The following is a 72,089-nucleotide window of genomic DNA, read 5'->3' on the forward strand; positions in this document are numbered from 1 at the left end:
GCTCCGTCAGTCAACAATATTTTTTTCATCTCGGCCTCTCTCACTCACTCAGGCTATCTCTACTCCATGTGTGCAAAGCTTACTGAGTGTGCGCTTTATGCCTCTCTCTTATATAGAACCCAGCTAAACGGAGATGACTCACACTAGTTAAGCTTCAAACAGAAGAAATAAATTTACACCTTTGCCGCTAATCAGGCTTCAGGTGATGGACAGATAACTGACACTCAGCAATTAGGGTGGGGGCAGATTCAGCAAACTAGGCCACTAAACTTTTAACTGAAAAACAAGAAAATTAAATTCACCACTTAGCTCTAATTACCACTGATCCAAATGGTACTAGCTCAGATGCACCGAATATAGCTTTCTTCAATGTCTGTCTCCAGACCTTTCCTCTAATAAGGATGCATAGACTTCACTAGCCCTACCCACAAGTTTAGCCTGTAAGTGTAGGGTTCAGCAATCTTATATGTTTAGCTATTTTCTCAAAAGCATGAAAAGATGTTTTAGTATCTACTCACATCAAATTTCTTAAAGCTAGTACATATCTGAACATCTCCCCACTAGGTTCCTGTCTAGAATTACCTTCCTTTGATGTCTGCTCTAACCTTTCAGTTGCCGCTACCTGTGCGCGAAGTTGGAAATCTCTATCTCTCTCTCTTTCCTCCCTTAGAACACATTCTTACTTGTTTCTCACTATCGTTACATTCAAAAGTCACAAATTCACTACACCCAAGGAATTAAGCCGCTTTAAGATTCCAAACACGAGCCCCCAATTTTCTGTCATGAAACACAGACATTATTTGCGAGAGTATCTCAACTTGGAACACGGGCTTGCAGGATGTATGGTTTCGTTTTGGTATGAGGAGACAAGTGAAACCCCAGTAAGATTAAACAGCCCCATCATAGTGTAACAATTACTACAGACTATTTATTAGAGACAAATACGCACAAACCAGGCTACTCTACCCGCATGCAATTTAAGATACACAAATTGTTAAATACAGTTTCTATAGAATGTACGCCTTGTTACAAAATATATCTACGATACCTGAACTCTGTAAGACTTCTTGTTCTCCAAACATCCAAACTGAATAACCAGCTATCGTTACCACACAACACAGGGATGATGCTCAAACCTAGGAGCCATCGGTTTCCTGGTCCAGCAAAGCTATTTTAAAACTGCTGTTACAAAGGTTTTTTGCACTGCCTTGGCTCTTAGACCTAGAAGCTTGTTTGCTGTAAACTTGGCCTTCAGGCTTGGTGGCTGGAAACTGACCTGTCTGCTATCTGAGACTGCGAGATGGCAACTGCCTCTCCTAGCTTTTCAGGGTCTCGGCAATACCTTTGTTGTTCTTTGCCTTCTGTGCATTAGGGTGCCTGCCCCATCAACTTACTTGACTATACATTAACATATGTATATCTCAGGAAACTTCTCAATCGTCTATAGTCGGTTCCTCCTCCATAAGCTATTCATACTTGATTATCTAAACTGTCGTTCTAAACTCGTTACTGGGAGAGATGCCTACCAATTGACGCTTACCAACGGAGGCCCTTTGAATGTTGTCTATTCCTTACTCCAGGCAGATTCATGACTTTCATTGACCCAGGGGCATTCAGGGAAGAGTGGTGCTGTTGCGCAGGTTAACTCGGTACAACCCAGGAACCATACCTAGATCACAGAGATGTACAGCAGAGGTGGCCATTTGGTCCATAATGCCTATTCTGGCTCCTTAAGAGAACAGTCGTGCTTACCCCTGCTATCTCAGTACTGTTTTGTGTCCAAAATCCTGTAAGTTCTTGAAATTGACAACTCATTCTAAAAATTATTCATGAATTAGTTCCCCTATACACTTTTTAAAAAAGAATCATTGATGGGAAGTGGACTGGGAGGATTAATATGGAAAGACAGCACACTATAAATGGTAATGATTTTGAAAGCATTTGATGAGCAGGGAAACCTTAGTTTGCATATACACAATACCTTAAAGGTGGAATAGGAAGTTGACCAGATGCATAAGAAAGATATTGGGTTATTGGTTCATAAATACAAGCATAGCATGTAAAAGCATAGATATAATGTTAGAACTTAATAAATCTCTGTGGACAATTCTGGGCACTGCATTGTAAAGAAATAAAGGCCTTGAAAAAATATATAGAGCTGGTTTACCAGGACTGGGGCTACAAAGGATTGTTCTCCTTGGAGGGGTGACCATTAGAGGTTTTGATAAAGTAGATAGAAACAAGAATCATTTACTTCATTAGGAGGGCCAATGACTAGAAAGTCATAGATTTAAAATCACTTGGAAAATATCTAGAGGGAGATGAGAAACCTTTCTTAACTCAGAATTTGGAATAAATCTGTGAACTCTGTCTGGCTCAAGCTTCAAAGTCCACAGTTGCAGATTATATTACAAAGATGAAGAACAATGTATAGGTGCCATCTGCTTCACAACTTGGCTGCGCATTAATTGGTTTAAATTAATTCATGGGATGTGGCGTGTCGCTGACTGGGTCAGCATATATTGCTCTGAACGTAGGCTGTTTCAGAGGGAATTTAAGAGTCAACCACATTGCTGTGTATCTGGAGTCACATGTAGACCACTAAGGATGGAAGATCTGTTTAGTGAACCAGATGGTTCTAAAAAAAAACAAAACAATTAATTTCATGGTCATCATTAAACTTATTAATTCCCAGACTTTTATTGAATTCAAAATTTTATCTGCCATGGTGGGATTTGAACCCATGTCCCCAGAGCATTATCCAGGGTCTCAGGATTACTAGTCCAGCAACATTACCACTATACCACCACCTCCCCTTATTAATTACTCAAACCACACTGCAGTACAATCAAAGACAGGAAAAAGTTGTCATTTTTTTCCCCAAGTTTATTCTTCTCCAGAAGGTCCAAATATGTTTGGGTTTTGACATTTATAAATAAATTTCAAAATACATCATTTTAAAAAAAACACACTGCCTCACCCTTTCATCAAGTTATAACAAGGGCATTAATATCCTGCCAATGACCTTTGATAACTACCAGCATGATTAGGTCATTTTTAAACATACAAAAATATTTCACTCTGATCTCTGCATGTAAAGTGATACAAAAACTTCTCCAACTTCAAGTCTATCGCAATATAAACAGTGTGTGAACTACAGGAGAACTTTCTCCTCCTTCAGACCACAATGGAGGCTTTTGCAAGTGTGGATTTATCCAATAGGATTGAACACATTAGTACTGATACCATACAGGAAAGAAAAGTGCACGTTAGCTGATACACCCATTACTGTTAAATCACCAGTGATAGACTTGCACCTTGTTGCTCTGGTCTATCAGCAAGATTGTCAAATTTGAACATGTTGATCTGTGAGATGCGCTGTCCAGTCGAATTATAACTGGACTGAATTCCCAACTCATTTCACCCTGTAGGGTTTTCGATCTGCTGGGGCGTGCCAATTCTGCTACACACAGATTAAACCTCCCCAGGAACAAAACCATTCCAGTATCATTTACAACTTGCACTTTTGTAGCAGCATTCAACATAAAACATACCAGAAAATCTTCAGGGAGACTGGATATTAAACAGAGTGGAGGGGAAAAGAGGTAGGCTGCCAGGAAGCCAGAGAGGTGTCAACGCAGAGAGCCTCAGGGAGGACATTGCAAAGTAGGGCAAAGCCAGGTGAAGCATCTGTTGGTGAGGGTGGAAAGGACGGAGAGGGTGATGCAAAGGGGGCCTGCCTCTCAGAAGAAAATGCAGCATTATCGAGTTGAAGTGGCAGGAAGCAATACAGCCATTTTGAGATTCAAATGAAGATAAGGATTTTGAAATTACAACTAGAGAACGGGGAAGCAACAAAGATGTGAAGGAGGGTTTGGAGATAGAGTACGAGGGTGGTAGAACTTTTAACAAGTTGTGACAGGCCAAACTGGCACATGAACTACTGATTCCTTCCAGCTTTTTCAAAGGAAACAGGTTCATTGTGGCTCACTAGAGAGATACACAGAAAGGAAACAATAGGAAATCTGTAGTAAAAGGAGCAAAAAGCTATGGACCTCCACAGCAGCTCAAACAGCTGTCAATCTCAGTCAGCACTGTGAACGAGACCCTTCAGCTGAATCCAGCATTTTTTATTAAGGGTCCCACCTAAAGGCTCAACCCACTTTCATTTTCAAGGGCCAACCTACTACCCACTTCCAGTATTCTCAGCTTTTGCTTCCTTGACACGGTGGATCAGCCAGCAAATCAAATCTGGAGGCAATTAGTGAGTGTGACAGCATGGAGTAAAGCTATTCACAGCCACGTGGCAGACACTCAATGAGGAGGTTCTTACTGAAAAACAGGATCTTCCTGACACCCTGGTTTGCGGCATGGTAGCACAGCAGTTAGCACTGTTGCTTCACAGCGCCAAGGTCCCAGGCTCAATTCCCGGCTATAGTAAACTGTAGGTGCGGAGTCTGCACGTTCTCCCAGTGTCTGCGTGTTTCCTCCGGGTGCTCTGGTTTTTCCTTCGGGTGCTCCGGTTTCCTCCCATAAGTCCTGAAAGATGTGCTTGTTAGGCGAATTGGATATTCTGAATTCTCACTCAGTATACCCGAACAGGCGCCGGAGTGTGGCGACTAGGGGCCATTCACAGTAACTTCATTGCAGTGTTAATGTAAGCCTACTTATGACAATAATAAAGATTATAATGCTCGTAATTCTATCACTTTTCCGCATTTCTTTTGTTGCTTCTTCTCCATTGGCCAAGAGGGTACAAATTTCAGCTACACCAATGTAGAGGGAGAGAGCGCAAGGTTCTTTGGGTTGAGACAATAGAATAGAAGATAGAATCCCTACAGTGCAGAAGGGGGAGGCCATTCAGCCCATCGAGTCTGCACCGACCCTCCAAAAGGGCACCTTACCTAGAACATAGAAAATAGAAGCAGGATGAGGCCATTTAGCCCTTCGAGCCTGCTCTGCCATTCATTATGATCATGGCTGATCATCAAGTTCAATACCCTGAACCCCCCTCCCCCCCACCCCGGCCAACGACTTCATATTAAGGCAGGAGAACACAATTAGTGCACCAACATGCAAGTTAGGAAGAACCTCTTTACACAAAAGGGCAAATATTTGGGCTTGCTCTTCAGTCTTCAGGGATAATCAAGTACACGCATCAGCTGGACACTTACGATGGGAGGATGACGAGGAGGATACAGGAAGGATGTGTCAATGGGCTTGTCTTTGTTTTTCTTAGATTAAAAAGTATGTCACTGAAATATGTCCAAGTCAGACTGTGAAAATAGAAACCGTTTGATCACATTTACAACATTATCCCCAAATCGTCTATTAAAAAAAAAACTATAAACCCAATAAAAACATAAATTGACTGTCAATAAAAACTGCAGTTTTTAAAACTCAAATTATGTTACTAAATTGGATTTTTTTTTTTTTTAAATACAGATGTATACCTTCCACGAATCTACCCATTTTCCTGAAAGAAACATGAACCAGCAATTTTAATGATAGCCTATTTTGGATTGACTAGCCGGCACCAAGAGCCAAGTGTTTGAGGAGCATTAGTGCCAAGCTGCAAACCTATTCTCACACAACATCCACATGTGCAATTTCTAGGAATGCTTGCTGGATAACAATCAGGATCCTGATTTTGTTTTATCTCCCTGCTCACTACCAGCGTCGTTGAGGCGAATCTCCGGAGTCCTGGCAGAGATCGGCTAACCAGAAGCAGACTAAGGATTGAACCAGTCGTCTCGCTAGTCTGCATCAAGGCTACTATGAGCGATGCAACATCTACTAAATCACCCAGAAGAATATCATCAGGAAGATCACCAAGAACCGCGGTCACACGCAAACGTAAAATTGTTCACGCAACGTTATCAGTGGTTCACACTAAAGTAGGCCCACTCTACAAAGCAACAGACTGACTAGCTACAGTAATCCAATTACAAAAGGACCAAGAATTAAGTGATGCCTCCCATATTGGTGAATTACAGGGATGGAAGTCAAAACTTTGATTTGGCAAGTTCTTCCAACGATCACCAGATTAGGAGATGGCAATCCCACAAAGTTCCTCTTGGCTGTCTTGACATAGCTTTGGACTACTAGTCCACACTATCATTTAGTGGTTAAGCAGTGCTCAGTAAGTAAACCCAAACAGCTGTCGGCTAAACTGTGCAAAAAAACGTTCTTTGACGCTTGAATATACAGGTTCGCGTTACGTCTATACTCTTCTAAATGATAAATGCTCAAATACAGGGGACAAGAATTTTCAGCCGCCCAAAGTAATTTATATGTCAGTATTTCTCAGGCTGTGCAGTGAAGCAGAACCAACACCCACCAGCACTAGTTCAGAGTTAACACCGACCAGCATTAGAAACTGCTGAGCATACATTGCTCAGAATGTCAGTTTGGGGCTAAGACCACATGGACTGGTTCACATCATTCATTAATGGCTGAGTAACGCAACAAGGCTTTCATCAGTCAGCTGTCAAAAATAGCAATTAGTGCCATTCAGCTGTTCAAGAATCCAGCACGAAAATTATCAGTGTACCCAATTAAAAAAACGGACTTAATAACTGGGCTCTGGCAAGTGGTCTTTCAGCACTAACTCACATAAAAATTCCATCAGGCGATTTCCAAATGCAGGCTCCTCTTTTTTTCAAATATATAGCACCCTGATAAAACAATTAGCTTTGCCTTTCTTGTAAATATCAGTATCGAAGGCCCATCCAGGAGCCCAAGAGGCAGGCTCAGTGGATTTTAAATGACCAGGCCTTGTTAATGTTATTATTACTGATCAAAGCAGCCACAAAGTTGGTGGGAAGCAGTAACCTGGCCATTAAAAGCGTGAGGTTGCTGCCAGTCAATTTTAACTGCACCCCTCAGCCCTTCATCCGAAGCCTGGTTTTCCCTAGGCCTTGGAGGGTTTCAGGTTCAAAATTGAGGCTCCAAAGTGTAGACGATAATACAGCCAAAGAATAAGTAAAGTCGCCATAGTTCCCAGGTGACGATAGGCTGCTTTCCCCTTTGAGGGGGGGGGATGAGAGCTGACTGGTGGTGATTTAACCGGAGGATCACCAAACCTCAGGCGAGGGGTGAGAAGGCAGGGTCTTGAAATTGAACCCGCGCTGTTGGCCTTGCTCTGCACCGTGAACCAGCTATCCTGCCAACTGAGCTAAACCACCGGTTTAGCTTTATCCAGCTAAGGAACTTCTATCACAATATACTTTTATGTACCAGCGCGGCAGAAAATCTGCTCCCTTTACACCGATTTCCCTAAAAATAGTTTCAATCTACATGTAAATATCCTAATTAATATACCAAACCTCTATTGAAAGACTTCATACACAAAAAAATTGAGTAATAAATGTTATTGATAATGCCTTTTTTGGGTAGGTGGAGAGGTGCAAAAGTACAAATTTCCCCCCATTCTTAGACTGAGAAAAGAAACCAGGTCAGTTATGAAATTAGTCACCATGATACTCTGGAGGCTGAAGAAGACAGTTCCACTGGGTGCAATCGAATCAAAATAAAACAGAGTGCCATTCTGGGTGGGATCATTCCCAGTGCTATCGAACAGCACCCGGTCTTGTTTTCGTGCCCCGGCGGGAAACACCCCGCCGAGGCCGCACTTAGCTGATTTTGCTGCACTGAGGAGCTCCGATGAGTAGAACTCCTCAGTGCAGGAAGGAATCAGGATGCGATTTTTAAATGGGGCCCCAACCTCCCGGATGCCCCCAACACTCCTACTCTCATCTGCCGGGGGGGGGGGGGGGGGGGGAAAAGAGAGCGGGACGACAGCCTCGGGCCCCCTGCACCCCATCACATACGGGCAGGGCACACCCTGGGCCTGATCCTTAGCGCAAGCAAAATGCCAGCTTAGCACCCTGTCAGTGTTCCTACCAGCCTGCCTGTGCCACCTGGCAGTGGCAGACTGGCACCCAGGTGGCATTGCCAGGTTGCCTGCCTGGCCAGAGGCTGACCAGCCAGTGGCCTCCAATCACTTGGGAGGACCCCCCCCCCCCCCCCCCCGGTACCGTTCCCCCTAGTCCCCATTTGTGGGCTCCAGTACTGAATGGTGCCCAGCAAGGTCTCCTAGGCGAGGCCGGTAGATGCTGGGTGGCATTCAATCCGATAAAGGCAGAGGTAAGAAACCTTAGGTCAAGAGCAACCTCACTATTAAAAGGAACTCGCCTTCACTTTTGGGCCTCGGTGAAGAATGCCCCACCGGGGCAACACTTAGTCCTATTTCCTGCACTGGCGAGTGGAGAACCTGTGTTCCATTGCCAGGGTGCCCAGCTGGCAAAAACTACCACAACAGAACATACTGAATTGCTTGGGAGAGACAAATTTTTGTCTGATGCCATCAAAATGGAGTGCATAACCAGCACAGGAATTTTAAATTCCATGGGCGGGATTCTCGCAGACCCACGCTGGGCCGGAGAATCCCCGCAACCGCGCCACGCCGCCCTGACGCCAGCACGCAATTCTCCTCGGAGCGGAGAATCGGTGCCATTGGCGCCGGCGCGTTTGGCGCGGCGCCGGTCACTCTACGCGGCCGGGCCGCCGATTCTCCGGGCCGGATGGGTCGAGCAGCCGCTCTAACAAGGCAGAGTCCCGCCGGCGCCGGCCACACCTGGTCGCAGGCCGCGGGAACTCTGCGCGCAGAGTCAGGGGCTGCCCGCAATCGGGGCCTGAACTCCCGTGCCATGTTGCGTCGGGGCCGGCATGTTGAGGGAGGCCACCGCGCATGCGCGGGTTGGTGCGGTGCACAGTTTACGTGGAGGCTGAAGCGGCGTGAACCACTCCAGCGCCATGCCGGCCCCCTGTAGGGGCCAGAATCGGCACTCTCAGCGGCCTGTTCACTCTGTCGTGAAAAGTGACGGCGTGGACACTCTGCCAGCAAATGGGAGAATCCTGCCCCATGCACCTGTAAAATATCTCAATTTATAAATGGCCAGATTGCAAAGCCAATGCTACCCATTTTAGTCTCCAGCTGCTAGTGTCCACTAATTGACTCATCCTCGCAACATATATCCATTCCCATTTTCCTGGTGTTAAACGTAGTAACATGTTCAGACCCAAGTGTGAAGTTCTCCAAAATCCTGGCACAGTTTAGTCAAACATATGGAAGAAAAGAGTTGCATTTACATTCTGTTCTTTCGCATCTACCCAGATATCCCAAAGTGCTTCCCATCCAACAAATTTCTTGGAAGCACAGTTACTGTTAGGTAGGAGAACGTGGAAGCCATTTTGCACATCACAAAGTCCCACAAACAGCAAGAGGTGAATTGCTAGTTTAACCTGTTTTAGCACTACTCGTTGGGGCAGGATGTAAACCAGGACATCAGGAGAATATGCTGTTCCACTGATAGCATCACTGGCTCAAGCCCTAAGGCCGAACATGATCCTACAGTCTTGCCGGTTGAGAGAGGGAGCACTGCCAGGCATGCCATTACATTCATGCAGCAAAACGGCGTAAAATGTGATTGCAGCAGTGCGATGTCAGTTAAGTGAATGTAACAGAGCAATTCTCTCAGGAAATGTTTATTTAAATTAAAAGACAGCCCCCCCCCCCCGGTCATAATTTATGGCTGGGATTTTCCGGCCCTGCTGTGGCGAATGAGGCAGGCCAGCCAAAAGTCTATTCACTGTTGGCGGGACCGGAAGATCAGATGATAGGCAGAGCTAGAAAACCCTGGTCTATGTGAGAGCAGAGGCACGGGGGGGGGGGGGTGGGGGCGTGATTTCCCGACACTCCTGCAGCGTGTTTTTCGGTGGCGGAGGTGACTCGACATTGGCTGCCAGTGGCATCGTCTGGTCCCTCCAGTGTTTTATGACGTCTTGCATAGCTCGACCCTCCTGCCACGGGGTTTGGAAAATCTTGCTCATGGACCATTCAGCCGTGGATAATTAACACATCGATGCTTTCACTGGTTAACTCCATCTTTCACCCTATCTTATATAACACACAATTTTCAGCAGCAGAGTCAAGAGGAGAAATGATGCTCATTTTTCCCCTCCTTAGACCAGAGGGGCCTGGCCAATTCTGGTACTGCCATAAACCTTCTCATCTGCAAGGTTCAATACCGTGGCACATAGATCCTTTTATCTTTACCTATCGAGTCCACAAGACATATCGAGAAAGAGAAGAGAAAGCAGGTGGAAAAGAGAGATGGTCAAATAAAATGCAAGATAATTGTGGAAATCCTGGTGGAGATGAACAGGATTTCAACTGAAATTACTAGTCAGTGATGAGGAAAATCAGATTTTAGGCAAGGCTGATGGTTACAATGATAGTTAAACTGCACCGCTTCAGGCCATAAATGAAGTCTTGATACAGATCACCCATTATTGTACTAGAAATCAGATTTTATTCTTCATTTGATATGAAATTATTAATACTGTTTGATAAAAGCGGAATTGACAGAACTATTCACACCTGGGAGGAGCTTTATAAAAGATTTAGGCCCAAACAAAGCCTTGTTCTGGATTTGTGGTTTAGCACCATTGACAGGCTCAGACTTGGGATCGCTTATCCTGGTCAAACAGCTGGGTGAAAACTTGGCATCGTTTGGAAGGACGGAGCAGATAAAAAAAGCTTGCCTCCCTTTCAATGGGAAGCAGCCTGGTCACCTGGTGACCATTAGACCGATAAATTAAAATTAATTCTCATGAAACTGTCTTTTTTGTTTTTACATAATTCAAACATTAAAAATGCAGAAAGAACACTTCAAAAGAAAACCTCCAACTCAGACAACTGAGCGAAGTTCAGCTCCAAAAATACCACTTTATAAACAAAGAGATATATTAAAATGCATTGGACGATGCACAATTTCAGCACTGATTTGAACGTGTGTAACATTCACATATATATCTGTCCAGGCAGAAGTAAACAGGTCTTGTCTATCCACTGAGCTTATGTAACTTCATGCATACTCAGAACCCCTCCCTGGAGTGCAGGTTTCACAATGTTCAAAGCGCAGGAGGGGATAGCATGAGCTGGCAACAAGGGTACACCAGAAAAACCTAATGTAATGTCACCATAGTCGATGTTGGTGAAGATTCCGACTGAGGACGGACCGAACATCCGACGTAAATCTGAAGGGAGAGGACAAAAAAAAAATCAATTTAGAGCACAACTGACATTTTCCCACCCACCATTTACAACTCCACCCTTCACACCCCTGCCCATCTCCCCCCACCCATTATTTTCTCCTCTCCATCAGATGAGGCAAACGACTGCTGGGACGCCGGTTCCACAGATGTCAGCAGTCCTTTGCCACTTCTCTCTTATTACATGAGAAAGCCTGAGCAATGGGTTCCTCCGCTAGGTCATTTGACCACAGTGGGAGGAGGCGACAGCATGGGTTACTGGTTAGTATTCGGCAGCAAGAATTCTTAAAAGACACGCAGATAGAGGTGGATGTGGTCCAGCGCAAACGCTGACATGGAATTAAAAAGCAAAATACCACCGTGCTGGAAATCTGAAATAAACACCAAAATTTCTCGAAAATACTCAGGTTAGGGATCATCTGTGGGGACAGCAATAGAGTTAATGTGAACTGTTGTCAGATAATGTATACGCCCACTAAACGATTCGAGCGAGATACACATTCTGTAATTGGGCGGGGCAAGAATTCTTCAGACCCGTTCTTGACGAGTCTTATGAATATACCCATAATTGTTAAAGTTAAAATCCACCATGTTTGGCCAGCATGAGAAATTCACAAAGCATGCCATATGTAGTAATTCATAGTCAACTTACCTTAATGCATCAAGCATAGGTAACAGGTTTAATAAAGCTGTATCCCCAGGATCACTGAACCAAGATTTTATCGGAATCGCATTATCTGTGTGGGGAGGGGAAAGCAAACACACAAGATTAACACAACTTTCCAAGGAAACGACAGAAGAAAAAGCACATCAATCTCCCCTCCATCCCTCCTGGCAGATTATTCCATATAACCAGAACTCTTCTGCTATTGGATCTAAATATGCTTCTCCCTTTTATATTTATGATCTCCAGTCCTACAAACCCAAGTTATTTTAAAATAAGCAGCCATCATTAAGTCGTACATTGAGCTGTTAATAATGAAAGAGCATCATTCGATCCATGCATTTCTGCTGTGTGCTCTCTGTTCAATATGGCTCATCACAAGGGAGCAAAACCGAATTGGTACCAACAAGGCTGAGGTAAATTAGAGGTTAACTGCAATTAGTAAGGCAGGTTTACTGTAAGTAAGTGCCTTGTACGGTTTTGGCTATATCTCAAAAAAAAATGCAGCATGAAAGGTTTGAGTTAACCAGTTTAATTGTGGACTGGTCGTAAAGATGATTCATATTCCAAGATTTACTTCCGCCGAGCAATTTAATATGTTACACACTTCAATAATAAGCTTAAGCTTCCTCGACTTCCTTCTCTATAGGCTATAGAGATTGAGATTGTTAAAATCTGTCCCTGTAGCTTGCACCTTGAAATGATTCCATTTGAGGGTTGGAAAAGCTCACCCGGCTGGAAAAATAGTTTACATTGGAGAAAACAAAAACTGAAGCTGGTGTGCAGTAAAGATTCAATTAATGAGGCAGTCAAATCACAACTGTGTCATGACAGACACCAGTGGCCAGTTTGCTTCATAAATAATTAACATTAGGACTGTTGATGTTAACTCACAATCTCCATCCTCTTGATTCTTCCAATAACGGAAACTGTTTTTTCTCTATATAATCCATCAAAATCCTTTCAAAACCCCCATTATGTCCTTTTAATATCCCCATTATATCGTCCCTCAATCTCCTATACTCAAGAGATTACAAGTCAAAACAGCAAATAGGGCGGCATGGTGTCGCGCAGATTTCAAATGTTAACTCGGTTTCTCGCTCTACAGATGCTGCCAGGCCTACTGAGCTTTTCCAGCATTTGTTATTTTAATTTCCGATTTCCAGCATTAGAGGCATCTTGCTTTTAATTTAGATTTATGCAACCAGTTCATCAGGTATCATTCTGGTGTCGGACCAGAAAATAATCACACAGAATGTAGGCACCTTGACAGAGAGTCAAACATGCTTCAGTACGAGCAGAATACACAGACTTTAAGAAGTATATATTGTTTGGGGGGGGGGGGGGGGGGGGGAATAACTACTTTTATGTAATGAATATATTCTCAGTACTCTCACCAGACTCCAACTGAAAACAGGAAAGCACATTAAAACATACAGCAAGACTTCTCCAGTGTTACATGCCCTCTTTCAATTGAAGCTTCTGGTATACAGATTCTAATTTACTGCTGGACGATTTTCAAAGTTTAGACATAATGCAAAAAGAAAAAAAATCACTTGACAAGAATGCATCTTAGCAAACTTGAGTGTACATTTCCCATTGAAATGTATCATTGCATTGAACTGAAATGCTACTAGCGGAAAGGATGTGAGGTTTCTCAAAGGGGTGCAGAGGAGATTGACCAGCACGGTTCCAAGGATGAGGGATCCGAGCAACAAGGACAGGGAGGGAAAGCTGGGATGTTCTCCCCGGAGCAAAGGAGATTTGGGGGGGGGGGGGGGGGGGGGGGGGGGTGAAGTAACAAGTGGACGAGGAAGACAGACAAAAGATGTTCCCATTAACTGATCACACAAGGAATAGACACCGATTTAAGGTTTTAGGAAGAGATAGAGTGGGAGGATGCAAGGAAACACTGCATTTAATGCAGCAAATGATAATGATCTGGAACTTGCTGCCCAGGAGGGTGGTGGAGCCGAGTCAATTAGCATTTCAAAGGAAATTGGATAGGCATTTGAGGGAAATAAACTTGCAGGGATATGGGGACAGAGAGATCGAATAGAGCGGACTAGGTTGCGCGACAGAAATCGGGCATAGATTCAATGGGTCAATTGGCCTCCTTCTGTGCTATGATGGTCACAAAAGGAAAAAAGCAACAATGAGCAGGAGTTAGAAAACAAATCATCCATCATTGAGTTTATTCAAATTGAAGTAAAGAGATTTTTGGATCTCAGGGAGTTAAGGGATTATGGGGAGAGAGTGAGAAAGTAAGTTGAGACAGGAACCCTCAACAACATTCAAGAAGAATTTAGATGAGTGCTTGAAGCGCCATGGCATAAAAGGCGATGGACCAAGTGCTGGAAAATGGGATTAGAATAGATGGGTGCTTGATGGTCAGCACGGATACGATGGACTGAAGGGTCTCTTGCTGTGCTGTAAAACTATGACTCTTATAAGGATGTCAGCCATGATCATATTTATTAAGTTGAGACAGGCGGTCAGTCAGCCATGAATGCGAATCATGCATGAAGAGCCATATGGTCCATTTCTGCTACTATTTTGTATGTTCTTACCTGGGTGCCCCCTGTATGCACTGGGCGAATTATCTAATATTACAATACTGGAGAGGTCATTGTGAATGGCTGCAAGATCTTTTACATAGCTGCCCAATTCAAGTGTACAGTGCTGAGGAAAAAAAAAAGTAAATAGTAAACCACAAAACTGCATTCAGCGTAAATTAGTAGAATAAGAATTCACACCATGAAGACGGACTATTCTTTTTCACCCCCAGCTTGTCCACCTATTCCCTCTGCACAATTCATGAAGACATTGAGGGCCTTGCTGAGGCTTCACTGGCACCAGTTTGAACCCCACCCAAGTGAGCATCATTCATACCAGCACGTTGAAAAGCAGCTGACTATTCTACCAATGAGGCATCACAAAACTTTGAACCTTGCGTTAGAGTTGCCAATGTCTAATATAAAAACATGAGCAATAAGTTTTCTTTTTCAAATAAATTTAAAGTATCTTACATAGAACATACAGTGCATTTGGCCCATCAAGTCTGCACCGACGCATTTAAGCCCTTACTTCCACCCTATTCCCCTAACCCAATAACCCCTCCTAACCTTTTTGGACACCAAGGGCAATTTAGGATGGCCACTCCACCTAACCTGCATGTCTTTGGACTGTGGGAGGAAACCTGAGCACCCGGAGGAAACCCACGCAGACACGGGGAGAGCGTGCAGACTCCGCACAGACAGTGATCCAGCAGGGAATCAAACCTGGGACCTTGGCGCTGTGAAGCCACAGTGCTAACCACTATCTAATTTATTTTTTCCAATTAAGGAGCAATTTGGCGTGGCCAATGCACCTACCCTTCACATTTTTGGGTTGTGGGGTGAAACCCACGCAAACATGGGAAGAATGTGCAAACTCCACACCGACAGTGACCCAGGCCGGGATCAAACCTGGAACCTCGAAGCCTTGAGGCAGCAGTGCTAACCACTGCACCACTGTGTGCCCACAACAGGTTTTCTTACAACAGAAAGCCGATTTACTTAAAAAAAAATTCTATCACAGGTTGTGGCAGTCGCTGACTAAACCAGCACTAATTGTCCATCCTTAATTGCCCTCCAGAAGGTGTTGGTAAGCCGCATTCTTGAATCACTGCAGACCATTGGGTGTAGGTACACCCACCGTGATGTCAGTAAGTGAGTTCCAGAAATTTGACCCAGGGACAGTGAAGGAATGGCAATATTGTTCCAAGTCAGGATAGTTTGTGGCTTGGAGAGGAACATGCTCGTGGTGCTGTTCCCATGCCTCTGTTGTCCTTTTGTCTTTCAAGGCTGTAGAGGTCCTGGGTTTGGAAGGTGTTGGCGAAGAACGAAGCAGTCTTGGTGACCTGCTGCAATGCACCTTTGGTACACACTGCTGCCATTGTGCGTTGGTGGATTGGGGGCGGGGGGGGGTGGGGTTGAATGTTTGAAGTGGTGTAGAGCTGCCAATCAAGTGGGCTGCTTTGTCCTGGATGGTGTCAAGCTCCTGGAGTGTTGTTAGAGCTGTACCCATTCAGGCTAGTGGAGAATATTCTATCACACTTCTGACCGTAGATGGTGGACAGGCGTTCGGGAGTAACATGGCAAGTTACCCGCTACAGAATTCTCAGCCTCTGACCTGCTCTTGTAGCCACAGTATCAAAACATTTATACACGGTTGTAATTTTAGCACAGCACAATCAAAATCTCAAAGTTTACTTCAATATATTTGATCTTTCAATGGATGTATCAAAATAAAAGCTACAATAAACTAAAATTATATAGAAAAACAAAAGACAGGTGAACCGCAGTTTGTGCAAAAGCAGAATGTCCAGGGCTTGTGTAAAGAAAGAGGACGCAAACACACACGAGAGGAGAGCAACAGCACAAACAGGAGGAGTGGGCGAATGAGAGAGCGAGAGAAGAGAAAACACACAAGCGCAGAGAGCACAAGAGCAGAGAGAAGAGAAATTATATCAAACTTCACTCACGAGACATTGTTTCAGACATCTCATTACACTCTTGCGCTGGTTATGGAGCATCTGCTGTTCCGTACCTGTCTGTAGTATCGTCGATTTAATATTCTCTTGTTGTTGTCTAGTTTGTCTGCTACAGCTGCACCATAGATCTCCATACTAGCGGTGAAAATCACTAACTCGTACCACTGGCTGGCCTGGCAAAAGTACACAGCCACAGCTTCTTATTAATGCAAAATTTATTTAAAGTTTAACTAAAAACCCTCATTTATTTATTTAATGGTAGAAAACAAATTTTGATAATGATGTAGATTTCCGGCCCTCAACGTACTTCGGCATTGCTTCCACTGCAGCAAGCAGCCAGTTATTCCCCCCCAAAAATCTCCAGAAACCCACCATGTCAAACAGCTAACATGCAAAGATGCAGAAGTGGAAGTGTAACTGCAGGGACTATGGGAAAAGCAGTGTGTTGCACAGGATAGTTGTGAATTACACACCAGGGGCACGATTCTCCCAAAAAGTTTTTTGTGGGGTGTTTTTCAGCGAGTTCCCTGCCGGCTCTGCCGGGGAGTTTTCCACCGCTATTCAATGATACTTAAGTCACTATTTTTGGACTCTGGGGAGTTTCTCACTGGTTTAGCCCACACTTTAGAATTTTTTTTAGTACTGGGGAGCTGAACCTAGCGATCTGGCCGCCATTTTGAAAGGGTGCCCCAATCTCCAAGTGAGCTTGTGGGTCTCCCACGCCCCACGCCCCCCCCCCCCCCCCCCACTCATGAGCACTACCCCACATGAGGACACCACGCTATGGAGTCCCTGCACCCCGCCCCCCCCCAATCTTTTAGCACACACTCCCTTCCAGGATCCTACCCGTCTCCCCCCCCCCCCCCCCCCCCAAACCTCCCGGAGGCCCCTACTCATCTGCCCTGCCACCACCACTGCCATCACAAAGGCCCTAAATTCAATCCAGAGTTTGGGCTGAGTTGATTTCATTCAAGAAAAAAGTGGGGTTATTGCAACCGGCCTTGGGTACCATTAAGGTCGGAACAGGAGACATACTCAAATCATTCAGAGCTCCTGCTCACAATTGCTATCCGAGGATCCCCTAGAGAAACAGTGCAGCATGAAGACTAGGATAGGATCAAGCGCAACTTTGATGCCCCTGCTGGCGCCCTTGATGAATGGCCACATGGATGAAGCACTAGAAGAAACCACTGCACCTGAAGCTTCAAGTCACTTTGCAGGTCTCTTGGAACTAAAGCCCTGCGTGCGCCTGTATCATGGGCCAGTACCCCAGTATTGCTCAACATGTCATAGTGCCCACAGAATCATTTCCCAGCATGCCAGTTGCTTGGAGGGTGTGGTGTGGAAAAAAAAAGGAACACCATTCATCCCTCTTCCCTTTGTCAGAAATAACAATTTGTCGTCTGTGCACGTTATGGACATTAGTGCATTTTTGCTCTAAAGTGGGTTAGTACTGTACTTTAAAATTCATTGCGTGTGTGTTTCTAGCTTACTTACCACTTCTAGAAAGAAGTCCACATGAGGCCTTTTATGTACAAAAAATCTGATTGGATGTCTGTCGACAAGTACCTGAAAAGAGAGAATGTGCTTCCTTAAATAATACTCCAATCATAAACATGCAGCACATAACCATCACTCACCATTAAATAACTCCCTGCCCAAGTTTAAAACTAAAAAACAATTCAGCTCTATCTTGCAGCACTTATTAAGTAAACTCAGTTCATCACGAGGCTCATTAAATAGGAAGTACACACCACCTCACACGTTGATGTCAAAGAAGCTTCGCCTTACCCCAATTCCTTCCAACACTTAAGAGCAGCCCTGTTAATCAGCAGTACGCCAACCATTGTGCAAGCGGAAGAATTTATATTTAATCTGACCTTATACTTCATCTCTCGGGACATCCTAATCAATTGATCACTTCTGTGCTTCCTAATCAATTGATCACTTCTGTAATGCGTCCCCAATATTATCCAGCTTTGTGGAGCAGCCCATACATGGTTGAACTTTTACCGATTAAACCATGCTGAAATCATCACTAGCACTAGCCTCTTTGCCCATTCCCACATCATCACCTCAGGAATTCATCACCAAGATCCATTCATGATCCCCTCTTCTTCTTCCTCATACATGGTTACTCTTGGCAGCATCAACCAAAACTGACAGTTTGTTGTTCATATGAGCAGAAATTAAATCTACCTCAACTTGATGCCATTGTTTTCCGTTTCTGCGCCAGCAGCCCGCTTGACCAGCATGCCATTGTGGACCAGTGGTAAATATTAAGACCAAAGTTTTGTCTTTCATCCCCACTACACAGTCCCCAACCCTTGTCACCAACTTCCATCCTCCTGAATTTGCAGCTCATCCAAAGTGCTGCTGCCCTATCCTACCAATCCCATGTCAAGTCACACTCAGTCTCCTTGATCCAAAGAGACAAATTTTGAATTCTCATGGTTGCATTTAAATCCCAACATCATGGGTGTAACCTCATCCAGCATTACATCATCTGCCCCTCAAACGGTCCCCGAGTTTCTAGACTCTGATACACTTTCAGCCACCATTAGCAATGAGACTTTCAGTAACCTGCACTCTGGAATTCCCTCCTTGAATCTTTCTGCTTCCCCAACTCCAAGATTCTGCGTGAAACCCACCTCTGACTCAGCCTCTGATCACCCCCCATGATCTCTCCACTGGCTCATTTCCTGCACACTCCTGAAGCTCCACAGAAGGCTTTTCTACATTAAAGATGGCCGGGTAAATATGAATTGCTGCTCCAAAGTTCAGCCGCGTGTCAGTTGGACAAACTTTGATTGTTCAAACTTTTCCTTCGGCAATGCAAATTTTAAAGCACAAAATCTAAATTCTACCACTTGCGCATTGTTCATGTTGGGTGAAAAGAAATCACGTATCCACCATAACCTATTATTCAAATCCAAGGGATAACTAACTCCCTGCGGAACTACTTCATTTGAGCCCATTGCTCTTTACTTTCCACAGGGATGAAGAGAAATATATGCTGTTAGTGTTTAACACTTAAATCCATCCAAATGCCTTGTTAAGCATCCACTTTCTGTCCTCCATTAAATAATTGATCTCCTGAGCAGCCCACAGGGGTTGACGAGCAAAAATCATTACATGTGTTTTATAACGACTGTTTTCTTGTTGGGCTTGGAGTCGATTTATCTGCATTAATTGGCTCCTTTTTAAAAATAAATTTAGAGTACCCAATTCTTTTATTTCCAATTAAGGGGCAATTTAGCGTGGTCAATTCACCACCCTGCACAGCTTTTTGGGTTGTGGGGGGGCGACCCAAGCAGACACAGGGAGAATGTGCAAACTCCACATAGACAGTGACCCGGGGCCAGGATCGAATCTGGGACCTCGGCGCCATGAGGCAGCAGTGCTAACCAATACGCCACCCCATTAAATGGCATCTTGACGTTTAAAGAAAAATGTTTGCGCAGTTTGAAATTAAAATGGCAGACAGCGATAACTGGAGGTCAAGAGGTGGCCACTTGCTGCTGGTACTCACCTCCAAGAGTCTATTGAAAATGCATATTGCGAGATGGATTGTGGTCAAGGTGGTGGGGTAACGTGGAAACTGTACTATCCCATTATAAAGTTGGATTTGCAAATAGGTTCGTAATAAAGAGCCTGAAGGCTTTCGTAGCATCTTTCCTAAGAACACTTGCCATTCTCAGCTGTGTAAAGGGTTGTTAGCTATAGATAAAATACATTTTCTATTTGTTTAATGAAGATATCAAATTGTTTAGACCACAGTTGGTTTTTTTTTAAATTAAAAAAAGCTAATGTCTGGGTTGGAGTCGATTTATCTGCAAACCATGATTAATAAAGCCGGTTTCCATATGTAAATCTATTACATTTCTATCTCACTTTAGTTATGAACAGAGGTTTGTAACGTCAATCATAGAAGACCATTTAGTCTGTCATACCTGTCAGCTCTCCGTAGGACCAATTTACCTTGTGCCATTCCCCCGCCTTCTCCCCATAACACTAAACATTCTTCCCTTTTCAGATAATAATCCAATTCTCTCTCAATTGAACCTGCCTTCACCACTCTCAGGCAACGCATTCCAGATCCTAACCAGTGCCCGCGCAGAAAAGCTTTTCCCCCCTCATCTCCACTGCTTCTTCTTACAATTACTTCAAATGTGTGCCCTTAGGTACTTGGATCTTCCACCAATGGGAACAGTTTTCCCCTATCTGCTGACCTCTCATGATTTTGAACAGCTCTATCACCTCCCCTCTCAACCATCCTTTTCTCCACAGAAAACAGTCCCAACTTCTCCAATCGATCTACGTAACTAATGTTTCTCACTCTGGAGAGCATTTTCTGCACTCTCTCGAATGCCGTTGCATCTTTCCCGAGGTGTGGTGCCCAGGACTTGGCAAAATACTCCTGTTGAGGCTGAAATTGAGATCTATACATGTTTAACATAACTTTCTTGCTTTTGTACTGCCCAGGGTACTTTTGTACTCCCCAGGGTACTGTAAGCATTGTTTTTTTTTTAAATAAATATTTTATTGAAAATTTTTGGTCAACCAACACAGTACGTTGTGCATCCTTTACACAATATTATAACAACACAAATAGCAATGACCTATTTTATATAAACAAAGAACAAAAAATGAATAAATATTAAATAACAAAAATGAAAACTAGCCCTAATTGGCAACTGCCTTGTCATAAGTTACACCCCCCCCGCCCACGCCCACCCCCCCCCCCCCCCCCCCCAAATCCTGGGCTGCTGCTGCTGCCTTCTTTTTCCCCCTTCCATCTATCTATCCGCAAGGTATTCGACGAACGGTTGCCACCGCCTGGTGAACCCTTGAGCCGACCCCCTTAGGACGAACTTAATCCGCTCTAGCTTTATAAACCCCGCCATGTCATTTATCCAGGTCTCCACCCCCGGGGGCTTGGCTTCCTTCCACATTAGCAATATTCTGCGCCGGGCTACTAGGGACGCAAAGGCCAAAACATCGGCCTCTCTCGCCTCCTGCACTCCCGGCTCTTGTGCAACCCCAAATATAGCCAACCCCCAGCTTGGTTCGACCCGGACCCCCACTACTTTTGAAAGCACCTTTGTCACCCCCATCCAAAACCCCCGTAGTGCCGGGCATGACCAAAACATGTGGGTATGATTCGCTGGGCTTCTCGAGCACCTCGCACACCTATCCTCCACACCAAAAAATTTACTGAGCTGTGCTCCAGTCATATGCCCTGTGTAATACCTTAAACTGAATCAGGCTTAGCCTGGCACATGAGGACGACGAGTTTACCCTACTTAGGGCATCTGCCCACAGCCCCTCCTCGATCTCCTCCCCCAGCTCTTCTTCCCATTTCCCTTTTAGTTCATCTACCATAGTCTCCCCTTCGTCCCTCATTTCCCTATATATATCTGACACCTTACCATCCCCCACCCATGTCTTTGAGATCACTCTGTCCTGCACCTCTTGTGTCGGGAGCTGCGGAAATTCCCTCACCTGTTGCCTCGCAAAAGCCCTCAGTTGCATATACCTGAATGCATTCCCTTGGGGCAACCCATATTTCTCGGTCAGCGCTCCCAGACTCGCGAACTTCCCATCCACAAATAGATCTTTCAGTTGCGTTATTCCTGCTCTTTGCCACATTCCATATCCCCCATCCATTCCCCCCGGGGCAAACCGCTGGTTGCTTCTTATCGGGGACCCCCCCAAAGCTCCAGTCTTTCCCCTATGCCGTCTCCACTGTCCCCAAATCTTCAGTGTAGCTACCACCAGCGGGCTTGTGGTGTAGTTCCTCGGTGAGAACGGCAATGGGGCTGTCACCATAGCCTGCAGGCTAGTCCCCCTACAGGACGCCCTCTCTAATCTCTTCCACGCCGCTCCCTCCTCCTCTCCCATCCACTTACTCACCATTGAAATATTAGCGGCCCAATAGTACTCACTTAGGCTCGGTAGTGCCAGCCCCCCCTATCCCTGCTACGCTGTAAGAATCCCTTCCTCACTCTCGGGGTCTTCCCGGCCCAAACAAAACCCATGATGCTCTTTTCAATCCTTTTAAAAAAAGCCTTCGTGATCACCACCGGGAGGCACTGAAACACAAAGAGGAATCTCGGGAGGACCACCATCTTAACCGCCTGCACCCTCCCTGCCATTGACAGGGCTACCATATCCCATCTCTTGAAATCTTCCTCCATCTGTTCCACCAGCCGCGTTAAATTTAACCTATGCAATGTGCCCCAATTCTTAGCTATCTGGATCCCCAGGTAACGAAAGTCTCTTGTTACCTTCCTCAACGGTAGGTCCTCTATTTCTCTACTCTGCTCCCCAGGATGCACCACAAACAGCTCACTCTTCCCCATGTTCAATTTATACCCTGAAAAATCCCCAAACTCCCCAAGTATCCGCATTATTTCTGGCATCCCCTCCGCCGGATCCGCAACATATAGTAGCAAATCGTCCGCATACAAAGATACCCGGTGTTCTTCTCCTCCCCTAAGTACTCCCCTCCACTTCTTGGAGCCCCTCAGCGCTATCGCCAGGGGCTCAATCGCCAGTGCAAACAGTAATGGGGACAGAGGGCATCCCTGCCTTGTCCCTCTATGGAGCCGAAAATATGCCGATCCCCGTCCATTCGTGACCACACTCGCCACTGGGGCCCTATACAATAGCTGCACCCATCTAACATACCCCTCTCCAAAACCAAATCTCCTCAACACCTCCCACAAATAATCCCATTCCACTCTATCAAATGCTTTCTCGGCATCCATCGCCACTACTATCTCTGTTTCACCCTCTGGTGGGGCCATCATCATTACCCCTAACAGCCTCCGTATATTAGTGTTCAGCTGTCTCCCCTTCACAAACCCAGTTTGGTCCTCGTGAACCACCCCCGGGACACATTCCTCTATTCTCATTGCCATTACCTTGGCCAGGACCTTGGCATCCACATTTAGGAGGGAAATTGGTCTGTAGGACCCGCATTGCAGCGGGTCCTTTTCCTTCTTTAAGAGAAGCGATATCGTTGCTTCAGACATAGTCGGGGGCAGCTGCCCCCTTTCCTTTGCCTCATTAAAGGTCCTCGTCAGTACCGGGGCGAGCAAGTCCAAATATTTTCTGTAAAATTCGACTGGGAATCCGTCCGGTCCCGGGGCCTTTCCCGTCTGCATGCTCCTAATTCCTTTCACCACTTCTTCTACCTCGATCTGTGCTCCCAGTCCCACCCTTTCCTGCTCTTTCACCTTGGGAATTTCCAGCCGATCCAAAAAGTCCATCATTCTCTCCCTCCCATCTGGGGGTTGAGCTTCATATAATTTTTTATAAAATGTCTTGAACACTTCATTCACTCTCTCCGCTCCCCGCTCCATCTCTCCTTCCTCGTCCCTCACTCCCCCTATTTCCCTCGCTGCTCCCCTTTTCCTCAATTGGTGTGCCAGCAACCTGCTCGCCTTCTCCCCATATTCATACTGTACACCCTGTGCCTTCCTCCATTGTGCCTCTGCAGTGCCTGTAGTCAGCAAGTCAAATTCCACATGCAGCCTTTGCCTTTCCCTGTACAATCCCTCCTCCGGTGCTTCCGCATATTGTCTGTCCACCCTCAAAAGTTCTTGCAGCAACCGCTCCCGTTCCTTACTCTCCTGCTTCCCTTTATGTGCCCTTATTGATATCAGCTCCCCCCTAACCACCGCCTTCAACGCCTCCCAGACCACTCCCACCTGGACCTCCCCATTGTCATTGAGTTCCAAGTACTTTTCAATACATCCCCTCACCCTTAGACACACCCCCTCATCCGCCATTAGTCCCATGTCCATTCTCCAGGGTGGGCACCCTCCTGTTTCCTCCCCTATCTCCAAGTCCACCCAGTGTGGGGCGTGATCCGAAATGGCTATAGCCGTATACTCCGTTCCCCTCACCTTCGGGATCAATGCCCTACCCAGCACGAAAAAGTCTATGCGCGAATAGACTTTATGGACATAGGAGAAAAACGAGAACTCCTTACTCCTAGGTCTACTGAATCTCCACGGGTCCACACCTCCCATCTGCTCCATAAAATCCTTAAGCACCTTGGCTGCTGCCGGCCTCCTTCCAGTCCTGGACTTCGACCTATCCAGCCCTGGTTCCAACACCGTGTTAAAGTTTCCCCCCATTATCAGCTTTCCCGTCTCTAGGTCCGGAATGCGTCCTAGCATCCGCCTCATAAAATTGGCATCATCCCAGTTCGGGGCATACACGTTTACCAAAACCACCATCTCTCCCTGTAGTTTGCCACTCACCATCACGTATCTGCCCCCGTTATCCGCCACTATAGTCTTTGCCTCGAACATTACCCGCTTCCCCACTAATATAGCCACCCCCCTGTTTTTCGCATCTAGCCCCGAATGGAACACCTGCCCCACCCATCCTTTGCGCAGCCTAACCTGGTCTATCAGTTTCAGGTGCGTTTCCTGTAGCATAACCACATCTGCCTTAAGTTTCTTAAGGTGTGCGAGTACCCGTGCCCTCTTTATCGGCCCGTTGAGCCCTCTCACGTTCCACGTGATCAGCCGAGTTGGGGGGCTTCCCACCCCTCCTTGCCGATTAGCCATCATCTTTTTCCAGCTTCTCACCCAGTTCCCACGCAGCTGTATCTCCCCCAGGCGGTGCCCCCCCGCCCATCCTCTCCCGTACCCGCTCCCCCCTTTCCCCAGCAGCAGCAACCCAGTAATTCCCCCCTCCCACCCCCCCCGCTAGCGTAATTACTCCCCCCATGTTGCTCCCAGAAGTCAGCAAACTCTGGCTGACCTTGGCTTCCCCCCCGTGACCACGGCTCGCACCGTGCGACGCCCCCTCCTTCCTGCTTCTCCATTCCCGCCATAATTATCATAGCGCGGGAGCCAAGCCGCCGTTTCTCCCTTGGCCCCGCCCCCCATGGCCAACGCCCCATCTCCTCTCCCTCCCCACCTCCCCCCATCACCCCCTGTGGGAGAGAGAAAAGTTACCACATCGCAGGATTAGAATATAAAACCCCTCTTCGCCCCCCACATTCGCCCCACCACTTTGTCCAAACGTTCTTTTTAATAATCCACTCATTCCAGTTTTTCTTCTACAATAAAAGTCCACGCTTCATCCGCCGTCTCAAAGTAGTGGTGCCTCCCTTGATATGTGACCCACAGTCTTGCCGGTTGCAGCATTCCAAATTTTATCTTCCTTTTATGAAGCACCGCCTTGGCCCGATTAAAGCTCGCCCTCCTTCTTGCCACCTCCGCACTCCAGTCTTGATAAACGCGGATCACCGCGTTCTCCCATTTACTGCTCCGAGTTTTCTTCGCCCATCTAAGGACCATTTCTCTATCCTTAAAACGGAGGAATCTCACCACTATGGCTCTGGGAGTTTCTCCTGCTCTCAGTCCTCGCGCCATAACTCGGTATGCTCCCTCCACCTCCAACGGACCCGCCGGGGCCTCCGCTCCCATTAACGAGTGCAGCATCGTGCTCACATATGCCCTGACGTCCGCACCCTCCACACCTTCAGGAAGACCAAGAATCCTCAGGTTGTTCCTCCTTGCGTTGTTTTCCAGTGCCTCCAACCTCTCCACACATCGTTTCTGATGTGCCTCCTGTATCTCCGTCTTCACCACCAGGCCCTGTATATCGTCCTCATTCTCGGCTGCCTTCGCCTTCACGACCCGAAGCTCCCGCTCCTGGGTCTTTTGTTCCTCCTTTAGCCCTTCAATCGCCTGTAGTATCGGGGCCAACAGCTCTTTCTTCATTTCCTTTTTTATCTCTTCCACGCAGCATTTCAAGAACTCTTGTTGTTCAGGGCCCCATGTGAAACTGCCACCTTCCGACGCCATCTTGGTTTTTGCTTGCCTTCCTTGCCGCTGTTCCAAAGGATCCGCTGCAATCCGGCCACTTTCCTCTCCTTTTTCCATCCGTGTCCAGGGGGAATTCCCTTCTGGTTTACCGCACGGTGTTCTTAGCCGTTAAAATTGCCGTTGGGGCTCCTATCAAGAGCCCAAAAGTCCGTTCCACCGGGAGCTGCCGAAACGTGCGACTTAGCTGGTCATCGCCGCACCCGGAAGTCCCTGTATGCATTGTTAACCCTGCTCTCAATCCGCCCCACCACCTTCAATGGTTAATTCACAAGTACACCCAGATTCACCCGCTCATGCATCCTCTTTATCATAGAATTTACAGTGCAGAAGGAGGCCATTCGGCCCATCGAGTCTGCACCGGCTCTTGGAAAGAGCACCCTACCCAAGCTCAACACCTCCACCCTATCCCCATAACCCAGTAACCCCACCCAACATTAAGGGCAATTTTGGACACTAAGGGCAATTTATCACAGCCAATCCACCTAACTTGCACATCTTTGGACTGTGGGAGGAAACCGGAGCACCCGGAGGAAACCCATGCACACACGGGGAGGATGTGCAGACTCCGCACAGACAGTAACCCAGCCGGAATCGAACCTGGGACCCTGGAGCTGTGAAGCAATTGTGCTATCCACAAGGCTACCGTGCTACCCTTTAGAGCTCTAGAGCCCTTTGGAAGTGAGCTCTTTATTTTATAGGATCTCTCTGCGTTCTTCCTATCAAAGAGGATCACTTCACACTTCTCTGTATTAAATTTAATCCACCATTTGTCCATCCATTCCACCAACCTGTTCATGTCCTTTTGAAATTCTACACTATCCTCCTTACGGTTCACAATGCTTCTAGGTTTCATGCCATGCACACATTTTGAAATTGCACCCTCGACACCAAGGACTAGGTTACTCACATATATGAAAGTGCAAGGCACTGGACATCCCTGGTATCTCCACTACAAAACCTTCCTCCAGTCTGATAAACAACCATTAACGACAACTCTGTTTCTTGTCAATCAGTAAATTCCGGATCCATGTTGCTACTGTTTTTGTAATCCATGAGCTATAACTTTGCTCACAAGTCTGTTGTGTGGCACTGTATCAAATGCCTTCTAGAAGCATGTACACTACATCAACAGCATTATCCTCAGCAACTCTCTTTGTTATCTCATCAGAAAACTGCAGCAAGTTAGTTAAACAAAATTTGTTCTTAACAAATCCGCCCTGGCTTTCCTTACTTAACCTGCATTTCGCCAAGTGGCTATTAATTCTGCCCCAAATTATCGGGCGGGATTCTCCAAACCCGCGGCAGAGTGTCCACGCTGTCGTGTTTGACGATGGCGTGAACGGGCCGCTCCCATGACTAATTCTGCCCCCTTCAGGGAGCCAGCACGGCGCTGGAGCAGTTCACGCCACTCCAGCTGCAGTTCCCGGCGCGAACTGTGCACCGTGGGATCCGCGCATGCGCAGTTGAGCCGGCGCCAAAAAGGACATGTGCAGTGGCACCGGCGCCAACGTGCGCATGCACAGTGGCCTCCTTCAACGCGCCGGCCCCGACGCAACATGGCGCAGGACTACAGGGGCCGGCGCGCAGGAAAGGTGGCCCCCAGACACAGAGGCCAGCCCACCGATCGGTGGGCCCCGACCGCGGGCCAGGCCACATCGGAGGCCCTCCCAGGGTCAGACCCGCCCTCCCCCCACAAAGGCCGCCACCCGACCCTTATACGGCAAGGTCCCGTCGGCTAAGAGCAGGTTAGAACGATGCTGGCGGGACTCGGCTCTTTTCTTACAGCCGTTCAGCCCATCCGGGCCGGAGAATCGGTGGGCCGGCCGTGTAGAGTGGCCCGCGACTGGCGTCGCACCAACCATGCCGGCGCCAATTCTCCCCTCTGCGGAGAATCGCGTGCCGGCGTCAGGGTGGAGTGGCGCGATTCGCAAGGCCCGCCGGCATTCTCCGACCCCGTGCAACGTGGGAGAATCCTACCCACCGTTTCCAGCTTCCCCACCACAGACCTTAAACAGACTGGCCTTGTAGGTGCTGGACTTACCTTCCTTTTACACACTTTTTTGAATAAGAATATAACATTTGCAATTCTCCAAGTCCTTTGGTACCATCCCAGAGACCAGAAATGTTAATTCTATTTCTCTCTCCAGCATTTCCCATTTATATTTCAGATTTCCAGCATCAGCGGTATTTTGCATCTGTTTGGTGCATTTTTACAGTGTAACGGGCCTGTTAGTCATATTTCAAGGCAGCCTGAACAGGCCACCAGTACAGTTTTTAAGCGTGGTTTCTTGCACAACTCAATTTAAGTTACAGCCACAACCTTTGAATGTCTGTTTAATCCTGCATATACGGTGTTTGTCACTGTTGATGCTCTGAATCTACCTTGCATTATATTAACTGTTCCAACCTATCTGCAGCCTCACTGTTGCAGAAGGTAGTCCTGCAACATTTAAAGAAGGGGGGAAATCGCACTAAGCATTCTACAATGGACTTCTCAGACTGAAGGTAATTACAACCATTTTATCTTGCAGCTAAGCCTATTGCAGAACCAAAATTTCTGCGCCTCATGTGCCTGCCTCGCTCTGCGTGCGCGTGGCTGTGGGATACCTGCATGCCTTCACCACTCCACATCCCCACTGAGAGGTCTCGACTGTGTCATGATATCCATATTAACATATCATTGTGCAATCACATACACACACTGATGGACAGGTAGATGGACGAACCAACACACACACACACATCACAGCCAATCACCAGTGAGAGCACACGCACTATAAAACAGGGAACACCACAGTTCCTGCTCATTCTACCAGGAGATAGCTCAGAGCACAGAGCTCACAGCATGCCACTCAGACATACACCATGTGCTGAGTGCCTCACTAAGATAGTGATAGGGCTGGGTGCACAGGTTAGCTGGTGAAGTACGAACCATAAGACATAGGAGCGGAAGAAAGGCCATTCGGTCCATCGCGTCCACTTCACCATTCAATCATGGCTGATTTCAACTCCATTTACCCGCTCTCTCTCCGTAGCCCTTAATTCCTCGAGAAATCAAGAATTTATCAACTTCTGTCTTAAAGACACTCAACGTCCCGGCCTCCACCGCCCTCTGTGGCAATGAATTCCACAGACCCACCACTCTCTGGCTGAAGAAATTTCTCCTCATCTCTGTTCTAAAGTGACTCCCTTTTATTCTAAGGCTGTGCCCCCGGGTCCTAGTCTCCCCTGCTAATGGAAACAATTTCCCTACGTCCACCCTATCTAAGCCATTCATTATCTTGCAAGTTTCTATTAGATCTCCCCTCAACCTCCTAAACTCCAATGAATATAATCCCAGGAACCACAGCCAGAAGTTAATAGTTATTATTGTACAGAATAATAAAACAGAGTTGTACCATCTACAACCGTGTCGGTTCGTTTGTGTATCGGAACACCCAACACGACATGATACCAGGACTGGAAACTCGCCAGCGACTGTGAGACCTACCTGCACCTCTTCGGAGATCTGCCATCCTGCGCCATGGAGACCATCAGCCCGCCGCAGTCGCTCCAAATCGCTGCAAATCTCGGCGTCAAATGGAAGCTGTTTAAACAGCGCTTCCAGCTCTTACTAGAAGCCACAGACAGGGAGAATGCATCGGACACCAGGAAGATCGCCCTCTTCCTCTCCACGGCGGGGCGGGGCAACACGCCATCCACATCTACAACTCCCTGGCATTCGCGGAAGGAGAGGACAAGACGAAGTACAAGACGGTCCTTCTAAAATTTGAGGAATACTTCAGCATGGAAGTTAATGAGAGCTTTGAGAGGTACCTCTTCCAGCAGCGCCTGCAGGGTAAGGATGAGCCTTTTCAATCTTATTTGACACACCTCCGTATCCTCGCGCAGTCCTGCAGCTATGAGGCCACCTCCGACTCCATGATTCGGGATCAGATCATTTTTGGGGTCACCTCGGACACCCTACACCAGCAGCTCCTCAAAATAAAGCGCCTCACCCTAGCCACAGCCATCGAACCTGCGTCCTCCATGAAAACGCGATCAGCCGGTACTCCCAATTCCAGGCGGCCGAATCGGCATGGCAGGGGTCCTACGAGGCCGAGCGGGTCCAGTCGATCGAGTTCCTCCCGGCTCGCGGCCTGGACGAGGGCGGCCATTTTGCGTGCTTTCTGAGGCCTCCCGCGCTTGTACGCGCCAAAAGAGGGGACGTTGACGCAGAGGGACGTGATGCGCAGGCGCGCTCTACGCAGGACCACACCGCGCATGCGCGGTGGCGCAACAAACGCCATGACGTCACGACGTGCGCCAACTGTGGATCCGCACACTTAAAGCGGCAATGTCCAGCCAAAACTTGACAATGCCTCCGCTGTGGCAGGAAGGGCCATTACGCTGCCTGCTGTCGAGCAGCTCAACCTGCCAACTCTCCGCAATTTAGGCAGCCTCGCAGGGACGTGTGGGCCATTCAGTCCCCATACACAGAATCATACCCTGACGACGTGCAGACCGGTGATACCGACGACCGGGAACCCTTCCGCGTTGCGGTAATAGACAGGAACCGGATGTCCCCAAGTAGGACCCACCAGCCGATGCCAGTGCACAGCATTACTCCGGGCGCTGAATGGTGTGCCACCCTAACGGTCAACCGATCACCAATCACATTCCGCTTAGACACTGGTGCCTTCGCCAAACTCATTGCATGGTCAGCCTTCCACACCTTGAAGGTTAAACCACCGATCCGGCCATCCCACTGTCAGCTGGTTGATTACAACGGGAACGTTATCCCGGCCATGGGGTCCTGCCAGCTCGAGGTTGCACACATTCATACACAGCCACACTGTCTTTTGAGATAGTTGGATCCTCGAAGGACTCTGTTAGGCACACAGGCGTGCAAGATCCTCCACCTCGCTCAGCGGGTACACACTTTGTCTCCAGAAGGCACGTCCGATTTCCCGGATGCAGACTTTAGGGCGCAGCTCCACTCGCTCCTCGCCCACAACCAGTAGGTTTTTGAGGGCATGGGCACACTGCCCTACACTTACAGAATACAGCTCAAACCGGACGCCACCCTGGTCATTCACGCACCTCGTAGAGTCCCAGCACCACTCAAGCAGCAGCTGCAGGACCAAAGAGTGCTTTTCCGGGTCACGGAGCCGACGCCATGGGTCAGCTCCATGGTATGCGTAAAAAAGCCCTCCGGCGAGCTCCGGATCTGCATCAACCCAAAGACCTGAACAATAACATCATGAGGGAACACTACCCCATACCCAAGCGGGAAGAAATCACGAACGAAATGGCCCGGGCTAAAATTTTCACCAGGCTTGATGCCTCAAAGGGTTTTTGGCAGATTCAACTGGATCAGTCCAGCAGGAAGCTGTGCACTTTCAACACTCCCTTTGGCAGATACTGCCGTTTGGCATCATCTCAGCATCCGAGGTGTTTCATCGAATCATGGAACAGACGATGGAGGGCATCGAAGGGGTGCGCGTCTATGTTGACAACGTCATCATCTGGTCCACCACACCACAGGAGCACATCAGTCGTCTCCAGCGTGTCTTTGCACGGATACGAGATCACGGCCTGCACCTCAACCGAGCCAAGTGCTCTTTTGGCCAAACTGAGCTAAAGTTTCTGGTGGACCACATATCCCGGTCAGGGGCGTGTCCGGATGCCGACAAAGTGGCAGCTATCGCAGCCATGCCGCAGCTGGCAGACAAGAAGGCAGTGGTACGCTTTCTCGGATGGTCAACTTCCCGGGAAGTTTATTCCCAACCTTGCCTCACACACAACGGCTCTTCACCACCTGGTCCTCTAACAATTGCACGATGGCCATCTCGGGGTTGAAAAGTGCAGGCGGAAGACCCGAAAAGCGGTGTACTGGTCGGGCATCAGCGATGACATCGCCAACATGGTGTTCAACTGCACCACCTGCCAAAGGTTTCAGCTGGCGCAACCCCCGAGACACTTCAGCCCCATGGGTTGGTAACGTCCCCCTGGGCAAAGGTGGGTGTGGACCTCTTTCATGCGCTCGGCAGGGACTACGTCATTATAATTGACTATTTTTCCAATTATCCGGAGGTCATACGCCTACACAACTTGACATCATCAGCTGTCATCAGAGCATGCAAAGAAACCTTCACTCGCCATGGCATTCCGCTCACCCTCATGTCTGACAACGGGCCCTGTTTTGTGAGCCAAGAATGGTTTTCTTTTGCCACTTCATACAGCTTCACACACACGTGATGTCCAGCCCTTTGCATCCCCAGTCGAATGGCAAGGCGGAAAAGGGCGTCCATATCGTGAAGCGGCTCCTCTGCAAGGCTGCCGGATCGGATTTCTGTTTAGCCCTGCTGGCCTATTGCTCGGCCCCACTGTCCACAGGCCTCTCGCCAGCGCAGCTGTTGATGGGTCGCACCCTCAGGAGCACTGTGCCGTCCATTCACGTTCCTAAACCCGACCATGCTCCAGTACTGCAAAGGATGCGACAGCAGCGTGCTCAGCAGAAGATGGCACATGACGCTCGGGCAACTGATCTTCCTGCCCTGGCGCCTGGAGACAACGTCCGCATACACCTACCGGAGGGTGGCTGGTCGGCAACCGACGAGGTTCTCTGCCACGTGGCTCCCCGCTCGTTCCTGGTTCGCATGCCTGATGGCTCCATTCGCCAGCGTAATCGGCGGGCCCTTCGGCTGCTTCCGCGCTCGCTACGTGATCATGCACCAGTGCTACGCCCTCCTGTTGTCCCTGATGTCGACTTCGTGGTGCTTCCTGCCCCTCTGCCTATTCCTCTCTCGCCCGTGGCCAGGCCCATGCCTCAGCCGGTGGATCCTGACCCACCCTTGAGGCAGTCAACCCGAATTCGGCGCCCACCTAATTGACTGGACTTATGAGCCTGTTTGCACATTGGACTCACTGAACTGTTGTGCAATACTGTTAACCTGTTTCTTTGTCGTTCCAGGAGTTCTCTTTCGATATTTGATGATTGCACTGGTTTTGTTTGTGGTACAACCTCGTTGCTATGTATATAGTTTAGCCTCATGTACATGTTGTAAATATTGCACACATACTCAGATGCACTCAGTACACACCAATATTTATTACCATGTAGGCACATATGCTTGTGAAAAGGGGGGGGAGGGATGTCATGATATCCATATTAACATATCATGGTGCAATGACACACACACACTGATGGACAGGTAGAGGGACCAACCAACACACACACAACATCACAGCCAATCACCAGTGAGAGCACACGCACTATAAAACAGGGGACACCACAGTTCCCGCTCATTCTACCAGGAGATAGCTCAGAGCACAGAGCTCACAGCGTGCCACTCAGACATAGACCATGTGCTGAGTGCCTCACTAAGATAGTGCTAGGGCTGGGTCCACTGGTTAGCTGGTGAAGTACGAACCACAGCCAGAAGTTAATAGTTATTATTGTACAGAATAATAAAACAGAGTTGTACCATCTACAACCGTGTTGGTTCGTTTGTGTATCGGAACACCCAACACGACAGACTGCAGACCTCTCAGCTTACCATCTCGGGCAGGTGACACCCTGCCTGGTTCACAGCTCATGAAAATCCCAACCAATCTTAAACAGTGACCTGATCTGGCTGTCAGGAGCAACAGGGGGTGCTGTTTGTGTCAAATGACACCACAAAAGGTGGGGATAGAGGAACTAATCCTGGACTTTTAAAAAGGTTAACGGGCAGTCTTCACAGCACATGGAGATCATTTGAAATATCATGCGGTCACATAATTAAATCATCCATTGTAACACAATATTGAATTACACTACATCTATAACAGCCTCAACAAGTGGCTCGATGATTACCATGCTCTATTGAAAATCACCCAAAGTAGAAATGGGTGCGGCACTAAACATCCGTTTAAAAACAGGGGGGCAGCACGGTGGCCTATTGGTTAGCACAGCTGCCTCACGGCACCGAGGTCCCAGATTCGATCCCGGCTCTGGGTCACTGTCAGTGTGGAGTTTGCACATTCTCCCCGTGTTTGCTTGGGTTTCGCCCCCACAACCCAAAGATGTGCAGTAGGTGGATTGGCCACACTAAATTGCCCCTTAATTGGAAAAAATTAATTGGATACTCTAAATTTAAATTTTAAAAAAGGGGTACACAGACATGAATATTAGAATAGCTGAATTCTGGCAGGGAATTATTCACACACAATTGCTTTTTCAAATCAGAACTCAAACAAAGGCAAATGTAATTTTGCCCAGGTTCACAGTCACTGCCTCACCTTAAGCATGAAGTCCGGTGGTGTGCCCGGCCTCACTGTTGGTTTTAACACGCCATCGTGATGCGAGTGGATTAATGTTTCATCTAAATCTAAAACTAGGATTTTCCTTTTCATTTGATCTGAAAAGATAGAGGGATGGAAAAAATGGTTTCAACAATAGAAGTTTATTAACGCTTGGGTTGGTGTTCCTTTTACAAATAAAATCGCATATCCAAGAGTAATGACATGTCCGAGCTTCAGACAGATCAGAGACAACCCATCCTTTAATAAATCCGATTCAGCAACACCGGAACAATGTATAACCAAGAGCGTGCTACTAATTCTGTGGCATATATGTAGCCTTTAGCACTGGATTTTGCACCATCCTCCACATACTGCTAAAAGTTAATCGTTTTCTCTTCCCCAACTAAATACAACCAAACTGTACAGCAGCCTGGAATATTTTTCCCCAGTCGGAGGCAGCACACTTATGCACAGCCCTGTACCATAAGGTCTGACCCAAACCAAGTCACAAAGCACATCATGAGGAATTAAGGGGAATGAATTTTGCATGTCATTCGCTCTGCTCCTTACCTTCAATGCATCATATCGCTTTTGAACTATTGATATTTAGTACCCTAGCACCCAGAGGTACTCCTATTTACAGCCCTCAAACGTCAACCTATCAGCGAAGGCCATTGTGAAGCTCTACAGCTAGTCATCTAAGCCCCTAAATTTTCACTGATCAATACACCAGGCAACAGATTTCATCTCTCAGCATGCCGCAGCCTAGTTCACCAGGCTGTTCACCTGACCTTAGGGTCAGGGTTTTCTGAAGAGAGAGATATGTAGCTGAAGCTTTACTTGCCCTCAACAAGACAAATGCAAGAATGCCAAATTTCATATACCACTGGAGAAAAGGGTTATTGATTGGTTGGCAAGTCGACTCGGATTTGCCCAGATTTGCTGTGGAGAAAGCAACCAGCCCATACTTGCAAAACCCAAAACAAAATGTTGACTGTTAGATGTGATTCCAGATTTGGGAAGCACTTGCTGAACAATCTGGACTGTGCTAACAGCTACACTAATAACCAATTTAAGATGAGCAGTCGAGCTTGCAACGTTGTCCATTTACACAGGCTGGGGCTCTAGTGCATGTATCACAAAAAAGTTAGTATGCAGGTGCAGCATGTAATCAAGGCGGCTGATAGAATGCTATCCTTTATTTCAAAGGGAATTGAACATAAAATTAAGGATGTTATACTTCGGTTATACAGGGCATTGGCGAGACTGCATCTCAAATATTGTATGCAGATTTGGTCTCCTTATTTAAGGAAGGGTGTAAATGTATTGGGGCCATTCAGTGGAGGTTTACTAGATCAGGGTTTTTTAAAACTGCGGGTCGCAACACACGGATGGGTCGGGGACAGGTGTCGGGAAGGATCGGTCTTTTAAATAGAGAATGCCGGCCGCGACCGGCTCTTAAATAGAGAATGCCGGCTGCGACCGGCTCCTAAATAGAGAACGCCTGCCGCGACCAGCTTTTAAATAGAACGATGCAGTCTTCCAGCCAGAAGCGGCGACAGAGGTTACGTGGCCGGCATGTGCACTGACATCACACGCTCTGTACTTCCGTGCTTTTGGCGCAAAATCACGAGGAGAGATTCCTCCATTTTCTAGCTGCAAGCCAGCAAGGCATCAGGACTGAAGATGGATTGTTTTAAACAAAGAAACAAATGAAATCGGGAACAAAGCAGTGCAAAGATGATTTCTTGAGGTATGGCTTTAATTGTGCCCATGCAAATCAGGATGCAAAGCCCATGTGTGTTATACGAGGTCAGAATTGAACCTGGGTCCCTTGTGCTGCGAGACAGCAGTGCTAACCACTGTGAAATCATGCCACCCAGAGGACAAACCTCCTGATTTACCGGTCGCATTAAAGGAAAGCGGGCATGGGTGGCAAAGATTGGCCAGTTGATTAAAGTGGGCCCCAGGAAAGAAAGTTGAAGAACACGACTACATTGATGTCTGGAATGAGTGGATTTTCTTATGGGTTAGGTTGGACAGGCTGAGCTTGTTTCCATTAGAGTTCATACGAGCGAGAGGCGACTTGGTTGAAATATACAAGATCCTGAACAATATCGACAAGGTGAACATTGAAAAGATTTTCCCCTTGTGGTGAGTCTAGAAGTAGTGGGACACTAAAATTAGGGGTTGCTCTTATAGGACAGAGATAAGGAGGACATTTTCTCTCAGAGAGTTGTGTGAATTTGGAACTCACTGCCTCAAGGCGGTGGAAGCAGGGGTCACTGAATATTTTTAAGGCTGAGATAGATTGATTCCCATGCCTAACAAGAATCTAAGATTTTTTTAAAAATGTCCATGGGATGTGGCCACGGAGGGCATTTAAGAGTCAACCACATTGCTGTGGGTCTGGGGTCACATATAGGCCAGGAGATTTCCTTCCCTAAAAGGACATTAGTGAACCAGATGGGTTTTTACGACAATTAAAAATTGTTTCATAGTCGTCATTCGACTTTTAATTCGAGATTTTTATTGAATTCAAATTCCAGCATCTGCCCTGGCAGGATTCTAACCCAGGCCCCCAGAGCATTACCTTGGGTCTCTGGATTACTAGCCCATAAAAGGTTAAATGAAGTAGAACACAGAAATTAAAATTAAACAAGATGTGAGAAAAGGACAAGAGGAGAGGGGCCAACCGGCCACATTGAAAAGTTCATTTTTTAAAAAAATTATTTTTGTCGCCGACTTATAATAAATTTATTCCAAACTCTGGCATTAGCATATGTTCAGTGTGATTCATAAAAATTGGTCAGCCCAAGGAAACCATAATTTCTGCCTACTGCAGCAGAAACGATTAGCAAAATCAAAAACACATTTTGCAGTAGCCTACTTTGAAAAAACGTAATTCACTTTCAGCTGGAACCTCCTACCACACTCACAGGGACTGTAACTGACAACCAAGATGGAAAGTTAAGACAAAACCCAACATATTCATCACATTCCTCGCCAAATGAGTCAATACGCTAATGCATTTCTTACATTTGCCGATCACTGGGGGAACATAGTAATATTTTTCAATCACTCATTCAAAACATTGCGCATTTTGACAATTTTAAAAAGGCGGTTCCCAGCACCCAGAGATACCCCATCTGCTGTGATATGTACATGGCCCCGAGGCTTTAAGTTAAATGATCATATCCTCATTGGCAAGGGCACGGGCAATATAGGCGCATTATTGAGAGAGCTGAAGCAATGCAAAGAAAAGATGTATAAGTTAACAAATGCTGTGTCTAGCTAGTGCTTTGTCAGATGTGCGCCAGATTTCAGCAATTAATCATCTAATGTTGGATTCTTTTGACCTGCAATCTGAAACGTACAAGGATATTTCAGACTGCATAGTTCTTCCGCCAAACAGTTAAAGTGCAGCACGGTAGCAGTGGTTGGGCGGCATGCTAGCCCAGTGGTTAGCACTGTTGCTTCACAGCTCCAGGGTCCCAGGTTCGATTCCCGGCTTGGGTCACTATCTGTGCGAAGTCTGCACATTCTCCCCGTGTCTGTGGGTGCTCCAGTTTCCTCCCATAGTCCAAAGATGTGCAGGTTAGGTGGATTGGCCATGCTAAATTGCCCTTAGTGTCCATAAAGATTTGGTGGGGTTACGGGGATAGGGTGAAGATGTGGGCTTAGGTAGGGTGCTCTTTCCAAGTGCCAGTGCAGACCCGATGGGCAGAATGGCCTCCTTCTGCACTGTAAATTTTATGATCAAGGGATGCAGGTTACTTCTAAAGACCTACTGGCAAGCTACTGAATTGGGGACTGTCACACAAGTTCCCGATACAAGGCTATTTGACTAGCGATCACGAAGTGGAGAGTCCAATTGCCAATCAATCAGCATTCTCTTCCCATGCAGTATAAATTGTTGTTCCCTTTATATTTGTGAATTGTCCTGATGAGTGCAAGATGAAAAGCTTCAACAAAAAACATCCTGTTTTCAGCAATACTCAAGTTCTGTACTACTAAATACAATTCGCTCGTGTACACTCTTCCTCTCCAGGCTGTCAACAAATAAGCAATATAAAAGTCACCATTTCCAGCTGACAGCAGAATCATCACTCTCTCTTTTGCCTATAATTGAATTGACAAACCCATGGTCTACAAGGATCTTGTGATACTCCTGCCAAAATGAAGGAACCTCAAGTTACACTGAAAATGCAGAGAATTAAAAAGTTTGTTACTGTACAGCGCAATCTATGCAGGCACTGAAAAGGAAGAAATTGTCTTGTACAAAAGGCAACATTAGGTTACAGGATGAGTACTTACTTATTCTGATGTGGGAAAGAGGAGATAGAGGCAGAATGTCATAGCGAACTGTCTGGTATTGGATTATCTACAAAACAACAAACAATAAATAAAATGTTAGGCACGATTCCCTCCTGAACAAAGAGTAGTAGTAGGTGTGGACGCTGGATGTCCCTATGCTCTTGCACTCACTCATAGAATCCTTCAGTGCAGAAGGAGGCAATTCAGCCCATCTAATCGACACCAACCCTCTAATACAGCACTCCACCTAGGCCCACACCCCCACGCTATCCCAGTAACCCCACCTAACCTTTTGGACACTAAGGGGCAATTTAGCTCCTGCTCACTCCTGCTGGCTCTAATTTTGCCAGAACAAGCACACCCACTCTAATGTTCAAAATTGCTAAAGGCATAAGGAAAACACAGCAGGAAGGTTTGTTGAAAGGCCTCAATGCAAGAACATTACCAACAGGAAGAAAAAGCACCCATTTCAGCTTGAAAGGAGATGGACTGAGATCCAAGGTGGCCTCAGTAGGGTCAATGCCCTGAACGCATGGTTGGATTCTAACTTTGCAGATATTCTGCAGTTATTTTGAGAATGGTTTTGGATCACGCCCTCATTTCCCAATGTCTTATCATAGAATTTACAGTGCAGAAGGAGGTCATTCGGCCCATCAAGTCTGCACCGGCTCTTAGAAAGAGCACCCTACTTAACCCCACACCTCCACCCTATCCCCGTTGTAGCCACCTGGGTTGGCCAATTCCCGGCGTAAAATGGAGAACAGCAAAGGCTGAAGGGAAATTCAGCCAACACAGGCAAAAACTAGCAGGTGTAAGTTTACTGTGTATTAGACTCTGCAAAAGCCCAGACAGCATCGATACAAGCAGCCATCTGCATAATAATGTAGCGGCCATCTACATACTAATGAGCCATCCCCGGGAACAATCGAAACATTTGAGATAAACAAGGCCAAGCCAGACTCCTTAGCGCCAGCAGGAACCAACACAAAAGAGGTTAACGGACACCTAAAGACCGCCCATCGATTAGGGAACCGCTCCAGTATTGGAGAAATCGAACCAAGCAATTGGAACGAAGTCCAATCACTTGAAACCAGGTACAGGGTCTGCCCCAAAAGGCGGGAAGCCCCTGGGGACTATAAAGTAAAGCCCCCCAAGTTCAAATCTCCTTCTTGCCAGGGTCACTCAGCAACGTGAACCAACCCTCGACAGTGACCTGTCCAGCTGCCGCCAAAGGAATGCAAGTCTCAAGTCAACGCTCGCTACGAGATAGGTGCTCCTAGCTACCAATCCATACCAGCTTTGAATCCCGCAGACTCAGAACCCGAACGAAAGGCCATTTGTTCCCCTGACCTGGTGGGCCAGTCCGAAGCGAAGTATAGGCCTGTTAGTTATAGAAATAGCTTAGAAAGTAGAGTTTATGCATGAGTAGCGATTTACTGTGTATAATAAATGTGCTTTGATTTGAATCTTACTAATTGGTGTATTGAGTTATTGATCATTACTTGAACTTGAACCTCGTGGCAGTATCATAAAGATACCTGGCGACTCTAGAGCAAAGGTTATAAAACAGAGCCAATTGAACCAACCAAAAGTTGGCAAAACCGTAACCCTGCAACCCCATCTAACCTAAGGGCAATTTAGCATGACGAATCCACCTGACCTGCACATCTTTGGACTGAGGGGTGAAACTGGAGCACCCAGTGGAAACCCACAGGGAGAATGTGCAGACTCCGAAAAAACAGTGACCCAAGCGGGAATCGAACCTGGGACCATGGTGCGGTGAAGCCATAGTCCTAACCACTATACTACCATGCTGCCCACATGTCTTACCACGCTTCGGTTGGGATGCTATGAAGATTGGGAACCATTGCCCTCAAACCGTTCTTCAAACAAAGGTTACCAAATAGTGATCATAATGGGAACTTCACCACCTCTTTCCCCCCCCCCCCCCACTCCCACTTTCCAAAAAAGTTGATTCTGGCAACACCACTGGTCTCCGTGACTCAGCATCAAACTTGCAGCTCACTTCTCAATGCCATCACACAAGTCCACAGCAGTCCAAGTGCAGCTTACAATCAATGCCGTTAACTCATCTCACAACACCACAGCGAAAATGGCTGGCTGCTGCTTTGCAGCTGCTGCCCTGTGCATTACTACAAACATTTTAATTTTAGATTTTTTTTGTTGTTGTCCCATTCTTGACTACTGCCCCAGTTACAAATCACTTTCCAAACCAGAACGGCTCCACAATCATTCAGAATCCATTTCCAGATATGCGGTTGAACCTAAACGGAGATGGGCCAGGACAGATCTAACCCATGACAGATCTAACTCACGGTGTCCTGATTCCCAACTGTAGTGCAAGCGCAGGATTTTGCAGCCAGTACCCCAGGTCATATTGTATATCAGCAGGGAATAGAGTTGTAAATGTGCTGCGGAATCAGGGCAGGTCAGGGAGACAATGTGAAATTGATCACGAATTGTTATACTATAGCATCTTGCATAGCTTTTAGAAGATACAATGAAATTCCACAGGATCTTCTGACTACTGAATCAGACATTGAACACACAGCTGGTTCTAACAAGGCAGAAAGGGAATGTTTACTTCTTTGGGTGAGGCTCTTGAGGAGCCTCCGAAGAGAAGCAAAGAGGAATGTGGGCTTATTTTTAAACATTAGCCATAGTTGGGTTTCTTGATTAAAAGTATAATTTTTCTATCCCACTTGTTTTTCCCCATTCTAATATTGTCAGCCGCTTGGAAGGTGCTGTCGCCCACTGGGATGTATACTCAAAAGGACACCTTCTGATACTTCATGTGAGCTGTTGTTCTCCCTGCAATACGCTGCCACCACCCAATATCTGGCTGTTTGAATCTGGGCGTCACCACAGTTTATCTCTACTTGGTCCTTAGATGCACCTTTCAAGGGGCAGTTAGGAGCATAACGCAAGAAGCTGGAGCAGTAGACCCATCGACTCCATTCAATATCCCATGATTCTCTGAGACAACAAAATTCTGTCTATCTTGGCCGTACAATATATCCAACGATGAAGCATCCACTACTCTCTGGGATAGGCAATTCCAAGATTCATAACCCTCTGAGCCAATGAATTTCTCCTGATGTCAAGTCATAAACGATCTGCCCCTTATTCAGATACAGTGTCACGTTGTTCTAGATTCTCAAGCCATCTGTGTCAAGCCCCTTCAGAATATTGCATGTTTCAATGAGCTCACCTCCCAATCTTCTAAACGCCAGAGAATATGGCCCCAATTCACTTGGTTTGGCATCACTGAACAACCCGCTCATTCCATGCACCAATCTAGTGAACTTTCGCAGTGCTGTTTCCAATGCAAGTATATCATTCCTTCAATGTGGAGAGCAAAACTACTCCAGATGTGGTCCCAACAAAGTCCCATATAATTGCAGCATCTTCTCTTTCCTGTACTCCAATTCCCCTTGCAATAAAGGCCAACATGCCATTTGCCTTTCTATTTGCTTGCTGTACCTGCATGTGTACTTTGTATTCCCCATATGAGAACACAGTGTGCCCCGTACGAGAACACCCAAGTCCCTCGGAACATCAACAAGGATGGGGAAGCCCGATTTTCCATTCGGAGTGCACTCCAGAGTTTTTTTTCTTTTTTAAATAAATTTAGAGTACCCAATTCATCTTTCCAATTAAGGGGCAATTTAGTGTGGCCAATCCACCTACCCTGCACATCTTTGGGTTACGGGGACGAAACCCACGCAAACACGGGAAGAATGTGCAAACTCCACATGGACAGTGACCCAGAGCCGGGATTGAACCTGGGACCTCGGCGCCGTGAGACTGTAGTGCTACCACTGCGACACCGTGCTGCCCGGGTGCACTCCAGAGTTAGCAAGTGAGGCAGAGACTGTGCCAGCATCGAAGTACAGGTTAGCTAGATGGTTGATGGAGTACGATATGGAAACTGGATAGCCACACAGGATTAGGACTTCCCATGGGAGAATCAACAACATTGGCTGGCTGGAGTGAGAAACCAATTTCTGTGCTGCAGTTTCCATAGGATTTAATTGCAAACCCTTTTTTACCTGACCTGGGTATCTCAAATGGAAAGTATTCAATTAAACATCTCACAGTACTTCACAGGAGTATTATCAAACATAAGGCAACATAGCCTTCAAAGTACATCGAGGCTGTCAGAAAGAGAACTCAGGAAAGTCTTTATGAGGATGTTGTGAGAATATAGTGGCCCAGAAGGGTGGCATGGGGGCACAGTGGTTAGCACTGCCAGGGACCTGGGTTTGAATCCGACCATGGGTGATTGTGTGGAGTTTGTATGTTCCCCCTGTGTCTGCGTGGGTTTCCTCCGGATGCTCCAGTTTCCTCCCACAGTCCAAACATGTGCAGGGTTAGGTAGATTGGCCACCTTAGTGTCCAAAAGGTTAGGTGGAGTTACGGGCATAGGTTGCTCTTTCGGATGGTCAGTATAGACTTGATTGGCCGAATGGTCTCCTTCTGCACTGGTAGGGATTCTATGATTCCAATTTCCCATCTAACACCCCTCATCTTGGGAGCTACCTGCATGAAAAGGCAGCTCTGGGAAATGAGTGCCTTGCAGCAATTTAAAGGCATGACAGTAGTGGAAGCTAAATTTAGCCCAAAACACAGCAATTAGAGTGAGTGGCTGTTGCAGCAGTTGGTTCAGGAACCATTCCACAATGAGCTAAGCTTCCGTTCCTCTTTCTCTCGTTCCCTCGAAAACAATAAATGGGGGAAATCATAGGGGGCAATCGTAGCCTTAAGAAACTATCAGTTTTTGACGATTTACTGCACCCTTAATTGTTAGTGTTGCTTGATCCAAGGAACAATAATATTATCTGGTTCAGTCAATTTTTTTTAAAAATCCAGCAATTCAAACAGCAAACAAAAAAAAAAAGAATAATTCAAATTAACCAGCTGTGATCGAATATATTTTACATTAACGCCAAAATCAGAGGGTGGAGAAAGATTTTTTTTAAATCCAGTTATTATATAGCCCAGTTATAGATTGGTGAATTATACTGGAGCTCACATCCAAAACATTCTCATCTTTCAGTTACTGACTGATTTGCTTGAAATACTCCGATTAAGTTTTGATTTCCCCCTTTTAAAAAAGGTCAGTTACATGCCATTAGTGAGTGCCTTCTCCTCCTCATCTCCCCGCAGAAATTCACTCGTTAGTCAGCTTGTTATGCAACATGCTTTAAAATTGCTCACAGCTTAAAATGTTAACTCTGCTCATCCAATTTTCCCTACTCTTTCAGCTATTGACTCACAGTCCCACCTAATGCCACCCCACCCCCCCCTCCCCCCGCACCCCCAATACAGACAGGAAATCGGAGCTCTTTCTGATCCATGTGGCCACAGCTCACTCCAGTGACCAAACGATCCAGCGAGAGTTTCAGATCTACCTCCTCTCCCAATTCTTTCTTTGCAAACTCCCCCAAGCACAATTAAAGACTTTGGAATCTGAAGGCATCTCCAAATCTCCAGACTTTTCATTCCTCATATTATTCCCCAAGTCTTCATTGAGTGACTCAGACTCAAAGGACTAAATTGCCCAAGTTCCTGAGTGATGTCATAGGGGCACCCTCTGTGGGCAATCAGCAATTGCACTCGGCTATTTCCCATCTCAGTGAGTGCAACATTCAATACAGCCAATTTAATCCCAGACTCAAAGCATCCAGCTTCCCACTCTGCCATATGTAAATATTCACATATATAGCCACACTATATCATCCATAACACTATCCTCTGCACGTCCTTTTTCCACTGGGGCGTTGACACTATCGGGAAAACCACACTGAATAAAAATGCTTCAATATTGATGGGAGACACTCACATTGGTTGCCTCAAATAACTCCCACTGTCGTAACTCCCACTGTCGTCACAAGTGAAAAATCTCCAATCTTAATTTGGAAGATTAAAATCTCCAATCACATTGCTGGCTGGTCTCAGGTCAAATAGACATGAACGTATCACACTTTGGACCTCACCAATATTTTCTCATATTTTACTCCACCCTCTTTTTACTTGGTTACGGGTCGGTTATTTCAAACCCATATGAAATAATAAAAATCAGGTGGAAACTTGGACAGTTACCTGAAGAGCTGTTTGCACAGCTTCACAAATGAAAGCTTCTGTCTGAGTGACCGCCTTGAGGAAGCTACATCCCAAGTGGTAATACATACAATATATTGTACCTAGAAGCCCTTGGACAAAATTCCACATGTAAGGCAATTCGTAAAGCTCCAAAATCTGGGAATTCGGGGTAAATCTTGGGTATGCATAAAAAAATTTTTTTTTAAATCGCAACAGAGTAGGAAGTGGGTATTCATTTTTTAAAAAGCACAATAGGAGGGATTATCCTGGATCAGCGAGGTGGCCCGATGGCGGCGTAAAAAATGGCGCAAACCACTCCGGCGTCGGGCCGACCGGAAGTTGCGGAATTCTCTGCACTTCCGGGGGCTAGGCCGGCGCCGGAGGGGTTGGCGCTGCATCAGCCGGCGGCGATGGGACTGCGTGGGTTAGCGCATGCGCAGAACCGCCGGCGTGGTTCGGCACATGCACAGACCGGCCGCCATATTCTGGCTGCCGCATGCGCAGGGGGGGGGGGGGGGGGGGGTGTCATCTCCACTCCGGCCAAAGCAGAGTCCTACAAGGGCCGGCGTGGATGGAAGAAGTGCCCCCACAGCACAGGCCCGCCCGCAGATCAGTGGGCCCCGATCGCGGGCCAGGCCAATGCGGGGACCTCCGATGGGGCCAGATGCACCCCCCCCCCCCCCCCGAGCACTGCACCAGCCGGCCTAGCAGCCATGTCCCGCCGTGTGGGACCATGTCTAACCCACGCCTGCGGGACTGGCCGGAAACCGACGGCCGCTCGGCCCATCGGGGCCCGGAGAATTGCTGGGGGGGGGGGCCGCTGCTAACGACCCCCGACCGGCGTGGCATGGTCCCCACCCCCGCCCGAAAACTGGCGCCGGAGAATACGGCAGGCGGCATCGGAGCGGCGGGGCAGGATTCGCGCCGCCCCCCGGGATTCTCCGACCCGGCCGGGGGGGGGGGGGTCGGAGAATCCCGCCCAATAAGTATACAGTCCTGGTCACCTTATTTTTAAAAGGATATTTGAGTCACTGGAAGGGTACAAAAATTAAGATTTTCAAAGCTAATAGCAGACATGCAAGGAAAGGATAAACAGACTGGATCTTTTTCTCTTGAGAAAGTGAAGGATTGACTCAATAGAAATCTTTAAATTCATGAAAGATGGTGTGCGGTAGGCACAGAGAGAATATTTATATTTATGCGGAAGAGCAAAAATAGAGACCATCACGTCAAGATGCTCACCCAGAAACCAGACAAGAAATCCAGAAGAAATATCATACCCGAGTGGTGAGGCTGTGGAAATCGCTACAACAGGCCCAAGTGAATAGCATATGTCAGGGGAGGATATGAGTGAAAAGGAAAAAGAGGGTGATGCTGATAGATGAGCAAGGATGGGAGCGGATGAATGCTGACATGGACTCTTTGGGACCAAAAGTGTGATTGGAGATTTGTCTGTGCGCTGTCTATAGGATTTAATTCTATGAAGGGTAGGAAAGTTGCGAGTGGCATATCCCGGGAGTTAGTGTTGATAAATTACATTTAATCCAATGCAAGCAGGTCAAATTTGCGGGCAATACCAAACTAAGACGGCTAGTGGAATCAGAGAAGGCCCATCAGAAGTTACAGAATGAGTTGTCCAAACATCGAAGTGGACTGAATAAGATATTTAATGCAGGCAAATATAAAGCATTACATACTGGTCAGACAAATAGGGAACATCTATAGTCCATCAACAAGTAGTATGGAAATAATCAACAGTTACATAAAAGACCTAGGAGTTTCAGTAGAACCAGATTTACACAAGTCCAATCAATGCCAAAAAACTGCGGGACTATATTGCTAACACATTATAAATTAAAGGAAGACATACTGTACAGTGCCCCACCCAAACTACATTCCAAGCACCATGTCTGGTTCTGGTCATAAGGTCATTCAAACGCCGGGGACAGTATTAGGAATCACGGAATCCCGACAGAAGGAGGCCACTCGGCCCATCGAGTTTTCACCGACCCTCCGAAAGGGCAGCCCACCTAGGTCCAATCCCCTGCTCCAATCCCATAACCCCACCCAGCCTTTGGACATTGAGCGACAATTCAGCATGGCCAATCTACCTAACCTGCACATCTTTGGATCTTAAACTACAAGGTTACCCCCAATCTTAAGAGGTTCGAATTATGAAGTAAGATAGGAGACATTCCAGAAGTGGTCATATAAGCATTTGAAACAGCCAAATATGGAGAATGTCTGAATTAGACCGAGTAGAATATTGATTTCAGGGTTAAAGTAACAAAAGGAAAATTTACGACTGATATCAGGAAATTCTCCTCTAAGAGAAGCCAACAGAATGAATGGGCTCTGTGAGAGTAATGGAAGTCCCTCCAATAGTTCAAGAAGTAAGATATTAAATGAAAAGACGTCAGAGACATTCTGGATGGATAAGGCAATATGGCCAAGTTAACCCTCTCCTCTAAAATGATTTTGTGAATTACCTCAAGTTATACTGATCACAATCAGTGGTAAACTCATCTCTCCACTGTTACTCAAACCAATGTCTCATATTTTAAAACTAATTGGATTCTGGAAAACAGTTCTGGAAGTCTCAATCTCACCCCCCTCACTCTCCACACCCACTCCACCACTCCCCCTCCTTTGCCGCACGGCGCTTTCACTCCTTTTCCTTTCACACATCCTCCCCCTCCTGCTCCACACTGCCTCCCACTCCTCCCTCACCTGCCTCCTTCCCTCTCACCCTCCCCTACCACCCACCTCCCCCAATCCCCACTCCCTTTCCCCCCTCACCCCCCTATTCTGTCTCCCCCTCGCACTGCCGCTCCCTTGCTCATTCTCGCCTGAATCGTGCGCTCTCGCCTGTGTTTCGCACTGGTGTCCTCGCGCCTGACCCCCACCTACGAGCCCCCTCTCTCGCCTGAAACCCCGCACGCCCCCTCTTGTGCCAGACCCCTACGTGCCTGACCCCCACGCGCCCCCTCAGGTGCCCTCGCCTGAAACCCCGCACGCCCCTCTTGCGCGCCCTCTCTCGCACTCTCCCTCTCGCGCCAGACCACCGCGCTCAAACGCTCGCACCTGACCCCCACGCTCTCCCTCTCTCCTAAGCTTGAGAAGTTAGATTGGCCTTGTTGAAAGTGAACCGAACTAAAGCCCTACTCCGTTACACACACACCACACAATTCAGCTCCAACTCAAAGCTTACTGATGGTAGGTTAGATCTCAAGCACTAATGAGTCAGTCAGAGTAAAGGAGGCAGACAGAGAACCTAGTGCCATGGTGCAATGACAACAATCTCTCCCTCAATGTCAACAAAATTAAGGAGCTGGTCATCGACTTCAGGAAGCGAAGTGTCGTACCCACCCTTCTGCATCAATTGTGCAGAGGTGGAGATGGCTGGCAGCTTCAAATTGTTAGGTGTGAACATCACCAACAATCTGACCTGGTCCACCCCAGTCGACGCTACGACCAAGTACAAAAGCGCCTATACGTCCTCACGAAATTAAGGAAATTCGGCATGTCCACATTGACTCTTAATAATTTTTGTAGATGCACCATAGAAAGCATCCTAGCTGGCTGCATCACAGCCTGGTAACTGCTCAGACCAAGACGCAAGAAACTAGAGAGTTGTGAACACAGCCCAGTCCATCACACAAACCGGCCACCCATCTATTGTCGCAGTCTACACCTTGGGAAAGTGGGCAGAATAATCGAAGACCCCTCCCACCCAGGTTATTCTCTCTTACAACCGCTTCCATCAGGCAGAAGATAAAGGTCTGAAAACACACACTAACAGATTCAAAAATAGCTTCTGCCCCACTGTTTCCAGACTCCTGAATGACCCTCTTATAGACTGAACAGATCCCTCTACACATCTTCTCTACTGAGTAGTACTATATTCTCGACACTTCACCCAATGTCTATGTTTACACATTGTGTATTTATGACTATGTTTTTCATGTATGGAACGATCTGCCTGGACTGCACACATGAAAATCGATTTAAATTTGTCACATGAAAAGTTAGTCCTGACCCTTGTGCTCTCGCTCTCTCAATTCCCGTTCCCACTCTCTCTCTCTCTCTCTCTCCTTTCCCACTCTCTCTCTCTCTCTCCTTTCCCACTCTCTCTCTCTCTCTCTCCTTTCCCACTCTCTCTCTCTCCTTTCCCACTCTCTCTCTCTCTCTCTCCTTTCCCACTCTCTCTCTCTCTCTCTCTCTCTCCTTTCCCACTCTCTCTCTCTCTCTCCTTTCCCACTCTCTCTCTCTCTCTCCTTTCCCACTCTCTCTCTCTCTCCTTTCCCACTCTCTCTCTCTCTCCTTTCCCACTCTCTCTCTCTCTCTCTCCTTTCCCACTCTCTCTCTCTCTCTCTCCTTTCCCACTCTCTCTCTCTCTCTCTCCTTTCCCACTCTCTCTCTCTCTCTCCTTTCCCACTCTCTCTCTCTCTCTCCTTTCCCACTCTCTCTCTCTCTCTCCTTTCCCACTCTCTCTCTCTCTCTCCTTTCCCACTCTCTCTCTCTCTCTCCTTTCCCACTCTCTCTCTCTCTCTCTCCTTTCCCACTCTCTCTCTCTCTCCTTTCCCACTCTCTCTCTCTCTCTCTCCTTTCCCACTCTCTCTCTCCTTTCCCACTCTCTCTCTCTCTCCTTTCCCACTCTCTCTCTCTCTCTCTCCTTTCCCACTCTCTCTCTCTCTCTCTCCTTTCCCACTCTCTCTCTCTCTCTCCTTTCCCACTCTCTCTCTCTCTCTCCTTTCCCAATCTCTCTCTCTCTCTCCTTTCCCACTCTCTCTCTCTCTCTCCTTTCCCACTCTCTCTCTCTCTCTCCTTTCCCACTCTCTCTCTCTCTCTCTCCTTTCCCACTCTCTCTCTCTCTCTCCTTTCCCACTCTCTCTCTCTCTCTCCTTTCCCACTCTCTCTCTCTCTCTCCTTTCCCACTCTCTCTCTCTCTCTCCTTTCCCACTCTCTCTCTCTCTCTCCTTTCCCACTCTCTCTCTCTCTCTCCTTTCCCACTCTCTCTCTCTCTCTCCTTTCCCACTCTCTCTCTCTCTCTCCTTTCCCACTCTCTCTCGCTCTCTCCTTTCCCACTCTCTCTCTCTCTCTCCTTTCCCACTCTCTCTCTCTCTCTCTCCTTTCCCACTCTCTCTCTCTCTCTCCTTTCCCACTCTCTCTCTCTCTCTCTCCTTTCCCACTCTCTCTCTCTCTCTCCTTTCCCACTCTCTCTCTCTCTCTCCTTTCCCACTCTCTCTCTCTCTCTCCTTTCCCACTCTCTCTCTCTCTCTCCTTTCCCACTCTCTCTCTCTCTCTCTCCTTTCCCACTCTCTCTCTCTCCTTTCCCACTCTCTCTCTCTCCTTTCCCACTCTCTCTCTCTCCTTTCCCACTCTCTCTCTCTCCTTTCCCACTCTCTCTCTTTCCTTTCCCACTCTCTCTCTCTCCTTTCCCACTCTCTCTCTCTCTCTCCTTTCCCACTCTCTCTCTCTCTCCTTTCCCACTCTCTCTCTCTCTCCTTTCCCACTCTCTCTCTCTCTCCTTTCCCACTCTCTCTCTCTCTCCTTTCCCACTCTCTTTCTCTCTCCTTTCCCACTCTCTCTCTCCTTTCCCACTCTCTTTCTCTCTCCTTTCCCACTCTCTCTCTCTCTCCTTTCCCACTCTCTCTCTCTCTCCTTTCCCACTCTCTCTCTCTCTCCTTTCCCACTCTCTCTCTCCTTTCCCACTCTCTCTCTCCTTTCCCACTCTCCCTCTCCCTCTCTCCCCGGAGCCCGCACTCACCGACCGCACTTGTCTCCGGGCCGCCTCCACACACACACTCCACACCTTCACCGCCAGCCACACGAAGCTGCGGAGCCCCATCAGGAAGTATTTACTGAACATGCTGCCGAGCCCAGAGCCCGGCCGGAGTGCTGTCCTGGGCCTGGCCTAGGCCCGGAGCCGGCTGCAGGCTCCTCCGGCCGCTCTGGGCTCCGGGCCGCGCTCCCCCGCCGCCATCTTCACTTAAAGGAAAGGTGGCGGCCTCTTAAAGGCGACGCCTGCTTAATGTCGGCAGACTGCCTGCCAGAGTCTGAGAGAAATAAATACATTCCAGCAGCACCTCACTCCCTATAAAGTCACTCAGGATTGTTCAGTGTCAGGAATGACATTGTTATCCGCCTCAATATGATCTTCTGCTCTGATTTAAAGGTGCAGTCACAATTCAGGTTTCGCATCAATGGGCGCAATCTTACCAAAAAAATGGCAAAGTGTCAGTTCCGGTGAGAAAAACGGTGCAAATCCCACCGGTGACATCGGTGAGAAATCTCAAAAGAATGTCGAGCCTCTTAAACAAAGGGCGGGATTCTCCGGCTGCACCCACCCAACGACCGAAGTATCCCGCCTGAGATCAATGGACCTCAAGGGACAGGTAGAATTGAGGAAGCAACAGGGCTGCTGAAGGATTTGGACAAGCTGGGAGAGTGGGCAATGAAGTGGCAAATGAAATACAATGTGGAAAAATGTGAGGTTATGCACATCGGAAGAAGGAATTTAGGCATAGGCTATTTTCTAAATTAGGAAATCAGAAGCACAAAGGGACTTGGGAGTCCTTGTTCACGATTCTCTTAAGGTTAATGTGCAGGTTCAGTCGGCAGTTAGGAAGGCAAATGAAATGTTAGCATTCATGTCAAAAGGGCTAGAATACAAGACCAGGGATGTGCTTCTGAGGCTGTATAAGGCTCTGGTCAGACCCCATTTGGGGTTTTGTGAGCAGTTTTGGGCCTCGTATCTAAGGAAGGATGTGCTGGCCTTGGAATGTGTCCAGAGGAGGTTCACAAGAATGATCCCTGGAATGAAGAACTTGTCATATGAGGAACGTTTGAGAACTCTGGGTCTGTGCTCATTGGAGCTCAGAAGGTTGAGGGGGATCGGATTGAAACTTACAGGATACTGCGAGGCATGGATAGAGTGGAGACGGAGAGGATGTTTCCACTTGTAGGAAAAACTAGAACCAGAGGACACAATCTCAGACAAAGGGACGATCCTTTAAAACTGAGATGAGGAGGAATTTCTTCAGCCAGAGGGTGGTGAATCTGTGGAACTGTTTACCGCAGCAGGCTGTGGTGGCCAAATCACTGAGTGTCTTTAAAACAGAAATAGATAGGTTCTTGATTAATAAGGGGATCAGGGGCTATGGGGAGAACACAGGAGAATGGGGATGAGAAAAAATATCAGCCATGATTGAATGACGGAGCAGACTCGATGGGCCAATATATGTTCTTGATTAATAAGGGGATCAGGGTTTATGGGGAGAAGGCAGAAGAATGGGGATGAGAAAAATATCAGCCATGATTGAATGGCGGAGCAGACTCGATGGGCCGAGTGGCCTAATTCTGCTCCTATGTCTTATGGTCCTTTCCATTAATTTCATTAGAACAAAGAACAATACAACACAGGAACAGGCCCTTCGGCCCTCCAAGCCTGACCGGTCATGATACCAACTTTTGCCAAAACCTTCAGCACTTCCTTGTGCCGAATCCTTCTATACCCGTCCTATCCATGTATTTGTCAAGATGCCTTTTGAATGCCGTTAATGTATCTGCTTCCACAACCTCCCCTGGCAAGGCGTACCGGGCATTCACCCTCTGTGTATAAAACCTGCCTCGCACATCTCCTCTAAACTTTGCCCCACGGACCTTAAAACTATGTCCCCGGGTGACTGAACCCTCCACCCTGGGAAAGAGTGCCTGCCCATCCACTCCATCCATGCCCCTCATAAACCTGTAGACCTCTATCAGGTCACCCCTCAACCTCCGTCTTTCTAATGAAAACAGTCTGAGTTTATTCAGCCTCTCCACATATCTAACACCCTCCAGACCAGGCAACATCCTGGTAAACCTCCTCTGCACCCTCTCCAAAGCCTCCACATCCTTCTGATAGAGTGGCGACCAGAATTGTGCACAATATTCCAAGTGCGGATGTACCAAAGTTCTATACAACTGTAGCATGACTTGCCAGTTTTTATACTCGATGCCCTGTCCAATGAAGGCAAGCATTCTGTATGCTTTCTCGACTACCTTGTCCACTTGTGTTGCCACCTTCAAAGATCTGTGGACCTGCACACCCAGATCTCTCTGACTTTCTATATTCCTAAGAGTTTTGCCATTTATGGTATATTTGCCCTCTATATTAGACTTACCAAAATGTGTCACATTTGTCCGGATTAAACTCCATTTCTCTGCCCAAGTCTCCAACTTATCTACGTCCTGCATCTTCTGACAATCCTCAACACTATCTGCTACTCCACTAACCTTGGTGTCATCCGCGAACTTACTAATCAGACCGGATACATTTTCCTCCAAATCGTTTATGTACACTACAAACAACAGAGGCCCCAGCCCAGATCCCTGTGGACCACCACAACTCACAACCTTCCATTCAGAAAAACACCCTTCTACTGCTACGCTTTGCCATCAGTGACCGAGCCAGTTTTTTATCCATCTTATCACCTCACCTCTGATCCCATGTGACTTCACCATTTGTACCAGTCTGCCATGAGGCACCTAGTCAAAGACTTTACTGAAGTCCGTGTATACAACATCTACCGCCCTCCCCTCATCAATCTTGCAGCTGTACCTCTTTGAAGAGGTAACCAGTACAGTCGACAAGGGGGAGTCAGTCGATGTGGTATATTTGGACTTTCAGAAAGCATTTGACAAAGTCCCGCACAAGAAATTATTGAGCAAAATTAATGCGCATAGGATTGGGGGAAATGCTTTGAGGTGGATAGAAAACTGGTTGGCAGAGAGAAAACAAAGAATAGGGATTAATGGGTCCTTTTCAAATTGGCAGGCAGTAACCATTGGGGTACCACAGGGATTGGTGCTGGGACCCCAGCTATTCACAATATATATTAATGATTTCGATGAGGGAACAAAATGTAACATCTCAAAGTTTGCAGATGATACCAAATTAGGTGGGAGGGTGAATTGTGACGAGGAAGTAGGGATCATACAGCATGATCTGGACAGGTTGGGCGAGTGGGCAAACCAATGGCAGATGCAGTATAATTTGGATAAGTGTGAAGTTATTCATTTTGGAAGCAAAAACAGGAAGACAGATTACTACCTGAATGGTTGTAAATTGGGAGAGGGGAGTGTGCTGCGGGACCTGGTTATCCTTGTGCACCATTCACTGAAGGTAAGCATGCAGGTGCAGCAGGCGGTAAAGAAAGCTAATGGTATATTGGCCTTCATTGCAAGAGGTTTTGAGTATAGAAGCAGGGATGTATGTGTTGCTGCAATGGTACAGGGCCTTGGTGAGGCCACACTTGAAGTATTGTGTGCAGTTTTGGTCTCCTTCTCTGAGGAAGGATGTTCTTGCTCTCGAGGGAGTCAGCGAAGGTTTACCAGACTGATTCCAGGGATGGAGGGACTGTCATATGAGGAGAGATTGACTAGGTTGGGATTGTTCTCGCTGGAGTTCAGAAGAATGAGGGGGGATCTCATAGAGACTTATAAAATTCTAACAGGACTAGTCAGGGTAGATGCAGGGAAGATGTTACCAATGATGGGTGTGTCCAGAACCAGGGGTCACAGCCTGAGGATTCAGGGTCAACCATTTCGGACAGATAAGGAGACACTTCTTCACACAAAGAGTGGTGAGCCTGTGGAATTCATTACCACAGGAAGTAGTTGATGTTAAAATTTTGAATATATTCAAGAGGCAGCTGGATAAAGCACTTGGGGAGAAAGGGATCAAAGGCTATGGGGAGAAAGCAGGATTAAGCTATTCAGTTGGATGATCAGCCATGGTCATGATGAATGGCGGAGCAGGCTCGAAGGACCAAAAGGCCTCCTCCTGCTCCTATCTTCTTTGTATCTATGTAATCACCTTTGTCACTTCCTCAAAAAACTCGATCAGGTTAGTTAGGCACGACCTTCCCTTCACAAAACCATGCTGTCTATCGCTTATGAGTCCATTTGTTTCCAAATGGGTGTAAATCCTGCCCCTGGGAATTCTCTCCAATAATTTACCTACTACCGACATGAGGCTCACCAGCCCATTGTTTCCAGGATTATCCTTGCTATCTTAAACAGCGGTACCACATTAGCTATTCTCAAGTCCTCTGGGATCTCACCTGTAGCCAACGAGGATACAAAGATGTCAGCCAAGGCCCCAGCAATCTCCTCCCTTGCTTCCCTCAGTATTCTGGGGTAAATCCCATCTGGCCCAGGAGACCTATCGACCTTAATATCTTTTAAAAGACCCATTACCTCCTCCTTTTCGATGTTAACATGATCCAGACTGTCCACGCACCCTACCCAAGAATCATCTTCCACAAAGTCCCTTTCTTTGGTGAACACTGCTGCAAAGTACTCATTAATCTGGGATAATAAGATAGTGTCAGGAATGGCTACCACGAAGCTCTGAGATTGTCTTAAAAACCCAACTGGTTGACTTAATATCCTTTGGAGAAGGAAATCTTTCAGCCTTACCTGGTCTGGCTAATATGTGTCTCCAGTTCACAATAATGGTTGACTAATAATTGTTTTCTGAAACGGTGTGGCAAACTACTCAGTTATGTCAATAAGGTACAATACGATTGGGTAAAGAGGGCACTCAGTAGAGTGCACACATCCACAATGATGTGTTAACACAAAGTTATTACAAATACGTAGCTCTGCCCTGTGGTTTCCCCTGCCTGGTTGATGTTGTCTGACCACAAAGCTGAAAAAAGAAATACTTCTATTAAGAACTCTCTCACTGAGGAGGCTACAAACCAATTCATGTCCGAACAACCTGCTCTGAAAACTCTGCTCCAATTTTGACAGATGTGACCAATTCTGTCACAGCAGCTGAGCCACTTGATTTGTACCACATCCAACACCTTAATCATTTGTTCCCTTCACCCGCCAGCAGTGGTTATAGTGTGCACATAAGATGTCCTGCAACAATTTGCCAAGGTTTCTTCAATAGCATTTTCCAAACCCACTACCTCTTCCACCTTGAAGGACAAAGGCAGCAGATGCAGGGGGGCACCACCACCTGCAAGTTCCCATCCAAGGCACTCACCATCCTGACTTGGAATTATATTGTCGTCACTTCGTCATCGCTGGAGCAACCTACCTAACAGCACTGTGGCAGTACATTCACCTCATCAACTGCAGTGGTTCAAGACGGCTGCTTACCACCACGTGCTGAAGCACAATTAGGGATGGACAATAAATGCCAATGTTGCTGGGGGCAACCCACATCGTGAGAATGAATACATTTTGAAAATTCCAACTGAGTATCCTCAACATCAGTGACGAGCATAATTCATGTTTGATTTTTCCCTTACTTGCCAAAGACCACTAAGACTCATTGGGACCTCACTACTGTTTGTAGAATGATAATATCTTATAGCACAGGAGCCTGTTAATCTGTTCTACCTCCTTGAAAGAGCTACCCAGCTGCTCCCAAGCTCCTCTTTCTCTCTACGACAAAAATCTTTCCAAATATTCATCCAGTTTCCTCCAGAAAGTTCATTGGGTCTGCTTCCACACCATTCCAAGTCATAACAACTCGCTGTGTAGAAAATAGTTCTCTTTCCCTCAACCCCTGTTTCTTTTCCCAATCACGTTAAATTTGTGTCCTCGGGTTCCAATCAACCCTTGTCAAATCCCTGTTGTCCCAGCTGAAACTAGCAAAGTAATTCTGACACCTCTCGTGTTGCTCTGGTCCAGGCTTGTTCACCCATTTTGTGTGAGGGGCCAAATTTCAATTTTTAAAAAATCATTCAAGGGGCTGGTGAGCAAATTTTGGTAAGATAAGATTTGGTGCAACATTAAACACGAATGCCAATAAAAGTTTGATGAATGAAGAAAAGAAACAGCACACTGAACAAAAAAACAATGTCAAAACAATAAATTGATCATTTTAAACAATGAGTAATTAATAAAGATGGCCATTTGAATGTTAAATTGTGCTTGTCCTGCTCATTTCCAGTCTCAGGGAACTTATTCATTCACCCTCACACACCCAGTGTGTGAATTGGTGCAAGCGTATTGGTGCATGGGGGGACGGTGAGTGTGACCCTGAGACTGAGAGTGACTCAGACACACACTCACACTTTCAACACACACTCACTTCCCCACATATACATAAACTCACACACACTCATGATCTCTCACACACACTCGTGCTCTCTCTCACACACACTCAAGCTCTCTCACACACACTATCTCACAGACACTCACGCTCTCACACACGCTCACGCTCACACACACTCGTGTTCTCACACTCACGCTCTCACACACCCACGCTCTCGCACAATTGTGCTCTCTCACACACGTGCTCTCACACACTCGCTCTCACATTCGCTCTCTCTCACACTTGCTCTCTCACACTTGCTCTCTCACATTCGCTCTCTCACACATTCTCTCACACTCACTCCCTCTCAAACTTGTTTCTCAGACGCTCACTCCCTCACACATACACACACTCACTTGCACACTTTCACTCACACTCTCATTCACATATGCTCTCATGCACACTCGCTCTCTCAAACATGCTCTCACACACACTCATTCTCATACACACTACCTCTCATACACACTCACTGTCACATACTCACTTTGTCACACACACGCACTCACTCTCACACATTTACTCTCTCTCACACTCACTCTCTCTCACACCCACTCCCTTGCTCTCTCACATGCACACTCACTCTCACATGCACACATACACTCATTCTCACACACTTGCTCTCACACACTTGCTCTCTCACACACTCACTCTCACATGCATGCACACTTGCTCTCACACACACACTCTCATACACACTTAGTCCCTCACACATACATATACACCCCACTCATACATACACCCACTCTCACACATACTCTCACATTCTCTCACTCACACTCGCTCTCTCACACTTGCTCTCACACACTTGCTCTCACACTCACTCTCACACACTTTATTTCTCACTCTCGCTCTCACACACTTGCTCTCTCACACTCGCTCTCACACACTCACTCTGATACTCATTCTTACACACTCACTCTCACACACAATTTGACAGACTCGCCCTCTCTCACACACACACACTCTCTCTCACATCCTCACGTACCCCAGTCACAGACACTCACGCTCTCACACACAGTCACACGCACTCACTCTCACACATTTACTCTCTCTCACACTCACTCTCTCTCACACCCACTCCCTTGCTCTCTCACATGCACACTCACTCTCACATGCACACATACACTCATTCTCACACACTTGCTCTCACACACTTGCTCTCTCACACACTCACTCTCACATGCATGCACACTTGCTCTCACGCACACACTCTCATACACACTTAGTCCACATGCATGCACACTTGCTCTCACACACACACTCTCATACACACTTAGTCCCTCACACATACATACACACCCCACTCATACATACAGTCACTCTCCTCCACCCCACCACCTGCCTCTTCCCCACCAGCAGCCACTCCTCCCCACACCACCAGCAGTCCCTCTCTCCCACTACATGGTAGTCACCATTCCCAGCTCAGTCGTCACCTTTTCTCCCAACTCAGCAGTTTCCCTCTCTCAACTTGGTCGTCGCTTTCCCCGCACTGGGATAGTCACTCTCTTTTCCCACTCGGTAGTTGCTCTCTCCCCATTGCCTGAGTAGCTCCCTCCCTCCCAACAGGTTCAACACTGCCATTGCACCACTTTTTTCAGGCCTCACACTGAAGGAAGCAGCTCCTCCAATCAGAGACTGGTTCTCTCCCACCTTTTGCTGATGAAGGGCTCACTACTGATCCAATCAACAGCAAACACAGGAGAGAAGTGGGCAGCATGGTAGCACAGTGGTTAGCACAGTTACTTCACAGCTCCAGGGTCCCAGGTTCGATTCCCGGCTTGGGTCACTGTGCGGAGTCTGCACGTTCTCCCTGTGTCTGCGTGGGTTTCCTCCAGGTGCTCCGGTTTCTTCCCACAGTCCAAAGCTGTGCGGGTTAGATGGATTGGCAATGCTAAATTGCCCTTAGTGTGCAAAAAGGATAAGTGGGGGTTACTGGGTTACGGGGATAGGGTAGATATGTGGGCTTGAGTAGGGTGCTCTTTGTAAGGGCCGGTGCAAACTCGATGGGCCGAATGGCCTCCTTCAGCACTGTAAATTCTATGATTCTAAGTGGCCTGTGATTGGAGAGCTGAAACTCGCAGAAACTTCAAATCAACTCACTGACATTTTAAACACAGGATGTGCGGGCCGGATACAAGGCTTTAAAGCGCCTTGCGGGCCACAGGTTGGACAAACCTGGTCTGGTCCGTTGCACTCAATACACTGTATTGGCCTTCGGAGGGACATCAGCAGTCATTATCATGGTGCTTTCGGATCAAGGAGAATTTAAAAGTGTAACACAGGGATTATTTGACTCAATCACTGCAAGTCTAAGTGCTCCGTGCAACATAGAAAAGCGTTAGTATCTAAGTGGATGATCACACTTTGACAGTAATAACAGTTACTCAGCCTTGAGTGCATGACTGCAGTGTGTAATTACTGTGCCATTTGACGCTCCATTCACAAAAGTAAAATTAAGTGACAGGGTAGAGAAAGATGCTGGCATTTTGCATTTACACCAGCTTGTAAATAACTGACGGCTTTCTACCTTGCTCAAGAGCTGCTTTGTCTCCCGGTTAGCTGGTCACAGGTCTTCTTTGGAATGTGTAATGGAAAATATACATTTTCAATGTCAAGACTGAGGATTGTTGCCAGGGAACAAGGGACGGATAGCCTTCCTCCACCAATAGTTTGGTACAAGTGACCCATTGAACCTACACCAGTTCTCCCACCCGCCAACATGGAAGTAAAATGTAGGTCCAACAGATGGCTATAGACTATCACAAAGTCTATACAGAAACAAGTTCTCAATGATCCTCTTCCTACCATTCTTCATCTAATCCCATCAACATATGGTCTATTCTTTTCTCCCCCACACGCTATGGCGACACGGTAACACAGTGGTTAGCTTCACAGCACCAGGGTCCCAGGTTCGATTCCCGGCTTGGGTCACTGTCTGTGCGGAGTCTGCACGTTCTCCTCATGTCTGCGTGGGGATTCTGTACACGCGGCTGAGCTCCAATGTTTATCCCCTCGTCCAGGATGCGCCAACTACACAAAGGCCATCGCGCTACTGAAGGAGAATTACGCTCAGCAGACCAACAAGGTCTACGCCAGGCACCTCCTATCCATGCGACACCAACTTGAGTCTGTGGAAGATTTCTGGTGTGCGCTGCTCGCCCTGGTGAGAGACTGTGACTGTCAGGCCGTTTCGGCCACTGAACATTCAAACCTGCTAATGAAAGACGCATTCGTTACAGGCATAGAGTCTGACTACATCCGCCAGCACATCTTAGAAGGGCCACACTTGACCTCGCGGCGACCAAGAAACTAGTGCTCTCGTTCACGGTCGCCTCATGCAACGTACAGGCTTACTCTCCGACCGCACGGCCCACCCCCCCCTGTGCATCATGGATCCCACCAGCAGCCACCCCATCGTGGACCCCATCAGCGACCGCCCTCAGGCAACCCCACGCCTGCGCCGCGCGGCAGCCAACCATCCCCGGGGGACCCAAGTGCTACTTATGCAGACAGACAAAACAACCTCGGCAGCGCTGCCCGGCGTGGAGCGCGTTCTGCAAGGCCTGTGGCAAGAGGGACATTTTGCTGCAGTGTGCCAGGCCCGCTCAATCGCCGCTATTGTCCTGGCACCCCCCATCTTCCTCTCCTCAGACCATGTGCGGCCCGTGGGCGCCGCCAACTTGCTCCATTCACAACAAGTGTGGCCCATGGGCGCCGCCATCTTGCTTGCCTCAGAACCAATGGGCACCGCCATCTTGCCTGCCCCAGGACACGTGCGGCCTGAGGGCACCGCCATCTTACCCGCCTCAGGACCCCTGCCTGTCGGGCACCTCATCGGGCCGCTCATCGCCTGCAACCGCCGACGACCAGCATCGTCTCGCATCGTTCACGATCGACCAGTCTCGACCGCACAACCTCGCGACCGCTTCGACAAAGGTGAAGGTCGACAGGCACTGAGACCTTCATCCACCCCGATACGGTAAGGCGCTGCTCCCTCGCGGTACACCCCGCTAACCAAAGAATCTCCCTGGCCTCCGGATCCCACTGCGTGGCGATCCGGGGGTACTGCATCGCCACCCTCACCATCCAGGGCGTAGAGTTCAGCGGCCTCCGGCTCTACATCCTCCCCAACCTCTGCGCTGCCCTGCTACTCGGCCTGGACTTCCAGTGCAACCTCCAGAGGCTAACCCTGAAATTTGGTGGGCCTCGACCACTCCTTACTGTTTGCGGCCTCAAGACCTTAAGGTCGACCCACCTTCCATGTTTGCAAATCTCACCCCGGATTGCAAACCCATCGCCATCAGGAGCAGATGGTACAGCGCCCAGGACAGGACCTTTATCAGGTCTGAGGTCCAGCGGCTGCTGTGGGAAGGTATCATCAAGGCCAGCAACAGTCCCTGGAGAGCCCAAGTGGTAGTGGTAAAACTGGGGAGAAAAACAGGATGGTCGTTGACATCAATCGGTACACGCAGCTCGACGGTACAGTCAGACCATCAATCGGTACACGCAGCTCGACGCGTACCCCCTCCCACTCATATCTGATATGGTCAATCAGATTGCACAGTACCGGGTCTTCTCGACAGTGGACCTGAAATCTGCCTACCACCAGCTCCCCATCCGTAAGGCGGACCGCCCATACACTGCGTTTGAAGCAGACGGCCGCCTTTACCATTTCCTTAGGGTTCCCTTCGGCGTCACCAACGGGGTCTCGGTCTTCCAATGGGAGATGGACCGAATGGTCCAGATGGACTGGTACGGGCTGCGGGCCACTTTTCCGTACCTGGACAACGTCACCATCTGCGGCCACGACCAGCAGGACCACAACGCTAACCGTTCCAATTTTCTCCACACCGCCACACTCCTCAACCTAACTTACAACAAGGAGAAGTGTGTGTTCAGCACAAACCGATTATCCATCCTCGACTATGCGGTTCAGAACGGATTTCTAGAGCCCGGCCCTGATCGCATGCGCCCCCTCATGGAACTCCCCCTCCCCCACTGCCCCAAGACCCTCAAACGATGCCTGGGGTTCTTTTCGTATCACGCCCAATGGGTCCCAAACAATGCGAACAAGGCCCGCCCACTCATTCAAACCACCGCTTTCCCACTGATGGCCGAAGCTCACCAAGCCTTCAGCCGTATCAAGGCCGACATCGCCAAGGCCGCGATGCACGCGGTCGACGAGACATTCCCCTTCCAAGGCGAGAGCGATGCATCAGACGTCGCTCTGGCCACCACCCTCAACCAGGCAGGCAGGCCCGTGGCATTCTTTTCCCGCACCCTTCATACCTCCGAAATTCTGCACTCATCCGTCGAAAAGGAGGCCCAAGCGATCGTTGAAGCTGTGCAACATTGGAGGCATTACCTGGCCGGCAGGAGATTCACTCTCCTCACTGACCAACGGTCAGTTGCCTTCATGTTTAACAACACACAGCGGGGCAAGATCAAAAACGATAAAATCTTGAGGTGGAGGATCGAGCTCTCCACCTACAATTACGAGATTGTGTATCGCCCCGGTAAGCTCAACGAAGCCTCCGGTGCCCTGTCCCTGTCCGCACAAGTGGACCAACTCCGGACCCTGCACGACGATCTCTGTCACCCGAGAGTCACCCGCTTTTACCACTTCATTAAGGCCTGCAATCTGCCCTACTCCATCGAGGATGTCAGGGCTATCACCAGAGACTGCCAGGTCTGCGCGGAGTGTAAACCACAGTTCTACCGGCCAGACTGTGCACGCCTGGTGAAGGCCTCCCGCCCCTTTGAATGCCTCAGCGTGGACTGCAAAGGGCCCCTACCCTCCACCGACCGCAACACCTACTTTCTTAATGTGGTTGACGGGTCTTCCCAATTTCCCTTCGCCATCCCATGCCCCGATATGACATCTGCCACCGTCATCAAAGCCCTCAACACCATCTTCGCTCTGTTCGGTTTCCCCGCCTACGTCCACAGCGACCGGGGATCCTCATTTATGACGGAGGAGCTGCGCCAGTACCTGCTCAGCAGGGGCATTACCTCGAGCAGGACGACCAGCTACAACCCCAGGGGAAACGGTCAGGTGGAGCGGGAGAATGGGATGGTCTGGAGAGCCGTCCAGCTGGCCCTATGTCCAGAAATCTCCCAGCCTCCCGCTGGCAGGAGATCCTCCCCGATGCACTTCATTCCATTCGGTCGCTCCTGTGCACCGCGACCAACGAATCCCTCATGAACGTCTCTTTGCCTTCCCCAGGAAGTCCACCTCCGGGGTTTCGCTCCCAACGTGGCTGGCAGCTCCAGGACCCGTTCTCCTCTGCAAGCACGTGCGGCTCCAACAGGCGGACCCATTGATGCGCAATCAATTACTCTTAAGACGAAGTGATTCATAACTGAAGGCTTTAATCTGCTAGAACTCTTCCCCAGCAGCTTCGATACTGAAAGTGAAGGCTGCTGGGACGGCACCGTTTCTTATACTCCGCCTCTCAGGGCGGAGCTATGTACAACAGCCAATGGTAGACTCCTGGGTCTAACCAATGGACATCCACCTCTTAGGTACCGCAATACCTGGTACTACCACACCCGTTGAGAGAGGACAGCTACTCCATGCGAACCTGCAGTACGCCTAGGTAGCGTACCCCGACGGCCGCCAAGAAACAGTCTCCCTCAGGGATCTGGCACCAGCTGGGTCCCCCCCCCCTCCCCTGCCCCGGCGCCACCCTCCCCTACCCCAGCGCACCCCACCGCAGTCCCCGCTCCAGGACAATCCGTCCTCCCCTTGCTCCCACCCGGGGATGAAGAGGATTTCGACACGCTCCCGGAGTCACCGAAGACCAAGCCGACGCCTGAGTCGCCACCAGCACTGTGGTGCTCTCAATGACAGATCAAGGTGCCCGATCGTCTAAATGTGTAACCTTCTCGGTAATTTAAAAACCAATCTGTATGTATATAGTTTTCCACCACCCCCGCTGGACTCGTTTTTAACAGGGGGTGAATGTGGTAGTCACTACTGTTGTATTATATTGTATATATGGGTATTACGGTAAGGCCCCTGTACTACAGGTACGGGGGTAGATCCCTGCCTGCTGGCTCCGCCCAGGAGGCGGAGTATAAGTGTGTGCTCTCCGAAAAACAGCATTTTGTCAGCTGCTGTAGGAGGCCACACATCTCTGTGTCATAAAGCCTCGATTACATTCTACTCTCGTCTTGTCGTAATTGATAGAGCATCATCCGGGTGCTCCGGTTTCCTCCCACAAGTCCTGAAAGACGTGCTTCTTAGGTGAATTGGACATTCTGAATTCTCCCTCTGTGTACCCGAATAGGCGCTGGAAATGTGGCGACTAGGAGCTTTTCACACTAACTTCATTGCAGTGTTAATGTAAGCCCACTTGTGACAATAAAGATTATTATATCTATCTTCCATTTGAATGTAACTATGCTATTCACATTCCCTGTGGCAGTGAGTTCCACATTCTAACCAGTCTCAGCAGAAAAGTTTCTCTTGAACTATTTGCTTGATTTATTGGTGTTCATCTTCTATTTCGGCCCCGTGTTCTGGTCTTGCCTACAAGTAGTAACATCTTTGTTACATCTTCCTATCAAATCCATTTATAGTCTTGAAGCCTCTCCATTCTGCACCTTCTCCAATGATTCTATATCCATCAAGTTTTTAAAATAATTCTTCTATCCCTTTTCTTTCGGTCTCTCCTGACGGTATTTGCTGATCCGTGGACACCAACAGTCCTCAAGTATTTCCTTATGTGTAGCTCATGGACAGTGGGGTTATTCAACTGTGTTCAACATTACAAGCAAGCCTGATCCAGTACTTACCGGACACCGGCAAAAGGTTTACAACATAATGGGAGCCCTGCTTGATTACCCCACTCCCATCCCAGTTCTAGAACTTCTGCCTCAGTTAAAATCAATCAACTCACCATGACGTGATCTCAGGAACTCCTGTTTATATGGCAGTCCATTTGCCAAAGAATCTCTCAGATGACGGGGTGGCGGGGGAGGTTGTTGCAACATGGCAGGGGGTGAGAGATGACATGGTCAGGGGTGGAGAAGGGGGACATTTGGGATGGGCGAAGTATAGGGTGGAATTAAGGGGGTAGGAGTTAAGTGGGGAAGATGATGAACGATAGAGGGGATTGGAGGTGTAAGCCTCCGGTAAGGTTGGTAACTTGGAACGTCCAGGGACTGAATGGGCCGGTTAAAAGGTCGCAGGTGTTTGCGCACCTCAGGAGCTTGAACGCGGGGGTGGTCTTTCTGCAGGAGACGCACCTCCTGTGCCAAGGACCATGTTAGGTTAAGGAAGGGGTGGGTCGGGCTGTTTTTTCACTCGGGGTTTGATTTGAAATCGAGGGGTGTGGCGATTTTAATGAGCAAAAAAATGGGATTCGTGAGTGTGAAGGATGTGAGGGATCGGGTGGGAGATATGTGATTGTGAGTGGAGTATGGGAAGGGGAGCGGGTGGTGTTGGTAAATGTGAATGCCCCAAATTGGAATGATGTGGGTTTTATGAGGGGTTTGCTGGCAGCGATATCGGATTTGGCCACTCACCAGTTGATCATGGGAGGGGATTTCAATTGTGTCCTACAGGAGAGGATGGATACGTCGAGCCCCAGGTGGAAGGTAGGGTACGAATGGTAAGGGAGCTGTGGGGGTTTATGGAGAGGATGGGTATGGTGGATCCATGGCGCTTTCAGAACCCAGGGGGAAGGGAGTATTCCTTGTTTTCACACGTCTATAAGGTGTATTCGAGGATTGACTACTTTGTAGTGAGTCGGGAGATTTTGGTTGGGGTGGAGGGGACAGAGTATGCGGGCATAGTTATCTCGGACTATGCACCCTACTGGCTGGAGATCCAGTTTAAATCAGGACGAGAGCAGAGGCCGGGGTGAAGGTTTGATTTGGGGTTGTTGACGGATGCAGTTTTTTGTGATAAATTGAGGGCAGGATCACGGAGCATGTGGAGTTGAATCAGAATGGGGAGGTGTCGGCGGCCATTTTTTGGGAAGCACTGAAGGCAATGATCCGGGGGGACCTTATTTTCTTTCAGGCTCGTGCGGATAGGGAAAGGAGGGAGGAACATGACCGTCTAGTGAGCGAGATAGTGGAGGTGGACAGGGAGTATTCGAGGGTGCCCACCGTGGAGTGATTGGCGAGGAAGAAAAAGTCGCAGGGGCAATTTGACAAGCTGACTTCTTGGAGGTGAGTAGTGTATTTAAAAACCTTACCTTTACAGGAGCAGCCCTTTGGATTTCGGCGGCAGCGGTGCGCAGGGGCCTTCTTGGAGGTGAGTAGTGTATTTAAAAACCTTACCTTTACAGGAGCAGCCCTTTGGATTTCGGCGGCAGCGGTGCGCAGGGGCCTTCTTGGAGGTGAGTAGTGTATTTAAAAGCCTTACCTTTACAGGAGCAGCCCTTTGGATTTCGGCGGCAGCGGTGCGCAGTGGCCTTCTTGGAGGTGAGTAGTGTATTTAAAAACCTTACCTTTACAGGAGCAGCCCTTTGGATTTCGGCGGCAGCGGTGCGCAGGGGCCTTCTTGGAGGTGAGTAGCGTATTGAAAAACCTTACCTTTACAGGAGCAGCCCTTTGGATTTCGGCGGCAGCGGTGCGCAGGGGCCTTCTTGGAGGTGAGTAGCGTATTTAAAAACCTTACCTTTACAGGAGCAGCCCTTTGGATTTCGGCGGCAGCGGTGCGCAGGGGCCTTCTTGGAGGTGAGTAGTGTATTTAAAAACCTTACCTTTACAGGAGCAGCCCTTTGGATTTCGGCGGCAGCGGTGCGCAGGGGCCTTCTTGGAGGTGAGTAGTGTATTTAAAAACCTTACCTTTACAGGAGCAGCCCTTTGGATTTCGGCGGCAGCGGTGCGCAGGGGCCTTCTTGGAGGTGAGTAGTGTATTTAAAAACCTTACCTTTACAGGAGCAGCCCTTTGGATTTCGGCAGCAGCGGTGCGCAGGGGCCTTCTTGGAGGTGAGTAGTGTATTTAAAAAGCCTTGCCTGGTCCCGTGTCTGTTCTTCTTTTCTGTTTTATTTGTTTTTATATAAGGCGGGAACCGGAAGTTCGACCTCTGGCAAGTCCCCCCGCCCCCCCCAACCAATAAATTCTGGTGGAGAGGAAACCCGAGACACTACACGTGTAGTGTCTCCCACCCGCCCTCCTCCTCTAACCTAATAATAAGACCCATTGGTGTAAGGTAAGTGCCATATTATATTATTATTATATTATTAGCATTGTGCAGGTCAAGGTTCGGAGGTGGAGGAGCAGTCTCTGTCAGCGAGAGAACCTGAGAACATCTCAGACACTCAGAAGGTAAGAAGGTAAGTAAGTGATTTTTACTTATTTTTACTTTTATACCTTTTTTCAAATTGTGTGTGTCGGGGGGGAAACTGAAGTGACATCACAGAAAAGCTGTGGCCAGAGTGGCTGGTTGGGATTCTAACATAAATTTTAAAAAAAATTTGAGTATTTGGGAACTAATTAAACATCATAACTTCATTATAATTTAGAGGATATCTAAGCCAGAGATCGGAGAGTATTATAGTTAGCTATCGCATTTCTATTAGAAATCTAGTGCTAGGAAACAGATAGTTGACAGTAACTTTGCAATTTAAAAAAAAAAGTATTAAAAAAAAAAGGCAAATTTTAATTTTAATTAATTGACGCAATGTCAGTTAGAGGGGTGCTGTGCTCTGACTGTGAGATGTGGCAGGTCTGGGAGGCTTCCAGCGTCCCGGATGGCTTCATCTGCAGAAAGTGCACCCAACTGCAGCTCCTCACAGACCACATGGTTCGGTTGGAGCAGCAATTGGATGCACTTAGGAGCATGCAGGTGGCGGAAAGCGTCATAGATCGCAGTTATGTAAATGTGGTCACACCCAAGGTGCAGGCAGAGAAATGGGTGACCACCAGAAAGGGCAGGCAGTCAGTGCAGGAATCCCCTGTGGTTGTCCCCCTCTCGAACAGATATACCCCTTTGGATACTGTCGGGGGGGGATAGCCTATCAGGGGAAAACAACAGCAGCCAGAGCAGTGGCACCACGGCTAGCTCTGATGTTCAGAAGGGAGGGTCAAAGCGCAGAAGAGTAATAGTAATAGGGGACTCTATAGTCAGGGGCACAGATAGGCGCTTCTGTGGACGTGAAAGAGACTCCAGGATGGTATGTTGCCTCCCTGGTGCCAGGGTCCAGGATGTCTCCGAACGGGTAGAGGGAATCCTGAAGGGGGAGGGCAAACAGGCAGAGGTCGTTGTACATATTGGTACTAACGACATAGGCAGGAAGGGGCATGAGGTCCTGCAGCAGGAGTTCAGGGAGCTAGGCAGAAAGTTAAAAGACAGGACCTCGAGGGTTGTAATCTCGGGATTACTCCCTGTGCCACGTGCCAGTGAGGCTAGAAATAGGAAGATAGAGCAGACAAACACGTGGCTAAACAGCTGGTGTAGGGGGGAGGGTTTCCGTTATCTGGACCACTGGGAGCTCTTCCGGGGCAGGTGTGACCTGTATAAGATGGACGGGTTGCATCTAAACCGGAGAGGCATAAATATCCTGGCCGCGAGGTTTGCTAGTGTCACACGGGAGGGTTTAAACTAGTATGGCAGGGGGGTGGGCACGGGAGCAATAGGTCAGAAGGTGAGAGCATTGAGGGAGAACTAGGGAATAGGGACAGTGTGGCTCTGAGGCAGAGCAGACGGGGAGAAGTTGCTGAACACAGCGGGTCTGGTGGCCTGAAGTGCATATGTTTTAATGCAAGGAGCATTACGGGTAAGGCAGATGAACTTAGAGCTTGGATTAATTACTACTTGGAACTATGATGTTGTTGCCATTACAGAGACCTGGTTGAGGGAAGGGCAGGATTGGCAGCTAAACGTTCCAGGATTTAGATGTTTCAGGCGGGATAGAGGGGGATGTAAAAGGGGAGGCGGAGTTGCGCTACTTGTTCGGGAGAATATCACAGCTATACTGCGAGAGGACACCTCAGAGGGCAGTGAGGCTATATGGGTAGAGATCAGGAATAAGAAGGGTGCAGTCACAATGTTGGGGGTATACTACAGGCCTCCCAACAGCCAGCGGGAGATAGAGGAGCAGATAGGTAGACAGATTTTGGAAAAGAGTAAAAACAACAGGGTTGTGGTGATGGGAGACTTCAACTTCCCCAATATTGACTGGGACTCACTTAGTGCCAGGGGCTTAGACGGGGCGGAGTTTGTAAGGAGCATCCAGGAGGGCTTCTTAAAACAATATGTAAACAGTCCAACTAGGGAAGGGGCGGTACTGGACCTGGTATTGGAGAATGAGCCCGGCCAGGTGGTAGATGTTTCAGTAGGGGAACATTTCGGTAACAGTGACCACAATTCAGTAAGTTTTAATGTACTGGTGGACAAGGATAAGAGTGGTCCGAGGATGAATGTGCTAAATTGGGGGAAGGCTAATTATAACAATATTAGGCGGGAACTGAAGAACATAGATTGGGGGCGGATGTTTGAGGGCAAATCAACATCTGACATGTGGGAGGCTTTCAAGTGTCAGTTGAAAGGAATACAGGACAGGCATGTTCCTGTGAGGAAGAAAGATAAATACGGCAATTTTCGGGAACCTTGGATGACGAGTGATATTGTAGGCCTCGTCAAAAAGAAAAAGGAGGCATTTGTCAGGGCTAAAAGGCTGGGAACAGACGAAGCCTGTGTGGCATATAAGGAAAGTAGGAAGGAACTTAAGCAAGGAGTCAGGAGGGCTAGAAGGGGTCATGAAAAGTCATTGGCAAATAGGGTTAAGGAAAATCCCAAGGCTTTTTACACGTACATAAAAAGCAAGAGGGTAGCCAGGGAAAGGGTTGGCCCACTGAAGGATAGGCAAGGGAATCTATGTGTGGAGCCAGAGGAAATGGGCGAGGTACTAAATGAATACTTTGCATCAGTATTCACCAAAGAGAAGGAATTGGTAGATGTTGAGTCTGGAGAAGGGGGTGTAGATAGCCTGGGTCACATTGTGATCCAAAAAGACGAGGTGTTGGGTGTCTTAAAAAATATTAAGGTAGATAAGGCCCCAGGGCCTGATGGGATCTACCCCAGAATACTGAAGGAGGCTGGAGAGGAAATTGCTGAGGCCTTGACAGAAATCTTTGGATCCTCGCTGTCTTCAGGGGATGTCCCGGAGGACTGGAGAATAGCCAATGTTGTTCCTCTGTTTAAGAAGGGTAGCAAGGATAATCCCGGGAACTACAGGCCAGTGAGCCTTACTTCAGTGGTAGGGAAATTACTGGAGAGAATTCTTCGAGACAGGATCTACTCCCATTTGGAAGCAAATGGACGTATTAGTGAGAGGCAGCACGGTTTTGTGAAGGGGAGGTCGTGTCTCACTAACTTGATAGAGTTTTTCGAGGAGGTCACTAAGATGATTGATGCAGGTAGGGCAGTAGATGTTGTCTATATGGACTTCAGTAAGGCCTTTGACAAGGTCCCTCATGGTAGACTAGTACAAAAGGTGAAGTCACACAGGATCAGGGGTGAACTGGCAAGGTGGATACAGAACTGGCTAGGCCATAGAAGGCAGAGGGTAGCAATGGAGGGATGCTTTTCTAATTGGGGGGCTGTGACCAGTGGTGTTCCACAGGGATCAGTGTTGGGACCTTTGCTGTTTGTAGTATATATAAATGATTTGGAGGAAAATGTAACTGGTCTGATTAGTAAGTTTGCAGACGACACAAAGGTTGGTGGAATTGCGGATAGCGATGAGGACTGTCTGAGGATACAGCAGGATTTAGATTGTCTGGAGACTTGGGCGGAGAGATGGCAGATGGAGTTTAATCCGGACAAATGTGAGGTAATGCATTTTGGAAGGGCTAATGCAGGTAGGGAATATACAGTGAATGGTAGAACCCTCAAGAGTATTGAAAGTCAAAGAGACCTAGGAGTACAGGTCCACAGGTCATTGAAAGGGGCAACACAGGTGGAGAAGGTAGTCAAGAAGGCATACGGCATGCTTGCCTTCATTGGCCGGGGCATTGAGTATAAGAATTGGCAAGTCATGTTGCAGCTGTATAGAACCTTAGTTAGGCCACACTTGGAGTATAGTGTTCAATTCTGGTCGCCACACTACCAGAAGGATGTGGAGGCTTTAGAGAGGGTGCAGAAGAGATTTACCAGAATGTTGCCTGGTATGGAGGGCATAAGCTATGAGGAGCGATTGAATAAACTCGGTTTGTTCTCACTGGAACGAAGGAGGTTGAGGGGCGACCTGATAGAGGTATACAAAATTATGAGGGGCATAGACAGAGTGGATAGTCAGAGGCTTTTCACCAGGGTAGAGGGGTCAATTACTAGGGGGCATAGGTTTAAGGTGAGAGGGGCAAGGTTTAGAGTAGATGTACGAGGCAAGTTTTTTACGCAGAGGGTAGTGGGTGCCTGGAACTCACTACCGGAGGAGGTAGTGGAAGCAGGGACGATAGGGACATTTAAGGGGCATCTTGACAAATATATGAATAGGATGGGAATAGAAGGATACGGACCCAGGAAGTGTAGAAGATTGTAGTTTAGTCGGGCAGTATGGTCGGCACGGGCTTGGAGGGCCGAAGGGCCTGTTCCTGTGCTGTACATTTCTTTGTTCTTTGTTCTTTGACAATGGGAGGGCGGTAGGGTAACTGCGTAGGGTAAGAGAGGTGCAATATGAGTATGGGGAGAAGGCGAGCCGCATGCTGGAGCACCAACTGCGGAGGTAGGCTGCGTCCAGGGAAATATTGCAGCTATGGACTGAGTCTGGAGATGTGGCGTCAGAGCCGGGGAAGATAAATGACGTGTTTAGGTAATACTACCAGGGACTGTACGAGGCGGACCCGGGAGCAGAGGAGGGGGACATGGGGCGCTTTCTGGGCGAGCTGGAATTTCACCAGGTGGAAGAAGCAAAGAGTTAGGCATTGGAGGAGCCCCTGGGGTTGAGGGAGGTGCTGGATAGTATCAGGGGTATGAAGTCGGGGAAGGCCGGGAGCCCAGATGGGTACCCGACGGAATTTTATCAGAAATTTGCGATGGACCTAGCAACGCATCTGTTGGGGGCGTTTAATGAAGTGCTGGAAAAGGGGGGAGCTGCCTGAGATGATGCGCAGGCGGTAATCAGGCTAATCCCGCAAAA

At 47.9% G+C, this 72,089-nt stretch overlaps 1 protein-coding gene across 1 annotated transcript; it reads right to left on the reverse strand.

Annotated features, from left to right (window-relative positions):
• Nucleotides 1–10,353: 10,353 nt before the first annotated feature.
• Nucleotides 10,354–51,054, reverse strand: LOC140392800 (CTD nuclear envelope phosphatase 1-like). Its single transcript, XM_072478448.1, has 8 exons — nt 50,655–51,054; nt 38,759–38,825; nt 34,439–34,557; nt 17,814–17,885; nt 16,373–16,489; nt 14,353–14,464; nt 11,771–11,855; nt 10,354–11,103 (listed from the first exon to the last, which is right to left on the reverse strand). Exons 1-8 carry the CDS (start codon nt 50,754–50,756, stop codon nt 11,043–11,045), a joined length of 735 nt encoding a protein of 244 aa, XP_072334549.1. The 5' UTR covers nt 50,757–51,054; the 3' UTR covers nt 10,354–11,042.
• Between the last annotated feature and the right edge of the window lie 21,035 nt (nt 51,055–72,089).

This window comes from Scyliorhinus torazame, chromosome 16, assembly GCF_047496885.1.
Source record: "Scyliorhinus torazame isolate Kashiwa2021f chromosome 16, sScyTor2.1, whole genome shotgun sequence".
Classification (NCBI taxonomy): domain Eukaryota; kingdom Metazoa; phylum Chordata; class Chondrichthyes; order Carcharhiniformes; family Scyliorhinidae; genus Scyliorhinus; species Scyliorhinus torazame.

What these genes read in the sequence shown, in the direction of transcription:
- LOC140392800 (XM_072478448.1), bottom strand. Translation starts at nt 50,756, where the DNA reads ATGTTCAGTAAATACTTCCTGATGGGGCTCCGCAGCTTCGTGTGGCTG. An exon ending in CCCGGAGACAAGTGCGGTCG is followed by an intron (nt 38,826 to 50,654) that starts GTGAGTGCGGGC and finishes GTTGTTTTGTAG; the next exon opens with ATAATCCAATACCAGACAGT. An exon ending in TGCATACAGGGGGCACCCAG is followed by an intron (nt 11,856 to 14,352) that starts GTAAGAACATAC and finishes CTCCCCACACAG; the next exon opens with ATAATGCGATTCCGATAAAA.